The sequence below is a fragment of the Pempheris klunzingeri genome, chromosome 23, assembly GCF_042242105.1.
Source record: "Pempheris klunzingeri isolate RE-2024b chromosome 23, fPemKlu1.hap1, whole genome shotgun sequence".
Lineage (NCBI taxonomy): Eukaryota > Metazoa > Chordata > Actinopteri > Acropomatiformes > Pempheridae > Pempheris > Pempheris klunzingeri.
In genome coordinates, this window is record NC_092034.1 from 7813889 (window position 1) to 7885322 (window position 71434).

General features: G+C 42.6%; 4 protein-coding genes across 7 annotated transcripts in view; 3 read left to right on the top strand and 1 right to left on the bottom strand.

The window, feature by feature from the left end:
• The window catches only part of LOC139222916 (uncharacterized), a 21116-nt gene extending 19992 nt beyond the window's left edge, over positions 1–1124 (top strand). Inside the window, exon 3 of the mRNA XM_070854823.1 lies at positions 1–1124. This exon is cut by the window's left edge and continues 958 nt beyond it. The gene's annotated coding sequence lies outside the window, so the exon portion shown is untranslated.
• Positions 1125–6880: 5756 nt separating this feature from the next.
• On the bottom strand, positions 6881–30958 carry rell1 (RELT like 1). Of its 2 annotated transcripts, XM_070855008.1 has the most exons (8): positions 30824–30957; positions 24274–24495; positions 20422–20493; positions 17435–17489; positions 13334–13582; positions 10786–10918; positions 8258–8301; positions 6881–8176 (listed from the first exon to the last, which is right to left on the bottom strand). In XM_070855008.1, the coding sequence occupies exons 1-7, from the start codon at positions 30846–30848 to the stop codon at positions 8266–8268; spliced, it is 792 nt and encodes a 263-aa protein (XP_070711109.1). In that variant the 5' UTR covers positions 30849–30957; the 3' UTR covers positions 6881–8176; positions 8258–8265. The 2 variants fall into 2 exon arrangements, with proteins under 2 accessions (XP_070711109.1, XP_070711110.1); XM_070855009.1 differs by lacking the exons at positions 6881–8176; positions 8258–8301 and having other exon boundaries at positions 10814–10918; positions 13326–13582; positions 30824–30958.
• Positions 30959–43762: 12804 nt separating this feature from the next.
• per1b (period circadian clock 1b) lies at positions 43763–62947 on the top strand. Of its 3 annotated transcripts, none has more exons than XM_070854728.1 (20): positions 43763–43931; positions 51079–52014; positions 52556–52809; positions 52925–53046; positions 53576–53777; positions 54053–54247; positions 54840–54918; positions 55639–55745; positions 55982–56135; positions 56371–56647; positions 56831–56939; positions 57071–57230; positions 57323–57429; positions 57777–57923; positions 58637–59023; positions 59155–59948; positions 60056–60242; positions 60534–60744; positions 61000–61150; positions 61266–62947. In XM_070854728.1, exons 2-20 carry the CDS (start codon positions 51596–51598, stop codon positions 61548–61550), a joined length of 4347 nt encoding a protein of 1448 aa, XP_070710829.1. In that variant the 5' UTR covers positions 43763–43931; positions 51079–51595; the 3' UTR covers positions 61551–62947. The 3 variants fall into 3 exon arrangements, with proteins under 3 accessions (XP_070710829.1, XP_070710831.1, XP_070710830.1); XM_070854729.1 differs by lacking the exon at positions 43763–43931 and adding an exon at positions 47855–47945; XM_070854730.1 differs by lacking the exon at positions 57777–57923.
• A 2193-nt stretch (positions 62948–65140) lies between these two features.
• The window catches only part of LOC139222948 (procollagen C-endopeptidase enhancer 2-like), an 8019-nt gene continuing 1725 nt past the window's right edge, over positions 65141–71434 (top strand). The window contains exons 1-7 of the mRNA XM_070854861.1: positions 65141–65226; positions 66538–66646; positions 69396–69654; positions 70000–70124; positions 70732–70868; positions 71001–71221; positions 71318–71418. Coding sequence (XP_070710962.1) covers positions 65141–65226; positions 66538–66646; positions 69396–69654; positions 70000–70124; positions 70732–70868; positions 71001–71221; positions 71318–71418 — 1038 coding nt within the window. The remainder of the gene's footprint in view (positions 65227–66537; positions 66647–69395; positions 69655–69999; positions 70125–70731; positions 70869–71000; positions 71222–71317; positions 71419–71434) is intronic.

A 71434-nucleotide genomic window follows, 5' to 3' on the forward strand; every position in this document is an offset into this window, starting at 1 on the left:
TTGGATATTTTTTTATTCTGCTCACACTGACAGAAGATAATGTCTGCCTTGTGAAGGAGGCAACTTTTCCGAAGCTGCGAGGTTTGCATAAAGCCACAAATGTGTAGACTGTGAATATCACCTGCAGCCATATCAGCCCGTCTGAATCCGGTGTGTTTAACACTCCACAGTCCTAAAATACCTGTTTGTGCTCACTCACTGCTTTGCCATGTCCATACTGCCCCTTGTACAGGTTATCAGTAAAAACCACCGTGTTGCTCAGAGCACATTTTTGCCTCATTTTGGAGCACGGCTTCGCTAATCGCTTTCATAGAGCCAATATTTCCTCTGTGAGCACGCAGTCCTTTGCCATAACTTGCTGTTTCTTCAGGAATTGGCCCTCGTTTCAGTGAGCAGGCAAAAGAAAAAGGAAAGGTCATCATATACTTTTGTACACGCTACCCATGTTTTTGTCTCTATTTTGTCTTTGCGTTATTTATAATATCTTCGCTCGCATCGTTTTTTGATTTATTGTGAGAAGAAACTGGACGAAGTTTAGAGCAGAAGAGCTTGACGGAGGATGAGGAAGCGTCCTTATTCACACCCTATTGTGTCATCATTGATTTCATCAGAATTAAACAATGAATATCGTATCTACTTTTAGAAGAATTAGTTTACACACTGTTCTTGCAGCATCGGACACATATACACTGACGATAATAATGTAATTTAAAGCACAATATGACTGTGAGAGCATTTATGTGGTGGCACATCAGAGGCATCTATGCACGTTTGAAATCTTGAGCAGCCACTTGTACATTTTTCCGATATCTTTTTTCAGCCTTAGTGAAGCTTCACAAGACCGGCTGAGGTCACAGCGGAGGCCATTAATTCCCCCCACTAGTGCTGTTTTTTATATTTTATAAGTCAGGCCTTGTGTTTCTAGTCTGGCCTGTGACATTAGTTCAATCTGCAGCTTGCTTATGTGCCTAATAATGAACTAATTGAGGCTAGACGGAGCGGAGGAAATTATAAACATTTCTTTTTGAAAAGTGTGTTAATGCTAAATAAGCTGTTTTTCTCAATGAAGTTCTGAATTGTTTCACCGCGACTCTCCTTTTCACTCAGTTGGCCTGCCAAATAATTTCTACTTGTTATATTTGTATTGTAAATAAAGCAATGTAATTAAAAAACATGAAAACTGTGAGGTTCTTTGTGGGTAATTATTTACTCTGGTGTGGCTTTTTAGGAAAGAGCTTAAAAAGGCAAGTTGGCTAATGTTAGCCTAGAAGAATTGTTAGCTCCTTAGCTTAGCTTGGTCGCTAAGGTCACAAAGTTAAGTTCAGGGTTAGGGTTAGGGTTAGGTCAGACTATCTGAGGAGGTTAAATAAAAGCTGATGGTACAACGCAGCTAATAAGCCACAGTAGTTTCCAGACATCACATCAGATCTTATGTTAAATGTTTATTTTACGTATCTACTGTAGTAAAGCTTCGAAATGCAAACACAAAAAGTGAGTGGACCTTCTGGGATTCTGCAGATGCTTGTTTACGAGTGCGATCACTGTTAAGGCTTTGGTGTTTACACCTCGCCATCGTGGCGGTTAGAGCCTCGGCGGGGGCGTCAAGGGCCCCGGAGCCTCGGCTAATGAACACCTCAGGGCATTTTGCTTGAGCCCGAACACACACACACGCACACACAAAGCACCTTGGAAACTTCCACAAGAAAAAAAATCCTCATCGGCTGACTGACTTGGCGGCAGGAGAAGCTGTTTTGGTGTCTGTCCCCGTGTCTCTGTCAGCGCAGGAGGTGGAACAGCCTGAGCCCAGAGGAAACCAAAATAGCGCTTTCTTTGGACATTTATCTGTTCATCTCACCCACACTCTTCTATCTCCATCACTCTTGCTCGCCGCTCTAATTGCTCTCCACGGCTCTCTCAATTACAGCGTGCTCTTTTTAAGCCTGAAACTTGGTTCTCTGTGCAGTTTTTCCTCCAGAGCTCCAGGTTTATTCAAGTTATTGATTTATAAAGAAATGTTTTGAAGTTTGGTCAAATAGCTTTGTTTTTTTTTTAGCTATTATTTATGTATAATTTTTATACATTTTCATGAAATCGCCTCGCACGTACTGCACAGCGCCTCGTTTCAAACGTGAAACATGAAACTGGAGGGAATTTCATGTCACATAGGGCTCAGTGTCACACAATGGGAGAACATCAGCCTGCAGGCCTGCTTGTGTGAACCAAAATGACTCAGTATGTTAACAAGAAGGTATTAGTCTCTCTCAAAGGGGCTGTTGTGTTTTTATTCTTATCTTCCAACCTTGATAGATAAGATAACTTGTGGATACGGTTGGTGGCTGTTTGGTCAGCAGGGGAGATCACAAGCTAGAGAACAAACTGCACAGAATTCTTGCAAAAAAAAAAAAAAAACACTTTGAAAATGTGTCTAATTTAACCAGCAATTATTTTTTTCTCCCCACAACAGTCTTTTCCACTAAACTCTGAAGTGAACAAATCAATCAGTGGAAGTTTCAAGGAGTTGAATCAATCTGTAACACTGGTTTGTCCTCCATAAGCTGAAGTGTTCAGAATGAGCTTTTTTCTCTATGAAGTTCTGAATGTACACCCTGTTTGCAGTTAAGTGTTAAGAAACAAGTCACACCTGCACCAAAGTGTGTGTGTGTGTGTGTGAGAGAGTGATTGTCTCGCGAAATGAGAAAACAACATTTCCATATATCCGGAGTGTGATGACAACAGGATGTGCTGTGGAGTTCCTGCTTAATCAAACCAGTGACTCATCTTTTCATCAGTGCATCGTTTTCGCGGCGAAACAATAAAGCTGAGCTCAGCTTGTGCGTCACCAGATTACTTTGATGCTTTCAGTCACTTCAAAGATACACAGAAAGGTAGATTATGTATAGAAAGATAGACGGATAACAAGCTGGGGGGGCTTTACTTAGGCACACGTAGAAAGGTATGAAGTCTGACACCAAGCAATAAAGGAGATAAATGAAAAACTTTTTAAACTATTTTTAAAAAAAAGTAAACTGCAGTTCTTCAAAATAAAAGTCCCCCCCTTTTTTTTTTTAAATCTAAACAATGACAATAAGATGTGTGATGAATCTTTTTAATGGGTTTTAAAGGTTTAAAAAAAATGGTACCAACCCGTGGGGAAGTATTTAAAGAATGGGGCTGGTGCTGTTTTGTATTTTTTTCTGATCCTTTCTGTGGCTCTCAGCTCCATTTTAAAGGTTACATATAGTTTCATTTTTTTTAAACAGGAAGGGACTTTAGTTTGTTACCAAATGTTGCTCAATAACTTCCTTTGTTGGGGACTAATTTCAGCTGTGGATTGACACACATTTGGTGTAATCAGAAGTGTTTAACGCAGTAGAAAGATGTACGTGGGTGTTTGTGACTCAAAATAAACTAGTGGCCATGACCGTGGTAATAAAAACCTGCCACCCAGAACAACAATGAGGCCCATCTATGATTTTTAAAAGCTGTCAACCCCCTGTGCTAATTAATGCTAAGGTGCAAAAAGCTTCATCCGGGCAAACGTTTGCCAAAGGAATCTCAGGCCTTATAATGATTTCCACCTGTGCTTCATCATGCAAGTACACATGGGAAATGTAGTTCACAGCAGCAGTTCCTAAAGGCATTAAACTAAAAAAATCCATCAACACAGAAAGAATTAATTAATTAAAGAAAATAATGATAGAAAAGCACATATTAGAAGCACTCTTCCTTCCATCCTGTGATACGTCTGTGGAGCTTCTATGTGTCTGAACATTGGGAACAACAATGAACTACATTCCCAGGTCCCCTTGCATGAGCATGCACAGGTGTGCTGTATTAGAGGTCATTATGTTGCCCTTTTGTTAACCACCTGGACTGGAGCTGTTCTAATTAAAGATCTGGAGATTTTGGTTTCCTCCCAAAACAAAACTCTAAATAACACATACATGGACCTCAGTGAAAGCGTCCATTAAGGGTTTATTTTGATTGAATCCAACATACAGTCTTCCTGCCTTAAATATGCACCACAGCACCAAATGTGTATTGATCCGTAGCTGAAAATAGTCCCAAACAAATGGACTATTGGCTCCTTTTTGAAGTAATGTTTGCTAAAACCTGCAGCAGCCTGCCGTTATAGGACGTTACTGAGGCTTTTTATTTTAATTACACTACAGTAAATGTCTGTGAAACTTCATGTAGGTCTTGTCCTGCGTATTTGAAAGCATGAAAATCACAAAAAGTGAAAGAGTGAAAACAATCAATGAGTCCTGACGTCTCCATGAGAACAGGAAACTGAGCCCACCTCCCTATTGACTATCTCGCTTTCCATTAGCCTGTATTAGTTACCTCTTAATGTTACTCTTTACTGTTGCTGTCATGCCAGTGAGTCACGGTAATCAATTCACATCACCCCACCTCAAGATAACAGGACAAAAGTCGTTTTGCAACAAGCACATTCGTGCCGCGACCTGCTGTGCGTTGAATGTAGACAAAGTGAATGCGGGCAAATAAAGAGCACTTGTGTGTCAGATTCCTTCATGTTGCTTTTATTAGGTCCATTAGGCAGCTGCTTGTAGAGTCCCCGAGGTGTGTGCGCTCCGTTAACATGTTTGTTTTTCTCAAGGCTTTGTTGGCGTTAATGATGTCACCCTTAATTGTGGCACACACACACTTCCTTATCTCAGAGGAGTAGCTGGGACGGTATTTAAAGAGGAAATACTCTTATTATTCTGCAGATTTGTGAATTTGTTTGTGAATTTCAGCATAAACAGAAACGTAGAGATAGAAACACACAGTCAGTGTCAAAAAGAATTCAAACAAAATGGGGTTTCTTTCTGTTAGCGCAACACAGGCTGAATTTCAGGGTCAATTAATGTTTTACTGTCCTGAAAACACAAACAAAATGAAAGCCATTAATCAGTGTCGACGTTAAATGGTGTCTTTCACCTTTACATGTCTGAGAAAGAGCCCCAAATGGTCCTCTTTGTTTTGGAATTCATCCGACAGCCCTGTGAATTTCCTAATGTTTCACTCTGGTTAAATATTAAATCGCTCATCTGGAACCTGGATTAGCTTCTTTTCTTTTTCTTTTTTAAACATTTGCTGTGTAGTGGTGAACACAAGAAAACACAACATAGCATAAGTAGAGAGGATTCATTAAGTCAGCAAACTAACTCACTCGCGTTAGCACAGATGCTAACATGTCGAAGGTTTGCTAACGGCTAAAAACAGGCAGCTGCCGGTCATACCAGACCAGGTGAGGCTGTAGCGGCAGAACCACCGACTTTATTGACTTGAGCCGGGGTGAGTTTTGTTGCTTTTGAGTTCAGCTATTTATTTGTGGCAGAATGAATGTGCTATTTATGTTTTTAAAGGGGAGACAGTGCTGCTTTAACCCTGGCTAAGATATTGTGTAACCCAGCCCTCACTGTCCACTGGTAGCACAGTGTTTGAGTTAAAGAAAGGTGGGCAGTGAGCCATTTCAGAAGGTCACCGCGTTGACGCCGCTGATGTAGTCCAGAAGGTGTTAAACATTGACTAGACTTCCTCCCTCTGGACCCGAATGATTCCCTAAAAAGTGTTTTTTTTTGCTCCCTCTGAAGCAGAGCTCCATCCTCTTGGCTGATAGCCAGAGACAAAGATAAGATGTAGGGCACTTAGCCTGGCATCGGCATGGGAGCCCTGTCGCCTGGAGGCCTGAATAATTCAGGCGTCTGAGATAAATTTACTGCTTATAAAGTCATGCGAAAGAGACGGAACAGAGCTTTATTATTATCTATACCGTTTTTATGTGCATACCTAATTCCTTCGTGGAATTTTTTAGGCGCTTTAATGTAGAAACCTTTATCCTAACTGGTGACACCCTGAGTGTGTTTTTTTCCCAGGGAGAGCTAAAGTAAACTCACATGCATGCAAGTCAATATTTGCACCAGGTCCTTGTGCTGCGTACTCATGTCCTGCATCGTCAACCGCATCTTTCTGACAGCTTTAAAACCCTAAAGCCATCCTCTATATGTGTGTGTGTGTGTGTGTTTACAATAGGCAGGTCTGCTTTGAGCCCACAGCCATGGGTGGGGCCATGTCGTCTTGTGTGCTATCAGGGTTTCTTTTCCACGGCATGTAAATGTTCCCCCCATCCCTGTCAACACTTTGAAAGTCAATCCTCCCTCCAGCGCTGTCAAGCGACACCGTCGGCGGCCACGTGTCACTCTGAAGCCATGTTTAATCACGTCCCCGCTGTTGTTCAGAGCAGTTAGACATCTGTTAATAATTCAGCAAAGTAATAAGCTAAATTAGCCGATTTTTATCTCCCCCTCTGCTCTTCTACCGGCCTCTTTAAGGTCAGAAACTATCCTGTATCCTTTATCGAAACCGTGTACATTCGCATGAGTGAACTTGATAAGATTCAGAAGGTCAAGAGGAGACAAAGAGTCAAGGACTGTTAATCCTCGTCGTTTCACATCAGCTCAAAACACCTCTCCATCTCCATCTCATCTCCATTATCTGGAAATAATATGATAGAGAGCCCCGAGGTCGTCGGACTACCTACTCGAGATGAATAAGACAAATCATCTTTTCATTAAGGCGCAAAAAGGGAGAGAAGGAGCGAGGAGAGCGCGAGAGGGAAGAAGGAAATGAGAGAGAGTAGAAAATGAAGACGGATGGTTCACTCGGATGAGGGAGGAGGGGGAGAAGTTAACCTGCGGGTCAGCGGACACCCGCGTTTATCGCAGTGCAGCGTGGGATTAAATGAAAACGCTTTGATGTGTATTAGTCACCTTTATTCTTTTCATTACACGACAATAAAAACAGGCCAAACCATGAGTGACAACATGTATGAGATACATGAGATAAAACACGTCTAAAATGTTTTGATCGCAAAGATCTGGGAAAATGACATATTTGGATGATTATGCCTTAACCAGAGTCTTTAAAGGGCTAATCCGGCCATTTAAAAGTTCCATAAAGTTGCAGCAAGGCAGATTAAAAAGAGTAATAAAACCAAAGCAGCAGAGACATCCTGACTTTTAGTCTCTGGTAACACTGAGGTCCTACATTTCCCATAATGCAACTGATGCATGTTTTAATTTGACTGGTAAACACCTTGCACGCCAATGAGAAACAAAGGCTCTCTGGTGAATTTGGCTGTAAAAAGAGTAAATACTCATCAGGTGGACATCGACACTCCACATCATGTTTCCTGGATGTGTAACTAGGCAACCGTTTGCCAAAACAACTTTATAAGCGGATCATCGGTCGGTGTTGTGTTTACAGGCGCGAGAGTGGCCAAGAAAAACAATGAATGCAGCTTTAAAGACTTAGTAATGCCTCTCTTACACAAACAAAAGGAAAATTCATGGGACCTTGAAGGGTTGGAGCAGACCGGCCCGTCTCAGGATGCAGGGCTGCTGTCGATGTCAAAATAAGCCTGATGTGAGCAGCCTGTGTCTGAATATTAGAGCTAGTCTGCAGTTCGACCCAGAATACTGCGTTCTCCTCTTCATTAGAGGGAAGATCAACACTACGAGAGGAGACGATTGGTCTGAAAAGTAGACGCACCGACCAGGAAATGATGCTAAAGCACCCTGACAACTCGCTCTGACGTCACGTTCACGCCATTACAGGATACAAGGCTTCGCTGTCAACACATCTGCTGACGCTCCAGTCTACTTCCTGGTTCTGTGGTATCAGGTTGTTCCTTCTTCCTGTTTGGGAGTGACGGCTTAATCTCCGACTGGCTGTACCTGTTTCTCAGGTGTAGTTTTATCAATTAACTGACTGATGACATGCAAAACTCCTCCGCACCTCCATATAAAAAAATATTTAAAAAATCAAATGTACATAAATCACAGACCACGATCATGGTTCAGGCTTCCTGGACGTTAAGCAGCTGACCTGCTTAAACGCCCTTGAGCAAGGCACTACTGTAAATGGATTAAAGAGGGAATGGTGCGTATCAGAAACAGACGCACTTTATCTCCTTCTGCTTGTAAAATAACTAGCTAGTGTGACCGTGTGTCACTCTCACCACCGTCAGCAGCACCCTGTGGAGCAGGAGCGCAGAGGGACGACTCCCGGGCCGCCTCGTTTCACTCCTCCACTGCTGACGTTGTAATCTTCTCGTTTGGGTTTCAGGAAAAAAGTGTCCAGGTGTCGTTCCTCTCCTCTCTTTGGAACGCTGGAGAACGGGAGGAGTGAATGTTGTTATGGCACAGAAACGGAAAACATGCACGTGGGAGATGAAAACACGACGCGTTACCTGGATGTTTATCGTTTCTCTTTGTCCAAGTTGTCCATCTGCTCCTGGTGGGACGGAAATAATTTTGATTTAATACAGAAAATAATCATTAATCGACACAATCAATGATCTTCAGATTGGGAGTGTTCTGCCATCGCTCTTTCACGCTTCAGGTTTTGTTTATTTTCTTGGGCGGAAAGCATTTTTCTTCTTCACACAGTCAATATGAGAAAGCTAAAAGTCAATATGTGAGGACGGTATGTAATGAAACAAACACGTACGCTAACTGTGTTCTGTGAATGGATTCTTTGCATTTGTATCATCTATGAAATATGATGCTTCTCCACCCTAAAACAAATTAGAAGGTTGGTTTAGGAGCTTTATGAAAGTGGGTCAGTGCATCAACCTCATCATGTGTAGACTAATTATTTCTCTTTTAGTTTAGTTCTGATCCCTTCTTTTTATTATTATTATTATTATCATTATTATTATAATCAGTATTATTATTTTGTTATGGCTGTTGTTGATGATGGAGGTGTTGGTTGCGATGAGACTTTTGTCTGAAATTGATTAACTTTTTTGCTTACCTGTAAAATTGCAGTTTAAAGGAACATTTCATCAAAAATGTAGCACAGAAATAGTTTTGGTTAAACTTTTCTAACACACGTAAGGCCCAGTTCCTGCTGTGAAATGACTGCTGTTGTGTACAGACAAAGCTCCACTCGTTAGTGTTTTCTCAACGGCTAAAAGTTTGTTTTTGTAGGTGTTGGGTCGCTCAGTGTTTTCTGAGCCCGTCTCCTTTATTGAGCTTTGTTTAAAAAGTCTGTTGTGATAAAAATTCAGCCAATGTGATCTTTCAAAACAACCTCCAGACAAAACGGTAAGAAAAAGTCTCAACATGAATCTATTTTAGTAGCTCGAAACATGTTTGCTCACTACAGCGAACAAATGAAACAGAGCAGAAAACTGTATTTAAAGGATAACTAACTCTGGTGGATTTAAACCTGGGCCCTGTTTTTACATATATTATACATATATTTTAAGTTTGAAATGACTTGTAGGCACCAGCAGCCGAGAACGCGCTGCAGAAACAGATCAAGGCAGCAGTAGGTAAAATTACTGTTTTTCTCAATGGAGTCTGGTGGCTTTGCAGAGAGCGATTTATCAGCTGTTTGTGGTTAAAGGTTTACATCTGCAGGGATCATTTCTATAATAATGTCAGGTGCTTAGAAACAATCTGAGCCTGTCAGTGGCAAAAACAAGCACCTATAGTGGACGTACTTTGACTGGAGCTGTTGCCCCAAAGAATTACATTACAGCCACTGTAGTCTATTTGCCGCCTCTTCTCAGCTGACGTGAACACGTGATCTGTGTTAATGTCAAATACATGTAAAAATAGGGCCCAGGTTTAAAAATTCCGGAGTTATCCTTTAATGCAGATACCTGATTAATAAGGTCAATATCAGGCACGACACTGATTTGACAAATCCAATAGCTGCGTCCCAATGTGTTAGAAAATCTCATCAAAAGCTAGAGTGAGCACCTACAAAGAAAACTGTATACATGAGCATTGCGTGTGATTATCAAGCGAGCACCTGTGAGGACAAACACTGAGGTTGAATCAGAGCTCAATCCCACCAGATGGTTGTTTTCTCTGCAGGTTTCTGCTGTTATGCTGCTGCCGGGAGAGTCGAACGCTTTTGAAAATCTGAGAAGAAAATCAGCTACGAGGAAATCTTCTGTACTTCTCAATGGCGGCGTCAACAGGAAGACGCGGCTCTCTGCACACTCTTGTAAACAATAAATTAAACACCGCGGGGAGACGAGCGGAGGCTGTTCATGATCACCTGGAGCATTGAAATTTCATAAACCAGAGTTCCTGTGATGTAAACAGAAAACAGCAGAGCTGGAGGCTCATTACTGCTGCAGTAGGATTTTTCAGCAGCTCTTTATCATGAATTTTTGAAACACTTATTTAGCTAATTATTGAGTGGCAGGTAGACAATCAGCTGTTTTTTGTTCAGTGTTTCATATCTGTTCATTGAAAATCCCTGTCTCTATTTTCTAAAGGTTATACATTCTTTGGGGTGTTTTTAGTGATGTCTTTATATACGTTTTCTCTGTTTCTCTATAAGGAAACTATACAAACAAACTTGACTTGACAGGCGAACTGATATTTCATTGACAGTTTGTAACATTTCTCCCTACAGCTTTAACAATACTAAGCTTAGAGCTGAAGACATTTAAAGACCTTTTTCACAATTTTCTGGCAATTAATAGACCGAACAGTTGAAAGCTGAATCAAGAAAATAATCAGCTGGTTAATAGACAGTGAGTGAGTCATTAGTTGTGATCTTAACATTGTTATGTGCTATTAATCAAAGCCAGAATACTTAATAGTTTGTTGACCGATGCTAAATGGCAGAAAGTCACCAAGAGCTGTGACCAGGCAGACAAGTACATACATAAAAAAATGTTCATACATAAGCAACAGTTATTCATGCGCAGTGTGTCAGCGGGGAGGATGAAGATGTTTCCAGGATACCGACCTGCTGGGACACAGATGTCGTCCGGCTGTTAGGCTCCACCTCCGTAGGAGACGCAGGAACACTCCCGTTGGAGTCTGTTATCAGCAGGGTCCGCCTCTCCCTGGCTGTTTTTTCACACTTCGTCACCCTGAACCTGGAAGGGGACAAACATGTGAGTAAATAAATACACAAAAACACATGACACAAAAGGTTTTGAATGTTTTTGTAGCCTGGGACTGAAATGAGGAACGCTCATACTACAGAAAACACACTCCTGATCTTATGAGCAGACCTGTGGCTGAAATGACAGATTAATACCATTATAGTATTTCAACAAAGTTTTTAAAAGGGATCCCAGTGTGAATAATTTTTCTAGGTCAGAATAAAATAGAACTTCACCATCTTCACTCTTGATTTTTCATATTTAAATTACAGAAATAAACCACAGAAAATGGCCCTTTAATGACTGATGCTCATATCGCTGAACATAAACTCAGTGGGTTTCAGCTAATCATATTTGTGCCACAGCTGGTTCACTGTGTCTGTCTCACCTAAACTTTACACCGCTCTCATCCACCCACCCAGTCATCGGCAACCATGCACACACACACAGGCACGCACACACACGTACAGACACACACACACACACACACAGACACTCGCTCAAAAGCTTTAATTAAATCAGCAAATGAATATTCGTATCCAGGTCATGCTGACCCTCTGCGGATGCGGCCATTCATCTGGGTGTGCAAATGAAAAGCAGCCTCTCTGCATCCCAATCAGCTCGCAGCAGGACATTAGGGATGAGGAGAGCGTGTGCTGCGTGACAGGGATGAAGCTGCACACTGTCCTGGGTCCACTAGTGGACTGAGAAGCGTTCTCTTTACTTTAAACATCTTGGCCATGGTTTTGTAATGGTGGCCTACTGTCAGGGTTTATTACGCAACATGGAAAGCAGTGGAAAAGGGCCTCAAGTCCATCTGTAATAGAAAGAAAATTTCCCAATTCCAACAAGTCTTGTGCCAGAAGAGCATCAAGTGGAACTGCCTGGTACATCACAAACAAGAATGTTGGATGCTATTGGATTTCATGTATTTACATAAGAGTAATTATTCTTCTATACAGCAGTTTTCATTATTATCTGCAGAGTCCCGTGCTGGATTCAGATTGCCTTCCCATGCCTGAGGAACGCACAGGGAAAAGAAAAACAGCGCAGGTTTATCCCTTTGATTCTGTGTCAGAGCCACATGAAGTCTTAACAAAAAAAAAAGACAAATTGAATGTCTGAGTAAACACAGTGGATAAACACACTGGACATCAGACGTGAAATACAAGAATTACTGTGAAAGAGCCAAAAAAGCCCACACACTGTCGGTCGCTTGCACTCCCTTGAATGAAGTGACCTTCATCAGGTACAATTCATATCATTTTTTGATTTCTTTCACTTTATGATCTGATGCTCTTGTGTATTAGGATTTTCTAGAGAGCGAAAACTTGGTAGTGATTGTTAACTACAAAAGCAGCTGCTCTGTGCGAAATTTCTTTAAAATTACAATTTACCGAAGGAATCACACTGCTGCCCTCAACTTTTTGTACTTTGAATAAAAAACTAATGTTTCCAAGGGCTGAGAGGAAAGCTCTGTATGACGCACCTGAAATCCATCTGAATCCGTTTGCATTGCTAAAATTTGCACAAAAAGGCAAAAAATGTGAGCAAAAGGGAGATATTTTGATGAAAAGGTGGATGGATAGTTGCGGAGTCAACCGCTGTGATCAGATCGGCCCAAAACCCTGAATGTTTGCCTTTAATCATGCTGCCTTCTCACATCATTATCAAAGGCTTCCTCTACCTGCCTGTAGTCTTTAATATCCTCTGCTGTCCGTCTTCTCAAGTCTGTAGAGATCATTTTTTATGTTTCTGTAAAGCTTCAATACTTAATGGATTTTTTTTTACATATTTCTGGATAACTTTTTTAACTTATACTATTATCATATTTCTTTACTAATGTGTTTATTAGGAATTCCACATACAGATTTCCAATATTCAATTGTTTTATTTTGGCTGTCAGTAACAATCTTTGCCCTTCTTTACAAAAGGTATTATTAAAACAAAATGAAAGGTACATTGACATTCTGTTTGCTCCACACATTGTTCTGAAAAACAAGTTATGGGATTTCACTAGTTTGCTGTCGCTGTCTCAGTTTTGTGCTTTTTAACAGGGACTGCTGCTTTTTAACTGGTTAATCGCTGAGGCTTTGCACAAAAACCTCATTACAGTCTGAACCCTGCAGCATCTACTTTCCCAGGCTTCACCCTGACCGTCCACCCGTGTATTTTCCAGATCACCAGTCTGTGTCAAAGGGTACGGCAATCTTAGCATGTGTAATGTGTGTGGATCTTTCAGCGTTGATTGTTTAGAGTTAATGTGTGATTGTTAATGCAGTGTGCGCGCTAATGTTTAATATGCCTCTGTTTTAATTTACCTTTTGTAGTAACTTCAGCATTTAACTCTACTTTTTGTTCCAGCCTCCATGCCTCAGACACACACTCACACACACACCTGCCCACCTGCCCACAGCCAGGACCGTGACCTCTCCGTGGTGGCTGCGGCGCTGCTCCGACTTTCGGGCCGACGGCCTCCTCATCAGCGGCCATTTCTTCTGGCTGCAGCGGGTGCAGACGTTCTTGTGGCCGCTCATGCCGCCGATGGTGTGCAGGTGGTTGCAGGTGTGCTTGGCGGCATCTGGAGGAGCACCCGGTGATGTGGGGGTCATCGGCGGGGTCGGGGTGCTCGGAGACGTAGGGGTGAGCGGGGGACTAAAAACGGAGGAAATCAGTAAGCAAGATGGAGGGTTTGTTTTATTTTACATGGACGTTTTAAACCCTTCTGCTTCAGTAATGACACAATTATCATTAATTATTAATTTAGAATTATTACTAACATTATACAGTACGATTCACAATTGCACATTAATGATGATATGAGCAGCTGAATGACTATGGCCTATTATTACAAGCAGAGCACGAGCAAAATAATGTAAATCAGCCCCTGGGCAATAATTATGCAACAAAGACAGAAATGAACCGAGAAATCTTTTATAGGTCAGCTCCACGAAACATCAAAAGATACAAATACAATGAAAAGCAGAGTGTATTTTTCCAAATCAGACGACTAAAGTGCAGCTTTGAGAAGTGAGACCTTTCACAAGCGAGCAACTGACCTACATTCAGCCCGAAACATTTTCATTTCACACACATGTATTCAAGCTCATTGAGTCCGGCAGCACTTTCTTTATCACAGCTCCCCACTACAGAAATGACATGTTAATATCTCACACTGCACCGGGGCAAAAACAATTACTGACAAGCTGTGAATGATGATTGTGTTTAAAGTAATAACGGAGGCAATTTCCTGTACGAGCAGGCATCAGGTGAGGTGCTGGACGCCGGATCAGTGGAGAATTACATACGAAACAACAAATATGTACCTCTATGAAGAAAGTGATCTGAGGGCAATCAGCACAAACTGTTTCTGTCCGCTTTCATATAGTATTCATCGCAGAAGTGTGTTAGCAGCTACTTATTGTCCGTTTGCTCTCTCACATCCTTGATAGGAAGTGTGTGTGCATGTTTTATGACCTAGGTGTGCAGCTCTGCATGCTGTTTATCCACAAAGGTGGAACAAACAGTGTTTTTGCTCATTCACATTAACATATAAAGTACAGTGTGTGTGTGAGACAGGCGGCATAATGAGCTACATCTCTTTGATCTGTCTCATCAGAGTTGAATGAAGAAATGGACACTGACTGTAAGAGAGGGGACGGGGAAAATAGGGGGGTAGAGTATATGGCCATAAGTATGTGGACACCTCACCATTACACACTTTTCACGGCTTTAAGTCAAACTTTAAGTTTGTTTTCAACATTAATAACTATAAAAAATGTCCCCACTTTGTTCTAAGCATCAATAGTTCAATCAATAGCAGTAGTTGCTACGGGGTCTGTGTTTGACCAATCAGTGACATTCAGCCCTGCAAACTCCACAAGATAGTTCCTGAGCAATTAAAAAGTTCTACCCAGAGAGCAGCTGAAACTTTGATCGCATAAATGGGGTTGCTGGGTCCTTCAGTCAAAACTCAGGGTCAAGATCCTTCTTTCTCTAAAGGTTCTTGGTCCCCTGCAGAGGAAATGAGCTGCACAAGGCCGTGTCCAAACCAAAGGTGCAAAAGTAAAACGCACTAATGTAAAACTATGTCATATTTTTGGCCCTACAGTGTACACTGATGGCCCCTCAAGAGGTAACAAGGTTAATGGTGGGGGTTGCAGGACCATAATTAGGATAGGAAAGCAGAATAACACAAATTATCTCAATTTTAGGAGATTTTGGAGATCTAACCTTTGCTTTTTCTTATGGATCACTGGATAATTTTAGGTGTCCCAGGCTTCTTTTTACAAAAATAATTCATCCAAAACAAAAAAAACAAACAATATATGCAAACAGTGAGTGGGGTAAGCACAAGCAGACATCACTTCGGAACCAATGGTGTAAACAGTGTGAGAGTATATGCATGAGAGATGGATAATTCTTGTGTTTAAACAAACGCACAAACAATGTGTATTATGCTCATGTACAGCGAGAGGATTCCAGATGAATGGAGGTGTGAAATATGAGTTCGATCCACAGGAGCGAAAAAAAGACAAAGGGGAGATCGACCGATGGGAACGGGGCATGTTGTGGAAAGAGGAAAGGGGACTGGGGGACGGTGGAGAGGTGGAGGCTGGAGCACTGATGGGGAGAGCAGCACTGAGGCGAGGGGGAGTTAAGTACCGAATCTGGAGAGGCAGATAGCGAGCCCTGGCCTCACTACAGTTACTCTCCTTCTTGTCTCCCTCCATCCCTCTCTGCTTTTTCCTCACTCTCTTTCCACCTGTCTGTCTATCTCCCTCCCCCCTTAAGTGTCCCATAAATTACCCCCGCCGATATCCCTCTTCCCCCCTATTCCACCATCTCTAAGTGATCCGCTGGCAGACTGCCCAACCTGGCTGGGAGAGAGCGAGAGAAAGAGAGAGGGAGATGAAGAGCAATAGCGAGAGGAAGAGGGACTACTACAGAGAGCAGTATGAAGAAAAAAGTGAAGGGAAATGGGAGAGAAAACAAGGTGGAAATATGTGGAAAAAGGAGATTTGGAGAGAGAACTGACGGAGCGAGACACATGAAAGTGACGCCGGGGAAATGTGTGCGATTGCAGATTTCTGCTGATTTTTTTTCCAGGACACCCAATGTGACTGAGCAGAATACCTCAATACCTAATCCTTGGCAGAGGCAACGCTCCTACCATTTATCCACACAGTTTCCTCTTAACCAAGGAAAACATCTCTCCCCTCTTTATCTCTCTTCTTTCCTTGCAGAACAATATGTAGCGGGACAAGAAAGATGACAGGAGGAAAGAGAGGGGAAACCATACTCCACTAACTCGATTTACTCGCACTCCTCTTCTGTCAGAGGCATCTCCTCCTCCGATCTGTGTATCAGCCTGACTCTCTTTCTCCTTATCTCAACGGCAAAGCAAAGTGAAGACGTCCAATCTCAGCTCGTACCACCAGCTCCTGTTCTTATGACGCAGGGTTTGTTCAAAGAGACGAGCAGGCGGCCTCTGATTTGCGATGTCAATGTCAAAATGTGCATGACCCCCTGAAATCCATTTACAGGCCTATAGTGTAGATTTAATGCTGTGAAGGGATGCTGTCCATCACATGCAGGCTAGGGCTGTTAGCTTAGTCATTGCTGCTACGCCTGTCAAGCTCTCCTTTCTCAAATGTGCAGTTTACAATGATAACAGAGACAGATTTACCACTTCAAACCCATATTAATGTTTTAAACAACACGTCCTTGATTTCACAAAGAGGTAGACGACAGTAGCTTCTTATTTCTTTCTGAAATGACAACTATAAGCTGCAGATTATATCTGCTGTGACTAGTTAGTTAGTTAAGCTAGCTTTAGCTCCATGATTTGGTTAAGACGCTGCCTCCAACTGACTTCTTAAAGGTCCCATATTTCTGTGTGCCATGAAACCGCCAAACTATGAGAGAAGACCGACCTCTCTCTTGGTGTCCCGCTCCATCTTTCAGTAAATGGGTCTGAAAACACGCCGTTTAGCTTCTGCTCCCTTTATGATGTCACAAACAATTTTGTTGAGCCAAAGGTGATGTATCTCAAAATTATTAATTTACAGTGATATAAAAACTGGGAAAAGCATCAAATCTTTACATTTCAGAAGCTGGAAGCTCACTGGTATGAAGATACCTACAGTTTCTTTGCCAAATACTGCATTTTTAAGCAAAGCCTCTCTCACACTCACTGTATTATGGCTGGGAATCCTTTAAGGAAACATGCCAACAACTGCACTCAATAATGCTTTAATAATCCTGCGACACAGTGATGTGGGGCACAGAGGCATTTCAGGAATAGTCCCCAGCTGCTCGCCCTCAATCAATCCCTGCCAATCTGGAAAAGTATCAGAAGAGAAATGTGGCCTGATTGCCTTGTGTGTTCATTTCCTGCTCTGGCTACTCTCCTTTCAGTCACTTCAGCAGTGACAACAACAGGCTTTCAAAGAGGCTTATGGTGCCATCTGCTGGTTGAGATGGCTAATACCTGGAAACACTTACCCATCAGAATCAATGCTGTTTTCATGGACCATGGCTTTCAGAGCATCTGAGTTCGCTGAAGAGGGAGACAAAGTGAGAAAGTTACACACCATCATGGATAAAAGAAGGGAACAGGGAGAGGGGGAGATAAAATGGCTTTGGGAATTAGTGAAGAGAACGCTCCAGTGACTTCAAAAGCAGAGCGCTTATTGAAAGATGGCTGCAACAGATTAACTCTGTAACACAATTAAATGGCACATCACATGCAATCACTCAACACATAATTACTGTACACAACAACCCCAGGGGGGAGGACGCCAACCAGTCACAATATGACTCTGAAAAGTTTAGTTAGTAATGGTCAGGACTTAGGAAAGATAATGATGGTCGGATTTTCTTATATGAGCAACAACTCCTGCTCCCAGATAAAGTAGCATCAACACATATACATATAGATTTATATTATTTGCTCCCAGAGACAGATTTCCCTGAGGCCTTAGCCTGGTGTGTTCACTGACTTTCCAGATAAAGGAAGTTGTGCATATCTTAGGAAAAAGGGGGAGATATCTCATATAGGTTAATGTAGAGTTTCACGTTATGGTTCAATGTAAAAGAGCACAAACCTCTGACGCAAACTTCTGTCCTCCTCATCATCCCATATCAACCGCACAGGGATATTTTCAAGAACATCCTTGATAACTTGATGATTTTTAGTCTGCAAGTAAAACGAACTTGCAACTGCTTTGGTCAGTTTATTTGCACAAGGCTGCCAGTGGATGCCAGTTAAACGTGAATAAAGGATTATAATTATAAAAAGGTTTTGAGTCTTCAAAAGCCTTGAAAATATATTTTCTTAATCAGCTTTTTACTGACAGATTTTTGTATTTCTTGCTTTTCTCACTGGTTTGAAGTGGGTGGGTGGGAAAAGGTGAAGTCACATGCTGCTGTGCACCAATCAGGATTTAGCTACATTTGAAGCAAGATCTTGCTGACAGTTATGGGATCTGATCAAACCACACCTGCACAGTCCTGATGAAGAACAGCTGACTTTTGAATGTTACATTTCAACTTTCATTTTTGCACATTTAGGCATTACTGCTAATTATAGTGAGATATTTGAAACCAAGTTATCAAGGGATTTTAAAAAAATGACCCCTTAAACACTTTTAAAAGCAAACACTTCTTTTAAAAGCACAACAGTCATGTGCTGTTTGTTTCTGGACCGTTTTTATTCCTACAAATACTTGGCCTGATGTAGCATCACGTGGATTTATTTGGAAATGCAGCTACAATAAAATTTGACTGTTGGAAAATCTTAACAATTTTCACACTAGTGAGTGACACCTTCACTCTGAGGTTATCTGTAGATGGCAGTCTTTGCTCAGCCATAAAGACTTACTGTTGCCTATCATGACGTCTACTCACTTCTGTTTATTTATTCACAAACTGCTGCTGCCAGAAGAAATGTAAAATGCACAGTTCACTTCCTGGAATGAAAACTGGATTTAGTTTATTAGCGTTATTAAGCCTTCATTCATTTTCTACGTTAATTTGCCATTTGCTGTCTTAGGATGCAGAATATTTTTCGCTGTAGGAATCCTAGGAATCCATAGCGTCAGGCTAACAATGTGAGTTGCAGTCAACGGACTCCAAGTCTACAAACACTGTTTCTACTAAAAAGGCGACGAGTCAGTACACAGCCAACGATGGCCGGCTACCAAGACAGAACAATGCTGCCTTCCTGGGTCGTATGTTAAGACATCTGGATGAGCTATGAAGGACGGCTAAGACTGCTTTAGGGATCAATACTGTCTCATAAGCTGCATCTGGAACCCATTTTTTATCATCTATGAGCAGAAAGAAACTGTTTGTATAAGAGATTATATATAGATAACACATTATAATGTAGATATGAGGAAGTTACAGCAAAGAGGCGTGTGCTTTCTTTTAAGTAAATGTAATGAGTCCTAACTGTGGCTGGACAGAAACTGAGGCTTTTGAGTCATGATTTTCTGGCCTTTTACCTCTTAAAATGATTTTGATGTAGAGGTACGTTTTCAGGGTGTTGCACCACATTTTTAGGATACAGGGATTCCTTTATCTCATCACTCATCCAAGCACCCTTTCTACATTTAAAGCAAGATTTTGTCTCGACTGATCGTATCAACCGTTGTTAGCCCTATTTCAATAGACCTCCACTGCTATGGGAGGTTTATACGAACTGAGGGAAATCCTGTAATCTACACTGTCAGGAGAGGCATGTGTATTCATACTAATCAAGCTGATCGTATTTGACACAATACCAGCATTGATCCTTATCTCTCCCGTTGCCACTTATAAACTCATCTGAACAAAGAAAAGCAATTAATCTGGATCATGAGAGTGCTGTGATTTATTAGGAATTTTACTCCACGTTCCAGCTCAGGGAAATGTCTTCGATTCACAAGAATAAGGGAAGGAAGCAACAACAAGCAAGTAAGACACACCTGTGACTTCAATGGGAAATATGTCATGTAAAGCACAGTCATCATTTATTTCCCTTTAAATTGCTCCGCAGTGGCCTTTTTGTCCCTGTGTTGAACTTCCTAGAGTAGACGATCCTCATTCCTGCGGCCACATACACACGCACACACCGCTGCTACTGAGTACACACTTCCTTCCTGAATGTGTGTGACAATGTACCTGTCAAAACAATAATAGGAGTGCGAGCCAAGCTGTTATAACTCCGATGGAGGGAGGGCTGCTAAAGGCTGGACTGGACTAAGGGAGATTTCCCTCGAAGTTACACATGTTCAGAATCGCTCAGTATTAAATAGGAGTGAGGAAATATGAAATGTATCCACAGCCTCTGCATAGTCTAATAAAAACAGCTGATCCTTCAACAAAAGAGGCAGAAACGGACAATCACACACCCGAGGGAAGTGTGTAATCTGCAGTTATGTCTAACAAAAGTGGCAAAAGAAATAGATTTTGTCCGTGTTTTGTTGTTTAATACACTGGACACATACCTTCATTTTTCATGATGTAGTGGACAATCTGTCCGACTGTGTCATTGTTGTCACTGAAGGTGTCATTCAGGTCTGGAAGACAAGCAGACGAATAGAAATATTCAAAGTTATGACATCCTCAACCACATTCAATGGGTCAGCCCATTCAGAAAATGATTTGAAAATAAATATTTAGGCTGCAGTTTGATGCAAAACAGAGCACAAATAGATATACCAACAGTAAAACAGAAAAAGCAAACTGCACAGTCTCAAAGCTCATGTATGAATCCGTTTTAAGAGGCAAACAGTCCAACATTCAGGGCCGTTTTCTACAGAGAATGTCAAACATAGCACCCATAAATCCAAATTTAAGAGCACTGGTTGATATTACAACTTGATGACTAGTCCCAGTGGTTTTACTGTTTATTTGGAGTGGTAATGCATTTATAATGGAAACCCACACATAGAATCATGGAGCACTTTAACTGTCTTGTACATGAGATTCTGGCAAAACATATAAATTATCAATATTGTGATATGACTGATGATGATATGATTTGGAGCAACATCATAATTCATGAAAAGCTAACATTTTGTAATGCAATTTTGCTTTTTTAACCTGCTAAATGGAGGTGGTGTTGTGTTTGTGTTTTTTTTAAAAGGATTTTTAAAAAGCTCTAAAAAGCTACTGGAAACAACACTGACAAGAGCTGTGAGAGTGAAAGAAAAGAGTAAAGTTGGTGATCCATACAACTGAACCAGGGGGCTGAAAGATGGTAAAACACTGCGCTCGCTCAGAGTGCTCTCTTTCACATGACAGTCATTTGGTCCAAAATATTAATTCTAGCAGCTCTATTACAGCAGCATCACAAATGCCTCTACCTGTTTACTCATACACACGTTATTAATCCTGTATTGTGTGGAAAAATCTTCTGGAAGCATCAATTTCCATAGAGAATATTGTGATATTGTTGTATCAATGGATGACAAACATTGTGAGACCCTCATGTGATCAGTATGTGCACAGGTTAGAAATGTGGACTGAACTGAAATAGAAAACCCTTCCCCTCAGCACACACCCCTTCGAGGCACTTCCTTAAGCTTCCTGTTCACTTTTTCCCTCACTCTTATAAACATAATACTCTCTCAGCATTTTATGGGAACTTTCTGATAAATCATGGCTGACTTTAAACAGTGAGTGCTAAAATGTAAAAGGGAGCTGCTTGCAACTTATAAAAGTCATGAAAACAGAAACGCAGAAAGACTGAGAAAGAAAAGAGGAAACCTGATCATTGCGAAACAAGAAAAGACTGGATTGACTGAATGAGTGAGGTCAGAACAAACAAGCCATGTTTAGTTTTTTCTACTCTTTTGTTTCCACGTATGAGGGAGAAAGGGTTGGGCGCACTGAGGAGACATACAGAGACAGCAGGGAAAAACCCTGATGCACTTATGACTATTGCACTGCTGGCAGGGAGCTCACAATTACTCCACGAGAGAAAACAGCTTTTCCAATACCTACTCCGATTAGCAATCGGGGTAAACATTAACAGGATTCAGTGGAAGGGTTCATGGCTTTGGCCAACATGGGAAACAGCGGAGACGTGATGTGCCAGGAGGAAAAGTGTGGAGAGGTCCGTTGTATGATAACAGATAAGTGAGAACGGCAGACAGCACGGACCCGCGTCGATCTTGGCAGCCTGGTGTAAACAGTTCATTCTTTCCGTAACATGTCCCATGCCTGTGACATACCACAGGGCAGCGCAGTGACGACTGAGGTTTCACGTCTGCACACGAGAGTTACTAGTTACTACTTTGCTTTCTCATGTATTAAACTAGCAAAGAGCGACACGACTGATGAAGAAGGGGGAAACCAGGAAGTTGAACTTTATATATTTCAGGAGGCTGAAGTTCAGAAACTCAGCTCTGAGAGGTCAAAGAACATATCATCATGTACACAATGCTCCTAGCAATTCAGCAATACCTGCAGTTATCATTACGAGTCAAGGGAAATTAAACCAGCCCTGTGTAGAGAATTGTTTTGTTTCACCTCACTTAACACGCCCCTAGTTGAATCAGAACATGAGTGATGTGAATGTAAAACCTAGTCTTGGCCTCCACTCCCTAAAAAAGAAACAGGCAGTAAAGGAATATGGCTGAGATGAGGCTGCGACTTCAGAGGAAAATGGTTAATGCGCTGTCAATGTGACTAAATGATGATTCAAACACACCAATAATAGGGTTTCTCAGCTAATGTTTGTGATTCCGCAGTAGTTTTCTGAAGATTCACTTGTCAATGCAAGCATTAAAAAAAAAACACTTTTAAAAGATGGTGCATAAATGAGCTCTGACATGTGTAGCTTTTTGGTATGTTACACAATATTGTTTAAGGGATACAGACACAGAAACACCTGCTCACAAAGAAAAGTGCCACTGACATCATACAAGTCTAATCTTAGCAACATCTACCCACACACCTCCAGTACCTGGCACACACACCGAACTCATAAGATTCAGCAATGTGGTACGAGTCTGTAAGTACTGGAGAGCAGGTGACAGCATCTGGTGATTTTATTACATGATTGCTGGCCTTCAATCGCACTGTCACATGACAGGAAAATAGGAAACCTCATGCAGACCAATGACTAATTTGGAAACTAAGTCAAAGGACACCGATTCTTCTGCATTTACTTTTCCATTGACTGAAATGAAACAGCATCGCAGTCTGACTTTATTACATAGAAAGTTGTAGTTTGATTCTGAAAATCAGTTAATGTTTAACTTTATTTTTCAATTTGTGTGCTGTCGCTGTAAAACAGAAAGAGATGAGGAAGAAATGTTATAATCTTTAACCCTTTCATGCATAGAGGTCACTACAGTGTACAGCTATTCAAAAGTTGTTTTCTTGTTTAAGCATGAGTTTTGATGGCATAGTTGCACATCAGCCACTACAGTGGATGCTATTGCTATTACTGATAATGCAAACTGAACGTCCTACTGCTTCACATTTAAAGCATTTATCGGTGAGGAAACCACAGGAAATGCATTGTATGTATTGGTCATTGTCGTTAGCTTTGACCACGAACATAAATCAGGGAAAAAAGGTAATTTGCTGCATTTTCCGACCGATCAATTTAAAATATTGCAGGGAATGTTAACACAAGTCATAGTGAGCTGCACTCTTTCAACTTGTCCTGCTGTCACGTGAAAAAACTACACACGCTGTGCACAGGCAAGAATCAGATTGCTGTTGCGATTATTATCAACCTCTTTAGTAAAACAACAAGCAAAGGTTTGTTTGGCTGCACTGGAAACACAACCAACAATGGTTCTGACAAAATGGCTGCCTAATGAGCGTTTGCTACATGTTTTATTAATGTACTTGCTGTTACCACAGTAACCACTTGTGTTGCCATATCAAACTGGACTGAAATGTTACGAGTTGCAACTATAAAATTTGTGTGAAAAAAAGGGGTCACCTAATCCTCAATGCATCAGAAACCTACAACACTAAAATTTATATGAAGGTGCTTAGTTAACAGTTTGAGTCAATATAGTTACAGGCTGTTTTTAAATTATCTGAAAAGCATGTTATATTGACTTTATCTGATGTGATACTGTATCTTCTGCATACCATCAATTTACAGAATAATTTCTCTCAAACAAGTCCCCTCCTGTCTAATCTCTAATCTCTCTCTGAACATGAGCCTGGTTGAGCAATAATCTTGGGTGTGTGCTGTACGCAGATGATGGAAGCCTTACAACAATGAGTACAAAGATGCTATATACACATTTCCACAAGTCTTTATTTCAACACTTAAGAGTTTCTATAGTTACCTCAACTCCCTCCCTCTGTTATTCAGATTTCCTTACCTCCGCCCAGCTCAGGATCCTTCACTCCTTCCTCACACTCCTCCTCGCCATCGTGGGCATCAGTAGTGCACCGATAGCCCTTGCTCTTCAACACATGGCAGATGACCACCCCCAGCAGGCCCAGTAGGAAGAAAACAGGCACCAGGACGAAAGCGATGTAGTTTGTGTGGCCCCCCCCTGCTCCTTCACCTTCACCTTTCCCTGTAACTGTGGTCTGACCTACTGGAGGATGGAGAAGGACAGCAGGAGAGAGAAATTTAAAAAAACTGTGATTATTAAAAATATTCTTGCAACGGGAACAGATAAACAAAACAGTGGACTGTCATTACACCGCCCTTTGATGGCAACATGATATCTACAGCGAGTGCAAGGGTACACTCCAGGTCTGGGCTGAGCAGCTGAGGGGATTTAAATATTATCAACTGCAGCATGACGGAGCTTTCATGTTTCCTTCCTGGGTAAGTCAAGTGTGCTGCTGTCTCTGCCCTCGAACTGCTCGATCTAGTGCGAACTGTCCCCGCTTTCACAGCTTTAAGGACTAGCTTGGTGTCAGAGATAAAGCAGAAATAATAAAGTACAGAGGAGACACAGGACGACAGTAAAGACAGCTTTACAAGTGTCCAATAAACTGCTGGCAGTGGTGATGGGAGGCAGTGTTTTCTCTCATCATGATTCCTTCATTTAAGTGTCTCACAGTCCAGTAAGGGCAACACTCCCACTCCTGATGTGAAGTTAGCATTTAAGGTCGGGATTGTTTTTGAAAAGGAAAGAAGCTAGAGGACAGGGTTGCTTATATCTTGTTTTTTTATAGTAACTGATTGCAGCAAAGAACACAAAGACCATAAACTTTACCGCTGTACCTCAAGCGTCCGGTTCCCACTCCCATCTGCCAACCCACCTACACACCGGACTTTAGACCCATCAGGGTGTCTGAAGCAGCTCCTGAGCTCAACACACTGTAGTTTCAATTCAAACTTTAAGACATAGCTTCAGGGCTGGACCTAATGATTATTTACTCACTGATTCACCTGCAGATTATTTTCCTGATGAATCAAATCATTGTCTGGTCTATGATATGTAAAGAAGTACAGTCCGTAACCAAAAGATAGTCCGTTTATTATCAAATATAACAAATTCTCACTTTTGAGAAGATGTAACTAGCAAAAAAAAGAAAAAAATGAATAATCAGTTATCAAAATAACTAATAATAATAAAAAATAACTAAATATGTCCGATCTCTGGGAAAATTTGGGGTACTTCAACCTGTAATTCTGTGTCAGCCTGAATGTTCTTAAATGACATTTTACATCTTAGATTTTCAGGTCAAAAGGTCAAAGGGAGGACCGTGACCTGTGGTCAGCTATAGGCGAAGGCTCCCCTGGCCCCTCCTGCCGGCACACCACGTGAAGCATTCCAGCACAACACACAAGAGAGCTTTTGTCTCTTTTCCTGTGCAAATCAGTGTGTGTGTGTGTGTGTGTGTGTGTGTGTGTGTGTGTGTGTCACACACACAGAGAATCAGAGAGAGACGAGAAGGGTAAGAAAAATCTCAATCACATCAAAATCAAACCACATGTACGTGCTGTTTTTAAATGTACTGCAGCACTGTGTGCATCTGCATACCTAACTGTCTGCCTCCTGATGTATGCAGGCATTTGTGCCCCCCCTTTGTCTCAGCTCCCTGACGCATCAGACTGGACACTGATAAAGACCATTGTCTGCTCACTGACTACCGTGTGACCGGCTTTTGAGCGTCCTTGTGTGTACAGTAGATCTAGTGACGGCCACACATGCAGGCTGCCTCGGCACTGTCTCGTGTGCTGAGGCAGCCGCTGCAAATAACACACAAGTAATCACGGGCCAATTAGAGGATTGTAGTAAAAGCATTGAAAAAAAGACGAGACTGACAAATGGGTTGAGCAGAGTCCTTGAGGAGGATTAAGAGTTTAGTCATAAATCTCTGAACAACCACAGGTGGTGGGATGATGAGAGCCGTCAGAGGGAGAGACAAAAAATACAGATATCTGAGACACATACACATACAACAGGTGTGGATTCAGCAAGTGATTCTGTGGATTTGTACATATGTTTTCTTCCTTACAAATTCAAAACAACTTTCAGGCTTCGGTAAGCTTTGATTAGATACTTTGTGCCACAGTTTTCTAAGGACATAAATACAGATGGGTACTGAAACTCAGTAACAGGAACTGAAATTGGTCTTTAAGTCGATAAAATGCCAGAAGATACTTGCCCAGAGCCCAAGGTGGCCTCACCAAACCTACCAACAGTCCAAAACCTTAAAAACTTCAACACAAAATGATATAAAACCAAAGAGAAGCAGCTAATCTTCACATTTAAGCAGCTTTTTTGCTTTACAATTTACTTCAATTAACTGATTATCAAACTTGTTTGGCAGTGATTAAATGTTCCTTAGATCAGATACTACCCTGATTTAAGTCAACACTTATAGACTTTATAGAGCTCTGTTTCAGTGAAGGTCATGTCGTCTTGCGTGTGTTGAGACGACACTAAATTCTGCTGTCTTTGAGAGGTTTGCTTTGTTATCTGAACACACTGTCGTGTTGACACCAGTATTGAAACATTTCAAACGATACTCAGGCTTTGATGTGAATATCCACTAAAAATGAACAGCAGCTGGGTTTATTTTGACTCTAGGATGAGAAAATGTCTGAGAAACACAAGATCCAATGAAGGTCTGAGGACTGGGGGAGAGAAAAACAAATACTTAGTAGGTCAAAATGCTCTTGACCACAAGGAAAACATACCTAGTCTTACAGGAGCAGGTAAACATCAAATTCAACAGGACCTCCAAAAGACGAGTGGCTCCCTGCCAAACTCGCTGACACAATCGCTAACTTTCTCACTTAGAAAAAGCTCCCAAAAGCTTTTCTGTCCACGCTGTCAAAACCCTCAACTGAAGCATCCTTTGGAGCCGAGCGCAGGCTGAGTAGTCCAGCATTACTGTTCTGCTAGTTTAATTTCCTGCAGTTTTATGGGGATTTGGGCTGTGAGAAGTTCTGTCTGCCTAAAGGTTATCAACGTCTCTGCTGCAACGGCCTCTTTCACGAAATGATGTAAAATCAATCTCTGCAAAAAACACAAGAGGGAGGTTTATTTGTGATAGAAAAAATACCTGAAAAACTGAGCTGTGTGACAGATTCGGAGTGTGTTCTGCATCTCCTCTTTGCACGAGTGTGTTCCTTGCCTTTATCCTCCATTTCTTTGTTCTTTTCCTGCTATTTTACTATTACTACTTAAGCTATTAATACAGAAAGTTGTGTCTGAAAGTCAAATTGTGTGTGCTGGAATATTTGAATCTTGATCTTTGCATTACCTTTGCTCTGGCTAGCTTATTTCTACATGGACATTACCCATCACCCATCAGTTACTGCTGCCACAATGCCAAAGGGCATCTCAGAAAAGAGGACGTTACTGTTTCTCCTTGCTGACTTCAGCAGAAGACCTCATGACACCAGGAAACCAACCTAAACGATTTTCCATTTCACGTTTATTTTAGATCATTTGTGAGTCCCTTATTGGCTAATGTTGCATTACTTCATACTAGTCTGAGCTGCATCTTTTAAATCAGTGCAAGTCTTTTACCCTTCTCTTATCAGTGGCTGACCTCTCAGCTGCACACATACAGTGAGAAAGCTGATCCTTAACCAGATGTAACTGCATTACTCTCCTCCATTTACTCATCTTAGGAAGGAAATGGGAACTGTTAGACGTCTCCTCGTTTGCCACTGGTTGGGTAGTTGCATTTTACAACAATGTCGCCACTTTAATCACTGGGCGCCTAAAAAAAAAAATACAGAGAGCACCTTTTCTCTCTCCACTCCTGTGAGCTGTCCAGAGTATTAGTCTATAAAAAGTAAGTGGATAGCTGTGAAAATAGACTTCATACCTGTCAATGAATAGTTTTCTGAGATGTTGAGAAAGTGACAGTAAACATACTGGAAAAGATTTCCATATGACCACAACAACAGATTAGTGAGAGAGATTGTGGCCTCCAGCTCAGCGCTGAATATTAATGGGTTAAAAGGCTTGTACTGTCTGTGGCGTTCCCATTTCCTCGTGTTCAAGAAATCAATCGCAGCTAGGAAAGCAAAATCTTAGACAGCTCACAACAGATTACACCACACAGCCCTGTCTTTTTAACCCTTTTATCCATTTAGTCACTAAGTGCATAAGTGGAGAAAAAAAAACCTCTCTAAAGAACTGTTTCAGACACACTGACATTGTGACAGCTGCCGAGGTCTCAGACGGCACATTACGCCAAACCTTCCGCTTGGCATGTCTGAATTTTTACAGCGCCGCACGGCAGAAAGCAAGCACTTGTTGTGTGAAACGTGTCTAAAATGGATACTCATGCTGCACAATGATCCATGAGTGGAAAATTCATATTTCGGCTCTGCGACTGAGACGAATGGTGCGTCCTCTTTGGAAGCAGAGGGATTCGGGTTCACGCAGGGATTCAAACAAACAATCCTGAAATATGGCTGTGGTGTCTGAGTTACAAGACATTTGGGATACTCTGGAGGAGCAGAATTCATTTTGTCTGGGGTGAAAACGACAGGGGAAAGGGGACACACCTACCCAACCTCCAAGTAGGCTCATTTTGGATCATTTTGGAGATGTGAAATAATGTTCGGCTTTGGTCTTCTGGTGAATGTTAGCTACATAAAATTACTGTCAGGTTAACTGTCTACACCTGCTTTATATCCATATAGAAAAGTGGTTCAGACCTTTTTGATTTGTGACTAAAGCAGTATGCAATGTGACCCCTCCACACAGGTTTTCAAGCTTTTGTATGGGTTTGATGGCAACCTGGCATCATCAAAGACGACCTCAGTGGGAGTGTTGACTGCGACGCCCTGTGAATTCGTATGGATTTTGATTGGCTGTCAGCGTTTCAAACCCTCATTAAAGCCCAACAAGCATATCATTTGCCACTGCTGTTGCTGTTATAGCTGTGGTGCAGAGTCTGTCGTCCACTTGAGGTAGAACAATTTAAAAATAGTATATCAATAGTTACGGTTATATTAATCTTTCTTGGTGTGGGCGGCCCTTTACTCCTGGGTGTGTGTTTATCTCAGGACCTCCTGAAGGGGATTTTGAACCACTGATCTAGACCACAATAAGTCCCTCTGCCTGCAAATGAGTGTCAAGTTCAACAGGCGCTGTGTGCTGCAGCCATGTGATGAAGAGGTGAAGACAGCTGAAAGCATCCACGATATGAGGAATGCCTGTGCTGTACACACACAGTCACACACACACACAGATTACATGAGCGTATTCTTAATACCAAACCAATGTACTGGATGACTTGGTCTAAGTGAATTATCAAGAGGATTCAGCCTTGGCCTTTTGCACAGACACACACTCCTGTGGACTCTCCATGGAAAACGGAAACAGGCGCAGCATCTTAAAGGTTACGAGGAAAAACCAAAAGCATCGTGTGGAGCTAACGGAGAACAGTGGCCTCAGTGTTTGTGGATGCTGAGACGCGGAGAGCACTCGCCTCTGACACATAGCAGTATTTCAAAATAACCGCAGCCTGTTATTGTGGGCTTCAACAGGCTATATACTGTAAAACATTCATCCTCACAAAGGCTGATTACCCTGTTCAAACATAAACTATCTGAACTGACAAGAGATAACAAATCATGTTTGCTGATTACATTGTCTGGTTACTCCAATATTATTACACCTCGGAAGTTAGTTCTCGTGATTTATGTACATGTCGAAGGTGTGTCAAGCAGATGCCACATTTCTACATTAAATTTTACTTCAAAATATTACAATTACACCTTATAATATGTCATAATCTGTAGCTTTGGGCGATTCCCTAAAAATCGCAGGACACATACACATATATAACATTTATATCTACATGTACAACCCTTACAGATGCTCAAACTAGTGACAAGTTAATGTGGTTTGAGATGCAGTTATGGTCATGAGATGACCTCTGGACATTTTGCAGTTATTTCTTACATGTTTAATACAGAGAAATAAGTTTTTAGGAAGGAAAAGTGCACTCAGCTACCGTACCTGGTTAAAAAAAAATGTAAACTAGACTGAAACCTTAGAAAGTTTAATGAAATTGCAGTTGATATAAGACTTGATGCAGCCTCTCTACTCATATTAGGTTAATAAGTCATTAAGCACATTTATAATGATGATAATGTCCCTACTGAGGACGCAGAGGCATTTTGAGGCAGGTTGTCAGTTTCTTTTACAGTATCTTATCCTGTTATAATACTCTGCTTGTCACACAGGATGAGTTCGGAAAACTTTGCTAACAGTTTAATGTTTATAAGCTAGCTGTGCTAACGATGGTAGATTTCCATTAAGGTTGGCACCAATATGCTGGCGCCACTTTGACTTAATAAACTATTTTAAAATGAGAGTAAACTTCTCTGAGGAGGACGTGGAAGTGTGTTTGCGAGTGTGTCTGTGCAGCTCTGTGGAGCTTTTCGTTTCCACGCGGAAGGTAAATAAAAGAAAAAGGTTGGAAACTTACGCGAAGCGACGGTTGAATCGGCCATTGATGGACAGGACCGCTGCTCGCCGCTCAGGGGCTGACGGGTACAACAGGACGCTGTGGTCGCCTCCAACCGTGACCAAACTTCACCAAACAAGAGGTGGGACTTCTCTCATCAACATGAACGTATTTCCTAATTCCCGAAGAGCGGATACGCCCTGACCTTAAAGTGGTACTCGCTCCGACAGAGAGCAGCACGGAGGAGCGGCAGCGAGAGCACTTACCTACTCCTACTTCCGGCTTCGTCTGCTGCTGCGTGAAACAATTTTGGAAAGTAACTAAGTACTTTTACTTATGGCACTTGTACCTTGCTGGAGTATTTCAACTTAGGTTACTTTAATCTCCTACTCATTTTAGGTATTATGTATTAATATTAGGTATGAGACCAGAAAACATGAGACTTTGTTGAGCTCCGGGGGAGAATTTTCAACCTAACCACATTTACCACCAGCAACATTAAAATGATGTACATCTTAATTCATCTGCAGTCATAATCTAACAATATGCATTATTAATAAATGGACCATTAAGCATAATGATTCATTTACTTTTGGTACTCTAAACAGAAGCTGAGAATTGCCGTGCTTGCATACATTATCATTATTATAATAATTATTATTATTAAAGGAAAGGTAAATGTATTTATATAGCCCAACACAGACACAAGGCATTTCAAAGTGCTTTACGTGGACATAAAACACAATAAAAACAAGACACAGGAACAATAAAATTACATGTAAAAGCAAATAGATTATATGATTATAAATATTATAGTTTTTGATCCTGGAAACGCTGAGTAAACCTGCAGCAGATGACCTGAGAGGTCTGGATGCCTCACAGCGTACAAGTAAATCAGAAATGTATTTGAGCATGTGATGCTTCATGAGCAAGTAACAGGATTTTAAAATCTATCCTTTAGCACACCGGAGGCCAGATTTAAGAACCAGTGTGATGTGCTCCACCTTCTTGGTGTTAGTGAGGACTCTGGATACAGCATTGTGAACAAGCGGCAGTTGTCTAATTGATGTTTTACTAAGACACTATTATTTATTTAGTTATTTATCTATTTAGCAATAAAAGGTTGTTTCCTTTTATTAGTCTTATTGCCTATCAGGGGTCAATGTGCCATGCAGGTCCCAGGATAAGCAGCCAGATAATAAAGGATCACAGAGAAGCGTTTGGTTGTGTTCAGACAAGTGTCTTGGCAGAATGAAGAGAAGCTGGCAATCTGTGGCTAAAGGATATCAAACACACACACACACACACACACACACACACACACACACACACACACAACGTATGGGGTAACAGTGTTTCCTGAGACAAAAGATCCGCTGCTGCCCCCTGCTGACCTGGACAGGATCTAACACTGGTCCATTTACATTAGTCAAAGTGATTTTAACTCCCAGAAACTGTTAATTTGACACCAATATAAGATAAATACACAAACAGAAACAGAAATGTGACTACACTCTGTGTGGGTCAGTGTCGACAGCAGTGTTACTGCGCCTGGACAAGTCTACATATATGATTTATGCCCCAAATCATTTTTTAGAGCAGCCTGTCCAGAAAAGGAGAAACGCTCTGTGTTATAAACAGACACAGGAAAGACCACTCATGCATATTAAGTTCACCCCGAAATGTGCAAGTAGTGTTTGCAGTGTTTGTAGTGTTGTCTTTAAGGGAGTCAGGATCATTATTAATTTACCATTAGTCAAAGAACAGATGTAGATTAATCAATACTCTGCTTGTCAGTTTTAGTGATGCATTCACACACATGACCCAAAGTTTATACAGCACGGAGAAACTTTATAATGAGGAGAAGATGAGCGTAAAACACTCCGCGCGCTTTTACGCACGGGATACTGGGATAAAGAAGTGTGTATACCCGATACCGGCTGGAAATAAGTATATTATACCCTCCATACACCACTGCGCACTGGGGTGGGTGTGTCTGTCTCTTGACAACTGTAGCAGCTGATTTAAGCGGAAAAAGTCAAATCAAAGAGTACCAAAGCATCAGACTGTACTTCCGTCAAGGTCTGACTCTTTCTGTCAGAAATCACAATCAGGTCAGTCCTCCTCATTTTAGGAGAAAACTCCCCGACAGCCATGACGGTGAACCTGAAGGCTGCAATCAGATGAGACCAAATGAACCAAACACTCGTTTTCCACTTCTTCACGATAAAACAAAAAACCTCGATTGATTATTGAAGATGTTCAACTCGTGATCGCGAGATAAAGTTTGTTTTCTCGAGATAACTGAATAACAAAGTCGTGATCTCGAGATAACAACATTAAGAAATAATTGCAACAACGGGCTTTCTCTTCTTCTGTACCTACAAAGTACATACTGGCACTAATACTTTGGTACTTATGTCAAATGTTGAATGCATGACTTGTAACAGTACTTCTACCAGAGTAGTTTCTTGCTATATGCAAATGCATGAGGCCCTAAAGCTGCATGTTCAGCCTCATGTGAGGAGAATTAAACTGACCTGTCTTCATCTCATCTGTTTATTATATCCCCTTATATGCTTAAAAGAATAAATGTAGGATATAAATCAAATAAACTGCAATGATAAGCTGTGGCTTGTGTTTTTGTGGCACAACTAAGTCACAATCACGGACTGCACTGTCGGTGAGTGACGTGCGGGCCGCCGACAGGTACGATGGGATTGATTGATTGATAACTACCCATCATTCCCGGTAGTGAGGATATTAGTGGAAAACAGCGTTATGGCATCAAAAAGAAATTTGCAGAAAAACGCAAGAAGAAGAAAACGGAGGAAGGATAAAGGTAAGGCATTTGTTCGTGATGTGGGGTGGATGGGGGCGGTGTAACGCCGGGTTTTTGGCAAGTTTGTTTGTTTGTTATTTGTGACGCTAGCTAGCTAGCTAGCTCAGCTAGCCTCGGATAAATGTCAGACAAAGCTAGAAACGGCCCTGACTTCTTCTCTATGCTGTTGCTGCTTTCATTTCCGCAAAATATCTGGCACCTCTTCAATCACTGGGTTTCAGAAAGTAAAGGAGTATTTATGGAAAAAAGCCCCAACTTTAATCATCGATATGAGACAAGTTCACCAGTCTCCTCCAAGATGCAGATAGAAATAAGCCTGGCAGACTGTTTGGCACTAAATAGCTCAGAGATTGTTAAACCTGCTTTTTGAATCAGGCCCCAGATTTGTGTCTAAACAGGTAAACACCAAAACTGGAGCTTAGATGACTGAGACTGTTAGTAAAACTGTTAGATAAACGGTTTAGATAAAAATAAAAACAAAAAGATATTGGCTTTGTTTTGATTATTTGATTTGATCGTTTTATTTGAGGATGTTAGCAAGTGTTTGCTTGTATACAGTTATAGATTGGGGCCACTTTGGGAACTTTGTTGGAATAATTCAATAAATTAAGTTGTCTTGTCGCAGTATCTGTGTCTCATGCTGGCTAATAGTTGTCAAAATTGTGTGTTTTTTTTGTTTTTTTATTTATTTCAGACCTGTGTATCACACGGTGAGATGATTCCTACAATATGTTTTTCCCTGAAGACACAAGGATTCGGTGGGCTGGAATGGGATGTGAAATATCCAAGTAGGTAAGTCAACCAAGTGTTAAAATACATTGCTGTCAATTTAAGATGCAGAGGAACAAGATTTACTTCTTGATAAACTGCAACAACCTACTGCTTCAGGGACTTGATTTGTTTGTGAGCATGCACTGTGGGCTTGTGAAGTTAAAATACAGTAATAAAAATCAGTGGTTCTGCTGGCCTCTCCTTGAATAACCTGCACATTTTCAATTAAAAATATGAAATTAGTACATATGGCAACTACCATTTAAGTCCAAGGTCCAGAAGAATATCCTTAAAAAATGGTATTACTCTGCTTTAATTCAACTCAAAGTCTGTTCTTAAGTTCCTACTGCAGCTAAAAATCCCAAACATAAAAAACTGATTCAGTAGCCAAGTCACCACTTTTGGTGACATCATCATCTTTATCTGTCAGTTGAATAAGTTTTTTTTTAACCTTATATGGTCATTTCTGATTGGCTGCTTTGGTTCTAATTTATGCCCTTGTCGTGGTTCTAGAAGGTGTTCTAGAATTAGGCGAGGCATTCTAAGCACATCATGTATCAGGTATAAAAAATGCTCAGAATCTACTTTCAACCCAGTGACCCTCGAAACCACAACCAGTGACCTTCGATATCACAGCCACGTTGAGAAGTGTTTTTCCTCGATTAACTAAGTTTACTTGTTATTGAGCGAATTATTAATCACTGCTAGGATGTTTTTCTGCCTTCGCAGACGACGACAGGTACGACAGCTGATTTGTTTCCTAAACTGTTCGCTTGACTTGATGGACAGAGAGGATTGAGCCTGAATTTTGACAATCTTCTATTTTTTATTGCTTATTTCTGTGAATGTGCTGATTTTATGTCTGTCATATTTAAACATCTCCAATTTCATGTATTTCAAATAGAAACGTCAACATGCAGTGGATGTTGGAGACAAGCAGAGCTCCAGCCCACAGAGGTAAGAAAACTATATCTTTTTTGTCTTCATGTTGTCTTGTTTGCTGTTTTATTTAATTTGTTAGGTAACACACACACACACACACACACACACACTGTGTTGTCATAAATATCTTAATATTTGTCTAAATATTTCACATTCAAAAGTGATGAAAATCTCCACCAGGAGAATGTAACAGATTCAGTCCAAATATGATTTACATTTTAACATCTGCCTGCAGTGCATAGCTGAATAATCTGTATTTTCTCTTTATCACCAGTGTCAATGTTGACAAGGTCTTACAACCTGAACCAGAGGTCCATGACACTCCGGCCACCTCAGCCACCACAGTCTCAACTCCAACTGAGGCCCCGAAGGAGAAGGCTAAAAAAGCCCCCTGGTGGTGCAGGTGGTTTCGTCGTAAGACGGTATGTTTATCTGAGCTGAACATTGCAAATATTAACCACTGAACAAAATGATGAAGTCACTTGTGTCTCAGCTGTATTTAACTGGGTTTGTGTTTTTGTACCAAACAGACTTGTGCAAAAGAAGATGTGTCAGAAGACACAAACCTGCCATCTTCTTTCACCGGTGTCGACACCATCAAGAACACAGAGTGTGGTGAAGCTGTTCCCCAGGAGGCTTCATCCACCAGTGTCGACACCATCAAGAACACAGAGTGTGGTGAAGCTGTTCCCCAGGAGGCTTCATCCACCAGTGACGACACCATCAAGAACACAGAGTGTGGTGAAGCTGTTCCCCAGGAGGCTTCATCCACCAGTGACGACACCATCAAAAACACAGAGTGTGGTGAAGCTGTTCCCCAGGAGGCTTCATCCACCAGTGACGACACCATCAAGAACACAGAGTGTGGTGAAGCTGTTCCCCAGGAGGCTTCATCCACCAGTGACGACACCATCAAGAACACAGAGTGTGGTGAAGCTGTTCCCCAGGAGGCTTCATCCACCAGTGACGACACCATCAAGAACACAGAGTGTGGTGAAGCTGTTCCCCAGGAGGCTTCATCCACCAGTGACGACACCATCAAGAACACAGAGTGTGGTGAAGCTGTTCCCCAAGAGGCTTCATCCACCAGTGACGACAAAATCAAGAACACAGAGTGTGGTGAAGCTGTTCCCCAGGAGGCTTCATCCACCAGTGACGACAAAATCAAGAACACAGAGTGTGGTGAAGCTGTTCCCCAAGAGGCTTCATCCACCAGTGACGACAAAATCAAGAACACAGAGTGTGGTGAAGCTGTTCCCCAGGAGGCTTCATCCACCAGTGACGACAAAATCAAGAACACAGAGTGTGGTGAAGCTGTTCCCCAGGAGGCTTCATCCACCAGTGACGACACCATCAAGAACACAGAGTGTGGTGAAGCTGTTCCCCAAGAGGCTTCATCCACCAGTGACGACACCATCAAGAACACAGAGTGTGGTGAAGCTGTTCCCCAAGAGGCTTCATCCACCAGTGACGACACCATCAAGGACACAGAGGGTGGTGAAGCTGCTCTTCAGGAGGCTTTGTTTACTCCTGATGCTCAAGCCTCCGCTTCATCTGAGAAAAAGAAACCTTGGTGGCGTCGTCGGTTTTTCTTTGGCTGCAAGGTTTGTTCCGCAGGACTGTTCCAGTAACGCATGTTATGTGAACATTTACATCACACATGTTGGTTCTTTTGCTTTATTTATTAATGGTTTTTTGTATTTAAACTCAACAGAAACAAAAGTCTGAGCACACCAGCAACGACTCAAAGGTAATCGGGGACCACCTCCCTACTGATGCATCAAGGCCCAGACAGCCCATCCCAACCGGTCACGGCGGCTGTCCACAGGCCCAGTGCAACAACATTGGCCAAGACTTCACCTCCGCTAACATAAAAGCCCTCTCCAGAGAGGAGCTGGGCTGCCTCGGGTAAGCACCTTCAAACACATACACACACACACACACACACACACTGAATGTTCATATGTTGTTTTTATACTTGCATGTATATTAAGTGATTTAAGCTTTAGTTACATAAATCCTCCCACCTGAGCTCCAGTCTGACCTTCATCCTCTGTCTTGTTGTTTTTAAGGTTCCCCAACCTAGCACAAACGTGCTATATGAATTCTTCCCTGCAAGGCCTCCTGTCGCTGAGTCCTTTTATCCAGGAGGTCCACAATCAGCAGCAGGTGTGGAGTTCTCCCACAGGATCGCAGCTCACCAGGTACAGCACCTTCACACACACTCAGACGCTCTCCCTCTCTTTGGTTTCTCCACTAACTTTGCAGGTCACCAAAGAGTTTGGTCTCGACCTGCTCTTTATGGAAAGCGTCTTGAGATAACACTGTTAAGAATTGGCGCAATGTAAATACAGATTGATTGATTGAACATGAAGTAACAAAAACTAAAATAATATTTCTCTCTTTATCTTCTGTCCTTCCTTCTTTTGCTCTTTCCAGAGGGTTTGTGGAGGTCGAAGCCTCTCGCTCTTCCGCCAAAACGAAAAATCACAGGAAAAAGAGAGCCCTGGTTGCCTTTAAAAGGGCTATTGCGGACCACAACATGGAGTTTGAGGACGACAGTCAGAAAGTTAGTCTGGTTTTCATTTCCAACACACAGTGTAGTACCACACTGACCTTTACTTGACCAGTTTTACAGGTTCACATTTCCACCTTCTGACACTCTTTGTTCTGTGTGTTTCTGTGTAGGACGCCCTCGAGTTCCTCAGCTGTATGCTAGACATTGTGATGTCTCAGTCTGACCTTCTGAGCACAGCAGCATTCAGCATGGGCATTAAGTACTCCTGCCCCGTGAGAACTCACATCTTCTTCCAGATGCTGAGCACCAGGACCTGCAAGGGGTAAGAACATGCACAGTTGTGGTATAGAAACTCTGTATCATATGTTCTGGAATCTGCAGCCGTGTTTTAACTGGAATTGTCCTTTTATTCTGCAGATGCGGTATGCAATCCACGAAGGAGGAAGATTACCTAAACCTGTCCCTCGATGTGGTACTTGGAGGCTCAGTGAGCGACTGCCTCCAGGAGTACCTGGGTGTAAGTGGCCCGTCTGCTCATTTAATCAGAGCTGAGTGTGATTTTAAATCCGACACTCCGTCAGATGCTGTGAATTTGTGTGATTGCCTGTCAAACTTATTCTGATATCACTCATGAAAGGATTTAGACTAAAACCTGCTTCTTGCTCCCGTTCCCCCGCTGCAGGAGAGTCAGGTGGAGTTTCGGTGCGAGTGCGACGCTTTGGAGTCATCACAGCAGTTGTCGTTTTCCACCCTGCCAAAGTGAGTAGCATCATCCATCAGCACAGTGCTGTCAGCAGAAACTGTTTCTGTCCTTCCTTCTGTCTTCCTCTGTCGACCTGTGATCTGACCCTCTTCTTCCTCTTTTCTGTGAACAGCGTATTGATCCTCCAGCTGAAGAGATTCAGATTTACCTCGTCCTTCAACCTGGAGAAGGTGGCCAGCCCCGTCATCCTATCAAGGCAGCTGGTATTGAATGCTGAATCTAGCGCAGCCAAGCAGGTAAAGAATTCCAGTCAAGAAAAGACCATTTTTATTATCTAACAGCTTCATTTGCTGGATATAAACTAGTCTCAAACAAAGATTTAAGGAAACACAGATACAAATGTCAGCCTGTCAAATATACAGTGGCCACTAATTGTTGCTTCTTGTTTTCATTTCTAGACTCGTTACTCTCTGGTGAGCATCATCAGCCATTTGGGCTCCTCAGCTCATTCTGGTAAGTGTTTGGTTTCCTTCGTTTCTCACGGTTTAAAACTCCACTTCCTCTGCAGATGTACCTTTTAACAAATGTGTCTTCTCCTCTCAGGCCATTACATCTGCGATGCTGCTCATAGAGAGCGAAAACCAGGTGAAATGACAGAACGCTGGCTCGCTTATAATGACAACAACGTCAAAGAGACAACCGCCACGTCTGCCTGTCACAAGAGGTGCCGGACGGCATACCTGCTTATGTATGAGAAACAGGTACGAAAGCTCCATCTACACACACAGACACACACATGGTGTCTCCCATAGGAGGAAACATTTTGGAAGGAAATATTATTCATGACCAAACATTTGTATGTGTTTTTGCCTTAACAGTAGTAGCTACATCAGGTCATCGTTTCATTCGAATCAAGAAGTCACTACACACATACCTTATGACTTGTACAAGAATAGTGTTGTGCATCTATTTGGTCCTGCCACGATTTAAATATTAACACTGTTCTTTTGTTTGTTTTCTTCTCAGCAGTAAAGGGATGACTGACCTGAACAGCATTTACATGGAAAAGTCTGTGCTGCTCCATCAGCCCCTGAACTCCTCATCATTTATGTTATTATTGTTGTATGTAATGTGTGTATCTCTCTCTCTCTCTTTCTCTCTCTTTCTCCCCCCCACCCAACACTGCCCCTAACAGATAGCCACCCACCTCTGAGCCTGGTTCTGTTCGAGGTTTCTTCCTGATAGAGGGAGTTTTTCCTTGCCACTGTTGCCTTAGTTCATATCTGATGCTTGTTCATGTGGGGATTCTTGAATTGTTAATTTTGAATTCTTGAATCGTTGGGTCTCTCTCTTTTTAATTTATTTAATAATTGTAATATGAAACAGTAATTATTTTTTTATTTTATATTTTTAATTTATTTAATAATAATTGTAATATTAAACTATTTTTTTATTTTGTATTTAATTATATAGTGGATATAAAATGTCTACACACCCCTGTTTAAAATCCCTGGTTTTTGTGATGTGAAATAAATCAGACCAAGATAAATCAGTCAGCCAGTCAGCCACCTTTAATGTGACCTTCAACCTTTCAACTCAATTGGAAAAACAAACATGAAAATCTTTTAGGGATTTTGGATTTCATTGGAAGATTTCAGTTTGTTTTTCCAATTGAGTTATACAGGTTAAAGGTCACATTAAAGGTGGAAAAAGTTCTGAAGTGATTCATCTTGGTCATTTTTTATATCACAAAAACCAGGGTTTTAACAGTGGGGTCTCTAGACTTTTTATATCCACTGTATTTGTAAATTTGTATATTTGTATATTTGTATATTTGTATATTTGTAAATTTGTATATTTGTATATTTGTATATTTGTATATTTGTAAATTTGTATATTTGTAAATTTGTATATATATATATTATATTTTTAATACAAATTATTTAAAAAAAATTGTGGTGTATGTGTTTGACTTTGTATGGCCAAGATGGTCTTTTTTAAACGAGCAGTAAATGAGCTGAACCTTGAGATACAGTTCAAGTGTCTTTGCTGCTCACAGGTATCACTCCACTGGTAATAATATCTTTCTAATTATGCATTTGGGGAAATTTTTAAGTAGCAAATTCAGACTTCATATAGTACAAGACATTTAAACAGTAGAGAGACAACTGTGCAGTAGTGGGAGTTCCCTTAGATTAGCCTGGACTAAGCCACTTATGCCTAACACTTGTACCTGTGTGTTGTTTGCATTGACAGCAGTAGACAAGTTTTGCATCACAAACAAACAAGAAAAAACTGACAGTCACAGGCTTTCCAGCACCTCCTGCTGTCTCTATTTGTTGAAAAAAAAAAAATGTAAAAAGAAGTCTCCAGAAATGCACCGAATGTGACTTGTACCATTTACTATTACCTCCAACAAGGAGGTTATGTTTCCGGTGCCGTTTGTTTGTCTGCAGGATTACAGAAGAGCCCAACAAAAGAACCCATTAAATTCTGAGTGTGGATCTGGATCATAGAAAAACAGCCTGAATACAGCATTTTGTATCTAGTTCTTGATTTCAGCAGATTACCCTGCTTCTGCTGCTGCTGCTGCTGCTGCTGCTCATTACATTAGCTCAGTCCTGGCTGTCACTGTCTTCCCTCCTTCAATCCTATGCAACGCTGCCCTCTGCTGGACACATTTATGCCGCTTGCATTCAAATCTGCCTGATCCACATTCCTCATTGCACTGTGCAGATTTTATGTGCAAAGCTTAATGTGTAAATATATCTAGTGATGTGTTGATTTAAAAGGCTTAAATATCTTTGACCTCCATGCATGTCATCTTTTCTTAAAAGCATCCAGGCGTGAAGCACATTTGCACATGAATATGTTTTTCTTTCCAAACGTGACACATAGATAATATTGTATCTGCGTGTTACATGTAAACTGGTCTGAACTGGTATGCTCAGCCCAGTATTTTACATTAGGTACATTTTAAAGTGTTAAACATGATGGTGCAGTAAACTGCTCCAACTGTCTGCAGCTAGAAGTGGGCACAAGCACCTGCCAGTAGCTGGTGCCAGAATGCTCTCAGCAGACTATTGGCCAGATGGTTGTGCACAGCTCAACCAATGAGATGCTGTAGAAGTCACATTTAACCCATCAAACTGAAAACACATTTTTAAAGCAGCTGCGATGTGAATCAAATTCAAACAACATCAGAAAAGCAGCCCTGCATGATACAAAAGAAGCGCGGTCTAATGAAGAAATGCACTCCTCCTCCTCTGCAGAGCGACTTGACTCCACACTGATTAAAAAATGTTCATTAATGAAGGTCTCTCAGTATTACCTGCTGGCAATTTACACTAAATTCTGCAGCTCCGTGCAGCTGCACAAAACCCAGTGAGTGCCTCAGCTCCAGCTCAGACAAGCCAAATCACCAAATGGCTGAGAGTCCAAGTAAACAACCGACTGGTGAAGGCAGTGGAAGAGAGAAGAGGGTGTCTGGAATATTTAGAACAGTGTGTCTAAGTGGCCACACTGCACAGAAGTCTACTGCCACATAGTAATAACACTGAACATAGTCATCAGTGTGCTTTAAAGTATTTTCATTGTGTTGTCATTCTGATCAAATGCTGACCAAAGCTGATATATTGATAGTTTATCTATAGTTATTATAGTGATAGATTTTTTTATTCCACTCTGGCACAATAAGTTGTAAATGCTACTGCGCATCATTGCAGTGATAGTTATTTACACAGTGGCATGTGCCCTACATCTGCACTGTTTACAGCCTGTGAGCAAGCCACCCCGTCAGCCGCGTGCCTTCAGAGGAGGCAAGCAGATCATGTGACGTCATCAGGTGGCTATCACGTTGAAATGTGCATGCCTGGGCTTTGCCGCAGCCGTAAATACGAGGCAAACGCGCAGGGGGAAATAGCCCCGTGCGGAGTTGTGCGTGGGTAAAGAAATGCAATGGACAAGATAGGGTAGATATGTGACTTAGGTTGGGAAATTACCCTGGGAATTAAGCTTTTTAGAATTTATACAGTTGTAATTGTTGAAAGTATCGACAAGCCTTATAAGAGGAATGTTGCTTTTGCATACAATGTCCTTACCATGTCCTTGTCATGTCATTTTGTTTGGGCAAATGTAATATGAAATAGAAATATCAAACATAACATGCATATGATAGTGTGCATCTCACTGTCATCACCAGTTGGTCAGTGTAGGTATGAAAGTTTGCTCAGTTTACTCAGAATAAGGTTCTGTCAAACTATCTCTAAATAACTAAATAACTTGAATGATAACATTATGAAATGACTATTATTATCACTACTACCGATGATGATTATTGTCATCATCATTATTATCACTATAATCAACAACAACATATTCAACAAAGCATTTAACAACTGCCAATGTTGACAATATGCAATAGTGCCTTATTTACTTATATCTTACTTAATGTGCAGTTGTGCTTCTTTTTTTACTGGTTTCACTAACTTTTATTATCTATCTATCTATCTATCATTGTTTATCATCAGAATCGGAAACAGCTTTTATTGAACAAGTATGTGAACACATAAAAGGAATATGACTTTGGTTTTTCCACTGTTATCGTGTACTTACACATAAACACACAAAAAGGGAGACAAGAACAGCAAAGCTGAACACATATTCAACATTTAACAATATATATATAGAAGTATAGATGTAAAAGAGAATAGATGTATAGATGCATGTCAAAAACTATGACAAAGAGTGTGAAGAAGACAGTAGTGCAATGATCCAGAGGCTCATTGTTTAGCATTAGTCAACAGGGTCCATTTACGAGTTGGTGCAGACAAAATAACACCACTGAAACTGTGACAGATACTCAGTAAGCAAACCCAGCTTGCAGCTACACCCCCACACTAAATGTCAGTGCGATGCTCTTTCATTTACTACGGTCAACTCAAGTAGGCCACATCCAGAGTGATCACGGGCACCGCCCTCTCATGTTCCTGTATGTTTGGAAATGAACTCAGGACCAGACACTCTTCAACGTGACCGATGGGCCCCGTGCAGCTGGCCCCGCCCCGCTCAGCCAATCACAAAGCAGCGGGGCGGTCCCGGGGCGGGGGACATCCCGCCATGCCGTCCAATCAGAGCGGCCGCTTTGGCATTACTTGCCCAACCACGGCACCGGCACGTGTATCCCTGCGTGTAAACTCCAGTTGGGGGGCGAACAAAAAATTCTGGAAAGCAAATACAGTCCGTGGAGCAAAGACAGTCGAAGCTACCAGGATTTATGCCGTTTGTTGTGGACTTTTGAGAACCTTATCGTGGGATATCAACGTTGCTGTTGTCGTTTTGAAGCATATCTACGGTAAGCTGGCCGCGTTTGTGCTGAAATCGTCTGTGTGTGTGTGGCGGTTCCTTCTTAGCTAGCATGCTAACAGTGTAGCAGCGTACAAACCGCAGATATCCCTTAAAGTGCCTTACAATGTCGTAAACCATATAATATCGCTATGATATCGTTAGAATTGCTATTCAGAAGTCAAAAGGTACAGGTGAAGCTTCCTTTGAGCCCTTCAGGAGTCGCTTCATGTGTCCGGACAAAATCACTATAAGGAAACATTTATTAATTCTGTCTAGAGGAGGTCGAGCCCACTAACTAAAGACAGACCTGACTATTATTGGCATCCATTTGAAGACCTGCTTTTCTTGGAATAAGTGAGCATGTCAGCTCTAGTTTCTGAGGGGTGGACGGACATGTGGATGTTGCTCAGTGACTCACTGTGATAGGTTGTGCTGCACAGAATTTATGGTGTTGTTGCTAATAAATATGTGAGAACTGTTCTGTTTTTGTCATCCATTAATGTATCTATAGTGCAAATGGGGCACTATTACACTATTAGGTTGATCAGTGGTCACCCCACTAATTATTAAAATTTATGTTGGATTACTTGTTTGATTTTTATTATAACTTTGACATACTCTTGTCACAACTATACCAACTGTACCGAACTGACTGAAAGGGTCTTCTAGTTTTAATCCACTAGGGCTTCTCCTAATATCCACATAAGGTACTGGTTGAAGGCAGGTTTGTACAATCTGCATGTCTCCAGCCAATCAAATGATGTCCCATGACAACTGTTGCAATCCACTGATTGTGTATTGTACCTTAGACCTTCCTACAATAGCTGAGCATCACAGACTCAGGCTGCATCCCCGTATTCCTCTGCTATCTCACCACGGACTGGGTGTCACAATACAATGAACACACACACACACACACACACACACACACAGAGCAAAAACGGCTGATAACATGCAGTTATAAATCAGCTAGACTCGGACAGGCTTTTGCTAGTGTTTTCTGCAGCCACCCTCTCTGAATGCATGGATTTTCGCACTAAGCATGTGTCAGCCATGGAGTGATTCGCTGGCATCTATACCACCGTCCTCTGTGATGTTCAACATGTTGTGGCATTTGGGAGAATTTACATAGAGCGACTGTGCAGCTCTCCTCCGGCACTGTAGATGCTCTGTGTGGTACGCAACATTTTCTGCTTTATGGTCCACAGGCAGAAATCAATATGAGCCTATGGAAGCTTGAGAGATACAGATGACCACTGGGTGGTATGCAAATCAGTGACACATGAACATCAATAAAGTTTGAAAGTGCATGTGCTAGACCAGGCTGTTAACAGAAGATTAAAAAAAGAGAGCTCAAAGTGACCTTCATTCGCCCATTGTGTGAATTATTAATAAGTCTCAGAGAGAGTTGTGGTGGGCACCATACAGATGACTCTTCCAGCTCATGCATAACCAAATTAAACTTGTGAGTTTTGACAGAAGCAAGAAGTTGCTGTTAATGCTGCATGTCTAACAGAAGAGGTGAGATGGCAGGCAGTGGCAGAGGTGGTGCGATACACGTTTAATCTGTGTGATTCCATGTATGTGTGTGTGGGGGGGGGGGCAGGACAAGCAAATAGACAATTAAACAGTCCACAGTAATACTTTGAAATGAGACTGATTCACCAGTAGTGCCCAGTTTGGACTAAATTGGGTGATGCACAGGAGCAGCGACACAATGTTCCTCTCGTTTTGGTTTCAAGAGCATTATTTGTACCTCCATTGGCCACAAGAAAAAGAAAAAAAATCACACCGCGCCTCCCACTAAATCTCTTTTCCACTTTAAACTGAATTAATTTGCCTCAAAATGGCGAAAAACAAAAAGCTTAAGGCAAAGAAAGACAGGGAGGGAGAGAGATATGGGCAGATTAGTTTGGTGGTGGTATAAAAGAAAACTATCAGGGCTACCAAACCTGCCACAGGCTACCAGGAAATAGCTCACTGGTGGCTCTTAAGCATGTCTGAGGTGGTAGGGCATGTGCTGTTCTCGCTAATGATGGTTGTCTTGCAGTTTAACATGATCAATCCCATGGCTGGTTTGGGGGTTTCACATTCATAGAAGGTCATAGCCTCATCTGGTGGTGACTGTAATGCCTCATTTAATTTCATTTGTTACATATTTACAGCTGCACACAGGTTGTTCAACAAAGCTATGTGGACAATTGTACTTTTGTAGAATGAATTATTCTCTTATTTCTATGATTTAATTCAAATATGGAACATTAGGCGTTTCAGGGCTTCATTACACTGTAGAAATGAGGCAGGCACAGAAGATTGCATTCTTCATCAAACCTTGATTAGATTCAGGAGTTGGTATTAAATATGTTTTATTATTTTCAAATGGTAGAGAACTTAGCTTCCTCTAAAATAGCACATCATGATTTTTATAGAAGGAACTTGTAATGCATACTAATGTAACGTAGACTAATGGTACTAAATGCTGATTAAATCTGGATTGTGGAACGTGGCTGATGTAATTATCTTTTTGTGTGACAAACCAGTTATAAATCTTGTCTCCCCTCGTAGATTTCTCAGCTCTGTTCTTAAAGTCCTCTTGAGAAACAACTGAAAAGCATTTTGACTTTGAAACTTTGCATAGTTACTATTGAAAGAGGGCAGAGAGGCGTGACCGATCACCAGAGAGGATTATTTAAAAGCATGAACAAATGCATAGGGATCAGTTAAAGTGAAAGAGGCTGTTTTGTTTGATAGAAGCTGTATTATTTAAAAATGTCTTACAGTCAGAGTCACAGTCGGAGCAAGTGTCTCTACCTGGCTGCCACTACAGATAGTTGATGGATAGTTCCCACTTGCTTGATAAATTTGCAAACATAATGGGTATTACATGTACCATAATGACAAAACAGTGCAAAACAATGAACTTTTGCCTCACTGAGCGCATCCACTGACAACAGAATGCCTCAGTATATGAGTAGAAGTTACTGAGTTGATACAGCGGCTAGATTCAGTGACGCAGAGAAAGTTGCTGTCATGAAAGTACGGCTGGAAAATCCAGGAAGCACAATTAATTGGATAGGACTGATGTGGTGCGTCGCAGGAGCTTGTATGAATGAACATCCAAGCTGAAGAGCTTTTCTCATAATCCAAGTTGTAAAACCTATTACAATAACCTAGCTGGAAGATTACGACCAGAGCAGTTCTGCAACAGTGCAGCAAACGGGAAGGTCCAAGTGTTTCCCTCAAAGTCTCCATGCTCCGATTCCTTCTGCTTGATTTCAAGGTTAACCCGATTTTTGCAATCTGCAAAACTTTTATTTCCGTATCTGGGGTACCTGGTCCGGCAAGTGAGCCCCCACCCATGGCAGGGATTGTACCACGCTGTACCCAGGGGTTTTTATCCAAAGGCATCCCAAAATCCTCCGCTTCAACTATGCCACAGAAACTGATTAACTTGTTACATTAGGTGACATCAGGCTTAAATGATATTGTTTAAAATTCATTTAAATAGTGTTGTTTTATTTCAAAGAAGTACAACACAGCAAAAGATTATATGTAATATTTAATAATAATGCAGTAACTCAGCATATTGTTATGTAATTCTACTACTCTAACAAGTCATATGGCCATGGAGTGAGGAGGGCCTGTTTTTTCCCCCCCACACTAAACTCATGCAGAGGGCGTGTGTCTATGTCCCATAAACGAACATTATGTACAGTGCCCGGTCTCTCGCAGACGCTGGTCGTCAACCAGCTGGCGCATCTGCCTATAGGCGTGCGTCCTCGGAGGGGAGACCTGCAGGCGGAGCCCAGGCCGCTCTGTGGGCCGGCCTGCCTCTCTCATTGGCCCGGCGAGCCGACCAATCAGCAGCCAGCAAGGCTTGCGGAAAACACCGCCGCTGACACGTGCAGCATGTACACAGGAAGGCGAGGCTGCGCAGACAGAGCGAGCTCCCGCACAGGCACCGTTATACACAGGGCCGTGACATGTCGAGCGGCGTGCATTCACGATCAGACCGGTGAAGGTGAATCGATGCTACTTGTTTTTTGTTTGTTTTTTTTTCCAAACGCGACTGAATGATATAAACATGTCGTGATGCGGGGTGGTTGTGATGGAGCGGTGCGGTGAAGTTCACACATGTTCCCGCACGGAGCCACGCCACACCTTCCTGCAGCCTCCGTCTGTGCTTTACAGTAGGGAAGTTTCTCATGTTTGCCTCTCAGGTGACAGGTGTTTAGTACAAGCGGCGTCCTGTGCCTTTACTGTGATTTTGTGGTGGTGAACCCTGTAGTGTGAAACGATGATTGTACATAGTGGAGCTGTTATTGATTTTTTATGCCAGACTAGCACACCACCCTTCCTATTGCACATTATTAGATTGTCATGGCAGTTTATCTCAGCATATCAAAGCTTATTTTGTGGACTGTTTGTGTTAAACCTTACATGTAGACGAGCGTGTCCTATTACAATTCATTACAAAAAATTACATGTATGTATATTCAGTTACATTCGCTGCAGTCATGATTATTTCCAATATTGATTCATCTCTCCCTTGTTTTTTTTAGATTAAACAATGAATTGTTTAGTCAATGAAATGTGAAATGTCAGAAAATAGTGAAAAATGTCCATCACTACCTGTTTGACCAGCAGTTCAAAGTCCCCACATAATCAATTTGTAATGATTTAAGATAACGTGAACATATATTTGCATTTAAGGAGGCGCAGCCAGTGAACAGCGTGTATTTTCTCCCTTTTTTCTGTTGATCAACTAATCTGTTCACTGGCTAATCATTTCAGCCCCCTCCAGGTTCATTCTGTGTAGTTCATCAACCAAATATAATGGGTTTTATTTGGTCTTCAGCTAACAGAAGAGATTTCTTCATACTAATATTACAGCCTTAAGACTTTGTAAACAAAATTAGCAAGCAGTTTCTTCTCTTATGTGCAGTTTTCAATAGTTAAGAACTTAAGTAAAATTGCACCTGTGAGTCTGCTGGAGTTGGTCAGGGGATCACACCAAAAAAAGAAACATTTGAAACCTTGAATTCATTAGTCGTACAGGTTTGAAATGAAGCGAATGGGAGATTGACTGAAGTGTAATTAAATGCCCCCCACCTGCACTTAAGTGACTCCCCACCCAAGCAGTCGATGTTCCAGGGACCCAGGTCTGTGTGTGTGTGTGTGTGTGGGCGAATGTGTCACCCTGACACACCGGCACATGATTCACTTGGCCTTTTCTTATTTTGTGCAACACTGGGCAGTTGAGATCACATAAGGTGCCATGACATTTCGGAAAATGCTGCTAAATTGAAGTAGAATTGAATAAAACAGCATGCAAGGCCGCGCCGACCATCTCATACTCAGTAAGGCATTTTTAATATTCTTTCCCACACCAAGATAGACACCGTCTTGCATAATCAGCGATTGGTCTTACTGGGTGCATTTCCTGTGAATAATTTGTGCAGGTGGGCGGCATAGTGGCTCATTGGCTAGCGCTGTTATCACACAGTTATGGGTTCAAACCTGACCTGGCTGGTTCAGGAGCGGCAGCGTGGCATTTGCATCTTCGCCCCATGTCTGTGTAGGATTCCTCCATGTGCTCCGGTTTCCTCCCACAGTCCAAAGACGCGCATGTTAGATGAACTGGAAATTGCCTGTATGAGGGAATATGAGTGTTAATATTGTGTCTGTCGATGTTTCAGCCATTCTTGTCCCCCAGTGCATTCTGGGATCAGCTGCTGCAGCAGCTCAGAAAATTGATTGAATTTGGGAATGCACCGTCTAAGCAAATGGGCCCACGACAGTTGGCTTAGCAAGTAAAGAAGGTGGGTGGGGTGGGGTGGGGTGGGCTGGGATGGATGGCACACCCAGGTATTCTAGTAGCCCGAGCACAGTTCCCCACCAACACCTCCACCCACTGCCGTGTGTCTCTGCCATCACCCATGGAAGTATGCATGGATGCCAGCCTGCCTCAACACCCACTCATGCCCTGCTTGCATATTTCCAGACCATAATTGCTCCTTCCCCCGCCCAGTTCGGCCGCAGCGCACACAGTTTGTCATGTGCAAGTGTGCATCATCCATCTGACCAAACATAATGCTGATTAGCATTTCACGATTGCCAAGGCGGCAGCTTAGTTGCATTGAGGCAGTGTCACACGAATTTGTTCATGTAAACCTGCAGCCGTTCACCACTTTTCATTGGTGCAAAGTTGTTACGTTTGCTTTAATGAGTCACTTTTGACATTAGCTGTCCATACCCGTTATCCTCTCATCAGATCTAATGAGCAGAGTCCAGCTGGGGGTGGCCCCGCTATACCTCTCCACGCCGCCGCATTGGGGTTTTGCGTCAGGGACAGAAAGCCGAGTTATGTCTGTCAGCGGTTAAACCCGTCCCAAGCAAATTCTGCACCAAATGCATCACTGCACACCTGAGGGGGGCAGGTAAACAGGATTGTAGGACAGCCAGGTGTGTAAAATTGTGAGGATTGACGGAGGCAGACTGGCCTGTATCTTCCTCTGATTGCGTCTGCAGGGGCTTAAAGGATTAAGAGGCGTCTTCCTTGGCCAAGAAATAAATAGTACTAAACTTTTACTTGCGTAGGTGGTGGCCAGATATATACTGAGAGTTACTATTAACAAGCAAACCTTAATTTAAAGCAACCCTCTGGTGGTGAGCTTTGTTCTGTCCTTGTGGCGCTCTGTTTGTTTTGATCGTCTGGGTAAAAGTGGACTAAGCTATGACGACCAACAAATGTTCCATGTCATTTTGGCATTAGCGTCCACCTGTTCTATATTCAGATACATGCATACGCACTTGCTGCATGCAAGTAGGACTAGGAGATTAATGCCAGTCTGTTCTCAAGATGAGGTTATTGTTTATTCTTGATAATCTGGGTAAAGGGTAAACAGCTGGGCACTCAACACCCATACTCAGTTGACAAGCATTCAGCCCGCTCCACGAGACAGTAAAAACATTTCATGGCCATTTGAATTTTTCCTCAGAGGCCAACACGATAAACTGATGATAAGCATTCCTTTTCTGTCTTTCGAGGCTGCAGTCCGAAAGAAATACTGGCAAGTCCAAGGCAAGCATTTTATCATCCTGCAGCTAATATTATTCCATCTCTTTCCCTCTGTCTTTTTCTGTCATCTCAGGTGGCCTTCAGCACTTAGAGCAACACATCCCCGAAGAGGCGAGAAGACCAGAGACGGAGTGAAGAGATTTTTTTTTGCTCTCCACCAAGAGCTGTTTTTCTCACTCTCCCTCACAATCTCTCATCCCATCTGTTGGAGCACTGATGCCAAGGCTGTTTCATAAGCAGGAATTCATCTCTCGTCTGCATTACTTTGAGTGACACTTTTTCCTCAAGATAATTAGAGATAATTGCTGTCTTTCTGGAGCGGCAGCCTTTGCTTTTTGGTGATTTGCAGTATTTTTAAAGCAGTTTGCACTCTTTGAAAACCTCCATCGAAGGGTTCACAGCCCACCCAAAAAATAATTTAACCACTTTTGAAAAACAAACAATGAATTTCTCTCCTTAGTTCCTTTAACTATAAGCTAAGAACAATGATTCACCCATGTATACATAGTAGTCCCACTTAAATTGAAGTTGTTCCTGTTTTCACCTCGGCTGACGTTAATCAAGCTGTACCAGCCTCATCCTACTCTAGTATGAGTTATGACAACTCCAAATCAATGCCCAGCAGCAGCACTCGGGGGCGAGTGGCAAGGGCCGACGAGAAGGACAATGACCAGGAAGCAGAGTTAGACAGGTTAAACTCCCTGAAAACCGGCGGTGGTCAGCCCAGTGACAATGCCTCCACTCAGGAGCAGGGAAGCGGAGCCGGAGGAAGCTCATCTCCCAGCGGGGGCTCGGGATCTGGAAGTTCGTCCGAAGACAGAAGGGGCCAAAACTCTGACGACATGGACGGACTCTCCAGTGGGAACGACTCTGGGGAGAGGGAAAGCGAGAGCAGGATGGAGAGGGGGAATGGGTTGCGCGGGCGTCCGCAGTCGACACGCAGCTCGCACAGCTCGTCAAATGGCAAGGACTCTGGCATGATGCTGGAGACCACGGAGAGCAACAAGAGGTGAGAGCAGACGATTGTTACTATGTGTAACGCTGCCCATAATCAAACCAAATAGGTCTGGTTTCATGGTCTCGTTAGTTTGGTGGCAAGTTTTTGCTTTTACTGCCCACAATCTGAATCCAACTCCTGTTATGTCCTATATTTACTTTAATTATACATTTTTACACAACACAAAAGAGCTGCAAGGTGCACAATTCATGCAAAATATGCCCACTTTGAAGTAGTAAAGCAGTTAAGGAACACAGTAGGCAACAGCTGAATAACTGAATAAGAAAATGACAGCTTACATTAAATGGTTTTGAATAGTTACAGTGCTGAATATAGTGTCCTGTAGTGTTTTATCTTCATCTCTAGCATAAACCCAATAAAGCCTTTGAAAACGTATTTTTATGAAACTACATATTCAAGACTTAATAAACATCAGAGTACTGATAACTAGATTGTGAGATCTATTTCTTGCTCTGGACAGTCACACATACGAACAGTATGTGTCAGTGCCGGCGTACACATCATTTCACCGCAACCGCTCGTCTTTTCCCAGCTCCAACTCCCAGAGTCTGTCACCCCCCAGTGGCTCCCTGGCCTACAGCCTGCTGTCGACCAGCTCAGAGCGCGACCCCCCCTCCACCTCCGGCTGCAGCAGCGACCAGTCGGCGAGGGTCCAGACCCAGAAAGAGCTAATGAAGGCGATCAAAGAGCTGAAGCTCCGACTGCCATCGGAGCGCAAGACCAAGGGCCACTCCAGCACTCTGAACGCGCTCAAGTACGCACTTCAGTGTGTCAAACAAGTACGAGGTGAGGTGGCATTTCTTTGTTTGTATCTTCGCCTTATATTGTCTTCAAAGCAAAATACAATTCAGTCTCTATATATATTCACACTGTGACTGATTTATTTTCAAAATGCCTCCAGCCAACAAGGAGTACTATCACCAGTGGAGTGTAGAGGAGTGTGTCGGCTGCAGTCTGGACTTGTCCACCTTCACAATTGAGGAGATTGACAACATCACATCAGAATACACCATCAAAAACTCCGTAAGTTATTTTCTTAAAGTACCCCAGACCGTCTAAGCTTTGGTGTTTTGAGGAAACGGTTCATACAGATATTTTATGGTTATTGAACCGTGGACGTGGGCGTTTTATTTCTTTATTTACCCTCGGGAATACAATGTACCTAAAAAAGAACATTGGGTTCAGTCACATGGCATTGACTGCCATAAAAATTTACGAGGTACTCAAAACACATGGCTCCTTTATCGATCAATGCTGTATTTATTTCCCTCCAAGCTTTGTAATGAACTGTGATAAATATTTTATCTGTCATATCCTGAAATAACTCCAGTATTCAGGCTCTAATACAGTACACTTCATCTAAGCCACATCTCTGCAACTTTTAGTATGTGTTAATTGACTTAAATAATAACTGATCTTTTAGTGAATAAATCAGGCAGTTCTACTTTATGTCATAGAAATTGTTACCACTTTGCTGCTGCATACAGCCGTGCCCAAGGATCTCACTGACAGTTGGTCAGAGAAACTGAAATATGTCTCACTTTTTACGTAGGACACTTTCTCCATGGCGGTGTCATTCCTGTCAGGGAAGGTGGTGTACGTATCGCCCCAGGGCTCGTCCCTGCTGCGCTGCAAGCCCGAGTATCTCCAGGGGACCGTGTTTTCTGAGCTTTTGGCCCCGCAAGATGTCAGCACCTTCTACAGCGGCACAGCACCCTGCCGCCTGCCATCCTGGGCCTCCTGCATCGGGTCTGGTGAGCAGAGGCAGAGTGAAATTGGGAATGAGTTATTAAAAAAAAGGGAGGGAAAAGAGGGAACCTTGGTGTGAGATTGTATTGAAGAAAGATTTTTACAGGCAGTGAAATCTCAAGAGCAGGTGATCAGAAATAACTGAGAAATGATTTCTGACAGTCCATCGATTTTTTTTTTTTTTTCCTTGAACCAATCCAGTCAGGAAAATGCCCAGTCTTTGTCCAAAGTCTAAATACTGTAACTATCTTGCACTGACTGACTCTTTTCCTGTTTCCAGTTTCTCCTCCAGTGGATTGCACTCAGGAGAAGTCCATGTTCTGTCGAATCAGTGCAGAACGGACACAGGGCGGCGAGATGCGCTACTATCCCTTCCGCCTCACGCCCTACCAGCTCACCATCAGAGACTCAGATGCTGCTGAGCCACAGCCCTGCTGCCTGCTCATCGCAGAGAGGGTCCACTCTGGATACGAGGGTATTTGTCATTTGACTGCATCTGCATTTAAGTCCCTTAACCCTGTTGCAGCAAATTAACTGTCCATAAATAAGATCATTTAACATTTTTATGATGGAGCTACTAAGCCACGGTAGTGGATAGAGAATAATAAATGAGATAAAGTCGTGCTCCTCACCATTGTTGTGTTGTTGCAACATTGATAATGTTATGTCACAGTAACCCACACATCACAGCTACAGTAGGTTTCTGATAATTGAGTGATAATTTAGCTTATGCTCCCCAAAATTCATATTTTTTATGTTTTGACTAAAACCTGTTATATATGTTGTATCCATCCATCCATTAAAACTTAACTAGTAACACAAGCACTTGAAACTGTAAAAATTATAATAATTTGTTTATGAGGAAATAAGAGACAAGAGACAGACTCTCAATGGTTTGCTGTAAAATACCATATTAGACATATATTACATATTATAAATGGTTTGATGCTTTTCAGAATTGCAAATAAACCTTAAACATATATACAGAATATCTATTCGAACTGAATCAGTCTGCCTGACTGCATGTTTTTTCCATCTCTTGTCTCCCTGTCCTCTGGGCCTCTCAGCTCCTCGGATCCCTCCAGACAAGAGGATCTTCACCACCAGTCACACTCCCAGCTGCCTCTTCCAGGAAGTGGACGAGAGGTCAGTTAATCAACCACTGATACGACGGTTACTGCTGTGCTGTCATCTGGCCACAGTACTTTGAAATGATAAAACTCTCATGATATGGACGCCTGGTATCAGATTAGGGAGAAGAATAATGGAAGCCAACATATACAGTTGACATAAAGCAGTAACCAGAGTTTAACACATCTGATTATTGTTAAGTTTTTTAATCCTAGTTATATCTGGATCTTTCATTTATATTTGAGATTTTGTTAAATAACTATAGATTTTGCAGAAAAAAATCTCAACACATTAAATATTTCTGGTCTTGAGGTTGTTGCAAAATCTGTTAAGGAAAACTGAGGAATTAAAAATATAAGAGAATTACTGAAAAATAACTTTTTTTTACTAGTTTAAAGCAAATAATGGCAATAAAGATAAGCTGTTGAATACCCAACTGTGTACAACTGAATTTATAACTTCTGAAAGCAAAAGCACTGAAGTATTTTACTTTGGAAATTTCAATAGTCAGTTTCAAAAGCTATATTCAAAATCGCTCCAATTCCCAAGGCTCAGTTTGAGTCAAAAGAATCTGTTTGCTTAAATTGGTTTGGTGCCTTTATGGCCATCGTTTGCTTCCTCCCTTATCACTTTTCCTGAACTGATCCGTTTACTGAACTAGAACCCTAATGTGTAATGTATAACTAATGTATAACTATTACCGTCTAACTGTATGTAAATACATCATGTTTGCAGGGCGGTGCCGTTGTTGGGCTACCTGCCTCAGGACTTGGTGGGAACCCCCACCCTGCTCTACATCCACCCTGAAGACAGGCCCATAATGGTGGCTATACATGAGAAGAGTGAGTCCTTTCAGCACTGAACTGCTCACATACATCATACACTGGAGAAGGAGCTTTTCTATATCAGTCATGTCTTTATTTTGTTTTTACTCATCTTGTATTTACATTTTGTTGCCCCATTGAGTCAAAACTATTAAGAAACTATAACTATAAAACTAGAGTTTGGCTTCATATCTTATAAATGCCTTTATTCTGTCTCAGCTTTCTCATGTGTGTCCACTGTTGTCTCCTTTCAGTCTTTCAGTTCGCAGGGCAGCCGTTTGAATATTCACCCCTGAGGATGTGCGCCCGCAGCGGGGAATATCTGACCATCGACACCAGCTGGTCTTCCTTTGTCAACCCCTGGAGCCGGAAGGTGGCATTCATCGTTGGGCGCCACAAAGTTCGAACGTAAGATTATTATTTGTTTACTGAAAAATAAACGCTTCCAGAGCACTAATAAATGCTCATAAACAGAACATAAATAGATTTCTTAGGTTAGGCTAGAGAGAGAGAAAAAAGAGGATGTGAAGGCATAGAAATGGTGGACGTAGATGTGTTTTTAATGTATATTGTTGTTCTCTAATCTAAAAATTGAGGGCAATGGGCCACCTCTTTTTCTAACAACATTTTCCCCCGTCTCCAGGAGCCCTCTGAACGAAGATGTGTTCACGACACCACAGGGCTGCGAGAGTCGGGTCACCACGCCCGACATCGTCCAGCTCAGCGAGCAGATCCACCGGGTCCTGGTGCAGCCGGTGCACAGCGGCAACTCTCAGGGCTACAGCTCACTCGGGTCCAGTGGGTCACGAGGCTCCCGCCGTTCACACCATCAGCAGCACAGTGCCTCAGCCGCCTCGTCCAGCGACAGCAACGGCCCCGCCATGGACGTGGCTGTCGCAGCGGTTGCTTTACACAAACCTGTGAGTCTGAGCAGCCAGTGGTTTTAAGGCCTAGCTACGTTTTCAAATCTCAACACATAACAGGGATACAGCAAGAAAATGTATACGTAACATAATTGAAGGCCTTCTAATGGTGAACTAGAAAAATGTGACATCACAGCTGGTGTCTATATCTGTTTAATAAGTCTGATGCTTCTTTTCTAGATGACATTCCAGCAGATCTGCAAGGATGTTCACATGGTCAAAACCAACGGGCAGCAGGTTTTCATCGAGTCCCGTAACCGGCCACCGCCCAGAAAAAACCCTAGTACAGGTAAAATAATTTACCTAATTATGTAGCATAATTACATTAAAAAAAGGGATCAATAATATATATGATAACAGGGATGAAAAATGCCAAATCTGATTGTTACATCTCTGGCATTTCCTCTTCCTCTCATCCAGGCACAACAAGCATCAGAGCCGTCCCTAACGACCCAGTCAGAGGTTTGATAACCGACCTGACGAAACCACTCAAAGCTTTGGTCCCTGCGCCGCTTGTACAGAAGGAGGCTCCTACTGGCTACTCCTACCAGCAGATCAACTGTCTGGACAGCATCATAAGGTGCGTGCGCACGCCTAACGCAATTCTCCCTAACCGTTTTTTAGTTATCACTGCACTCATGACTCATCCAACAACTCTCTGACTCTATGCAGGTACCTGGACAGCTGTAACATTCCTAACACGGTTAAAAGGAAGTGCGGCTCCTGCACGGCCTCCTCCACGTCTGATGACGACAAGGAGGCCAGTGGCAACAACAAAGGTACGTTTTTAATAATTACCTACAACTGGTTTTGGTCATTACGTAGGTCCTAATGTAGCTAATTAGGTAGGTGTTTCTCAGAAGTTTCCCTTACACAGATCTCTGATCCACTTATTTAAGTTCCACATTATGCCTTTTTTTGCCAATGTGTATTTACCAACAGAAATACTGATAGAAAAATCTTATTCTTGTTGAATGTGGATTTTTCTCATTGATTTAGCTCATTGGAGCATACAGATGTCGTCAGCGACCATCAAGCATGCTTGTTCATGTGTCTGTATGTGCTCGTCCAGCAGGAACACACAGTCATGATGCTACTGAACTCATTGACCTTGCTGTCTCTGCAGGTGGTTCTGTAAGCCTCGTAGGCGAACCACCAGCTCTGCCTCCCCTGACCATGGCCACAAAGGCAGAGAGTGTAGCCTCAGTCACGTCCCAGTGTAGCTTCAGCAGCACCATCGTGCATGTGGGGGATAAGAAGCCTCCAGAGTCAGGTGGGAATCATCGACATTCACACACTCTGAAACTAAGTATGGGGTCCTTGCATGTTTTAAACTGAATTTGTAGGCCAGCATATTAAAGGCTGGAGTTTGTGTTGAGATGCCCTCAGAATCTTTTCTGATACTGTTTTTTTTTTTTTCATTTTACCGTCCTACTTTTTTTGCAAAGAAACTGACCAAAAAGTTCTTTGTATTACTTAAAAAGTCCTAAGAATTATTTTGCAGAAGCCTGTAGCTGCATGATGAATGTGGAGATTGCAGGTAATCTGATTTAAATCCCGAAATTTCTCTCTGGGCATCGTCTCTTTCGCTGTCTGTTTTTCCCCTTTACCCAAAGATCTGCTCTACACTTTCTTTTTGCCTTTTTTTAAAGTGATATTATGTAGCTTTTGCTGGATAATGTTCAACGTGAAAATGTAGTGTTAACAGTAGCTCATGTACAGAAGAGTCTTAGTCAGCCAACTAACAAAGTTCTGCCTGTCTATTACTGTCTGTCTATGTTAATTTTGCTAACTTAGCCACCAGACCAGACCAAGTTAGGCTGTAACAGCAAAATCCATGAGTGTACTGAACTGAGCCAAACTGCATTTTATTGCTTATGAATGTATGTTTTCTTTTGTGAGAAGAACGTCCCTTTCCTTTTCTCTAAAGTCACATCGTATCAGTTCAATGCTCTAACACCTCCCCTCATGCTTCTTGTAACACAGACATCATCATGGAGGAGGCTCCTACAACTCCCACGCTTTCTCCTCCCGCCACCACTGCAACGCGTCCTGCCAGTGGCCTGCCACCTCTCACCAACACAGCCATCACCCCTCCTCCTCCTCCTCCTCCCCCTCCTCCCCCTCCTCCCGCACCCCAAGCCACTCCGCCAGAGAGGGACAGCTGGAGAAGTGGAAGTGTAGGAGGAGGAGCAGGGGGAAGTGGAGGAGGCCGGATGGGTCTGACAAAGGAGGTGCTATCCGCCCACACCCAGCAGGAGGAGCAGGCCTTCCTTGATCGCTTCAAAGACCTCAGCAAGCTGCGTGTTTTCGATCAGACGGCGTCCTCGACTCTCCAATGCCACAAGCCAGCTGCCAACCCTCTGTCACGAGGTACAGGATCACACACACACACACACACACACACAATGTATATACACCACATAAATCATACATGAATGGTTAATTAAAACCAAAAAAAAAAAGAATATTTGCTTAATTCAGTGTTTCCTTCTCTCTCCCAGGGGTGCGTTGTTCTCGGGATTACCCAGCCGCGGGAAGCAGCACCGGGCACAGACGTGGTCGTGGTGGCAAGAGACTGAAGCACCAGGAGACATCGGACCAGCACAGCTCTATGGGCCTAAGTGGGAGCCGGTGTGATGCGAGGACCAGCACAGCTCCTGTGCCCCTTAACATGCCACTGGGACCTCCAACCAACTCCTCCTCCTGGCCATCTGTAGGCTCCCAGGCCAGCATTCCCTCCGCCCCTTTCGCTCCCGGTATGCTCCCGATCTACCCGGTTTACCCACCACTGGCACAGCCCTTAACTGTCCCGGATCCATCACGTTTCCCCCCCCCCCAGATAGTACCTCCCATGATGGCCCTCGTTCTGCCCAACTACATGTTCCCCCAGATGGGAGCACCCATCTCTCAGCCAGGCGCCACCCCCGGACACTTCTACAATCCTAACTTCACATACCCAGTGGCCACCTCAGCAGCTGTCCCCACCGTTGTCCCCACCGTTGTCCCCACCGTTGTCCCCACTCCGGGCACGTGCGCCCCATCTCGCAGCAGCACCCCCCAGTCCTACAGTCAGACACCCGCCGACCGCGAGGGCGCAGAGTCCCCCCTCTTCCAGTCCCGATGCTCCTCCCCCCTCAACCTGCTGCAGCTGGAGGAATCACCAAGCAACCGCTTAGAGGTCGCCACGGCCCTGGCAGCATCACAGCAAGCTACGCCATCTGCGCAGGGTGGTGCGGCGGGGGGGCAGAGCACAGCCAATCAGATCAGCTCTGACACCTCCAAGGAGAATGAGAACGTAAGTACACAGATGTCCAGAATAGGATGTTAAGCTTTGAAAACCATTTTGTCTCGTCTTTCTCTTTATTTCACGAAAGATTTTAATTAGAATTTTTTCCCCATTAGGGTGAAGCTAATGAGTCCAACCAAGATGCCATGTCCACCTCCAGTGACCTGCTGGACATGTTGCTGCAGGAAGACTCCCGCTCAGGCACCGGCTCAGCTGCGTCTGGTTCAGGGTCCTCTGGCACGAGGTCCTCTGGTTCAGGCTCTGGTTCCAACGGCTGCAGTTCTTCTGGCACCAGCGGCACCAGTTAGTAAACTAATTTCACCATTTTAAATCACATCCCAGTGATATTCTCTCAAGCAGATTGTAGGACAAATACAAATTGTACTACCTTTGCTAAGCAAATACTGAATCTAAAGAGCGATACCAAGATGTTTTCTCAAAGAGAGGTCTAGTTTCTATCTAATTATACAGACTTCAACCAAATTACAGTTAGATTTGGAGTTGACTGCATAACGTCCCACAAAGTTGTCTGTGATGCATCTAAGTCACATTTAGTTAAACTTAATTCATTTTCAACTTTCCTCGTCCCTTCAGGCAGCAGCCAGGGCAGCCACACCAGCAAGTACTTTGGTAGCATCGACTCGTCAGACAACGATCATTCCCGCAAGCAGCCACCAGGGGGCAGCAGCAGTGCCAGGGGAGACGGCGAGGAGCAGTTCATCAAGTGTGTCCTGCAGGACCCCATCTGGCTGCTGATGGCCAACACAGACGACAAGGTCATGATGACCTATCAGCTGCCTGTGAGGTACGGCACTCGGCAAAATGTGACCAGACAACACACCAAACTATACCTGTTCAGTTTCAGATTGACAGGATGAAAATCCAGCATCAAAGATGAGCTCTGATTTAAAAAAAAAAAAAAAAAAAAAAAAAAAGGATGCCTCTTTGATCTCATACAAAACTCCAAAAATTAGGCCTAAATAAAGGAGAATTGTACATTATTGACAGGGATACATCGGTGAATAAATTAAAAGCATCACTGCTTTCCCACTCCACACAGGGACATGGAGACTGTGCTGCGAGAGGACCGCGAGGCCTTGAGGAGCATGCAGAAGCACCAGCCACGCTTCACAGAGGAGCAGAAGAGGGAGCTGAGCCAGGTGCACCCCTGGATCCGCACAGGACGCCTGCCCCGGGCCATCAACATCTCTGTGAGTGACACAACAAGTCAACCCAGAGCCATGAAAAGGTTTAGCAACACATGCAACAACACACGGAAATGAAATTTGCATTTGTATGAATTTGTGTCTCTCTGGTGTCTCTCAGGGCTGCGCAGGATGCAAGTCTCCCCCCGCCACGCTGCCCAACGCTCCGTTCGACGTGGAGATCCACGAGATGGAACTGTGCAGCGTGCTGAAAGCTCAGGAGGAGGGCGACGACAAGGAGAAGAAAACTCTATCAGAGGCGGCCATGGATGAAGCCCAAGACGAAGGCGACGACGAGGCAGAAGAGAAAGGCACCAAAACACAAGACAACAACGAAGACATGGCGGCAGAGGAGCAGACAGCGACCCCTGAAGCCGTGGAAGAAAAGTCTCACATGACTCACTAAGAAGGCGGCCAAAGATAAAGCGTACTATCGTAACCTTTCTTCGCCGATATGCAGACGAAACAAAAATATGCACCTTCCAGGACTTTCTGCGCCTAAAACATCTTTACACAGGGTGTAAGTTGTTGAAACAGGAAACAGGATTCGCTGGGACATCGAGGTGCATATTGATCGAGACAACTTCCATTTATTGTTCGACAGGTCAGGCAGGACACTCGGCCCATTTGATTCCGATTCAAAGTCTGACTTTGACGACACACAAGGCGTGTTGTATGGCTGCATATTAAATGCCTTGGACAACACAGGACACACATGCACTCAGTTTTAGAGAGTGAATTAGTACTTTTCTCCTCCCCCCCTTCACCTGGTCTTGTAGTTCTTGGCGTATTTATTTAAATTGTAAAGATAATCAGAGAGGACTTCAGGTGAATGTGTTACAAAAAGGCACCTTTACATAAAGATGGATGTTCTTCACCACAGTGTCCTCCTTGACGTTTTCATCTCTCCTGTTCAGGGTTCAGCTGACGAGGAAACAAGGGAGTTTAACTGTCACTCTTTCTTCTGGTTGAATGTTTCTGGGGTCCTGCTCCCACCTAGATCGTCTCTCTTAAAGAGTCAATGTTGGGTTTTTTTATGTAAAAAAAAAAAAAAAAAAAAGAAAAAACAAAAGTTTGTCCAGACAAGAAAAAGCGACTTTAACCCAATAGACAAAATGTACATTGAGAACCAGATTATTTTCGTGTATATTTTTATACGTTCATCCACTTCAAATAGAGAGAGGATTAATGCCCTAGAGTGTCTATACTGGAAAGAGTCTGATCAGTTAAGAATTTTCAGCGGGAAAAGAAAAAAACAATCACTGCACAGTCTCTGAAACTGAGATTTCTCATGTCACAGCAGTCCAGTTGCTTCACATGAGCGACGTGCAGTTCACCGTGGGGCGGCGTGGCAATCGCCGGGAGACCAACCTGGACTTTTAAAAAGGTTACTCCCCGGCCGGGCATTAGTTTGTGCATTCGTGTGGTCTCCCCGCAGTGACAAGTGAACAATGCATCTCTGAGAAACGACCACTCACAAAACGTCACAGACAATATTTCCCAAAACTGCCAGCACCCCGAGGAGCTGTAAAGCCTTCAGCAGAGGGACAGCTTTTGTGTCGCCAGTGCTTGCTCACTGTGGTAAGTAGATTTGAGAGGAGGTGGATGCCACGCTCCAAAAAGTCTTGAGGGTTTGGAGAGTGTTTACTATCTTTTTTCTCTCTGTCCCTTTCTCTTTCTCTGTGGCACTGTTCTGGTCATGTGATATCCTATGCTTTATGGCGTCAGTGGTGTCTGCAACAGTTTCTTAATATTTTTGTGAAATTCTTTGTACAAAAAGACAATAAAACGACTTGAAAAGCCTGTAAATGTGATGTTTTTTTTTCCTACTGCAGTTTTATGATTACATCTTATTGCAGTCTATTTTCGTCGGTGGGTGTTTTGCAACAGTTGGCCTGGATACTCAGAAGTGTCCTGACCGAACTGGAAGCAGAGAGCAGATCGGGGCAGCAGCTTTCTCTTCCGAACCACAGTCTCCTTCTGTTCAGCTGTGGTTTCTACCCAGAGTGGTCACCGCAGCTTAAAAAAGACAACAGGCATGCCCTCATTGAGACAAACACAAAGCGGCAAAGTTGACTTCATTGCACGTTACAATTATAACAATGACGACAATGATAGTAATTTATGTGGGTTATTTTGTTATATTTTGATGTTAATAAACTGCCTTGAAAATTTATGTGAAGTTACATTACAGTTTTAAATCTTTTTTTTTTTACAATAATGATGGGCCTGTCCCTGCCAAAACAAAATACATTTTGCAGCAGAATTCAGCACATTTCAAATCTTCCACATGTACTTTTATAAGTCAGACTCCTGTTTTGGTTGAACCTTCTGTCATTTTAATTCTGTCCTGCAGCTGAACTCCTTCACCAGCTGCTTACTTTCGTGAAACCACCACCGTGAAATCTTTGGAAAAGAATTTAATCTTCATGATAACCTTCGCTTGCAGGCCTAATTGCACATATGTGCCCAGGTGGCTTTCAAAAATGAGAGTTTACAGCCATGCAAGCACTTCTGTGATGCTGTATTTTAAGCACAACATCTAATAAAGCAAAAATGTTATCTAAAGTATTGGACTTCTTTAACAGCTCAAAGCTATGAGCTATAAACATGTAATATAAGACAAGTATAAAGGGAGTAATACATTAGCACAAAATTGCAAGTCTGACTTCTGAAATAACTTCACAGGTCATTAATGCTATGAGCAGCCATTTTAAGCACCACTGGTATATAATCACAATAAATGCTTCTTATCATTGCTCTCATTTAAGATAATGAATGAATACTTTAGATTGCCCTAAAAAATCCCACATTATGCAAAATGTAATCTTAAATGTCCTTCCAACATAAATGCATGTGCCAGGTGTGCCAAGAAACCACCACACTATGAGAGAAGACCAACCTCTCTTGTTCCCCTGCTCCGTCTTTCAGTAACGGTGTGTGAAAACACACTGTTTAGATTTTGCTGCCTTTGTGATGTCATAAGGGGATCTGTTGACCATGTGACATCCACCAGCTCCTTAAGCAAGCTGACCGTCCCCGCCCACTGAAAACCTCCTTAATCCACCTCGCTGTCCGCCATTGTTTTTTCCTCACCAATGTCAAAGGCAACAGAAAAGCACCCAAACTGTGTGTGCACAAAGACGCTACAAACAACTGCAGCAGCCATGTCTGGCACGAGGAAAATAAAGTGCTCTTTTTAACATTAAATTATGTAACTCTGTTCTTGTAGGACCACTAGATATAAAGTATGAACTTGAACTTTTTTTACAAGATCAATCTTTCCACTTTGATAAAACTCCAAGCTGATTGTGGTGCTAGAAGAAAAATCAGGAGGTCAAAGTCTTTAGGATTCATCCTCTGGGGAGCATGACATTCTGTGCCAATCCATCCAATGAGTGTTGAGATATTTCTGTCTGGACCAAAGTGGTCGACCAACCAGGCGACCAGCAGCTGCTAGCACGGCTAACAAAAGCCAGGCTTGTAGGTGGCGGTGCTCTAAAGAGGTCAGTATACATACATGCATGAATACACACATACATACAGTGGCACTCTGTCCACCAGCACTCACACCTGCAGAAACATACATTTTCCATATATTCCATTAGTCTCCATGCAGAGCAACAACTACACGGAGCTGGAACATAACAAGCACACTGTACTCTGAACTCTACATGCATTACTTTTGGCTGTGGCTCAGTGTACAGTGTAATTAAAGTTGTTTTCCCTGTTAACCTGTGTGTCAAACAGCCTCCTGTACGCTCAAAAATCACACATTCACCTTTTCCTTTCTTCTCCTTCCCTCCGTCGCACGCCTGCTCCTCACCCATCACTTCCACACTTCCCTCCTCTTCCTCTCTGCCCTCCCCTCTCCTTTTGAACCTTGCGTCTCTCCACGCCTCTACGCAGACTCTCCCTCCTTCCCGCTGCCTCCTCTTCTCCTCCTCCTCCTCCTCCTCCTCTCCCGTCTTTCCTGATCTCGGGGAGGACAGCAGGATGGAGGACAGGGTGTGGACTGTGTGCCTTCTGGTCATTCTGACACTGGGATGGACGGAGGCTCAGGGCCAGACCAATTTCACCAGGTAAGAGGAAGAAAGCTTAGATATATCAAAATGTCTTCAGGTATCAATGTCCTTCTTGTCCATCCGTTTTCCTCTCCACATCCTGCATTTGCACGTGGCATGCCCCTTTAAAGCCCACATCTGACTAGATTAACTACTGTGTGTGTGTGTGTGTTTTTTCCTCTCCTGGTTACAGTGTTATGATTACAGAAAGCGCAGTAGAAATAGAAGATTTCAGGGCCGGTTGGCGTCCCATAAACACAGAAAATGACAGCACACTGTAATTGATGCAGAGACCTACTGCAACTTATAGTAGCTTGTCCTCATGTCTGATGTTTTAGTCAAAACTGGCAATAAATTCTGACTTTTACCCACATTTTTTTGGCTCAGCAAATGTTGAGAAATTTAGTTTTTCGTGAAGCTTTTTGAAGCGGGTGTGCGTGTGTGTGTGAGTGTGTGCTCTGCTATAGCCAACAGTACTTCCACACACATACAGGGTGTAAATTGAACATGAGAGACAAACAAATGCCTGTGGGCTGTTCCGCCCCAGAGGGTCAGAAGGGAGGGACTCTACAGCCACTTCTTTTTTTTTTTTTTGGGCCAAATGTGGCCTTAAAGTATCACAGCAGACTCACGAGGCATCGTAAGGCACGCCTGAAGAACATGACAAAAAAAGGGGGACTATGATGTGTTGATGATTAGAGAAATACACCTCGAACAAAGTAAAAAAACTGTTTAATTTTGGCCTCCCCCCCAAGAAATGAGCAGAAAAATGAAATAAAAAATAGGCCACAGTCAAATGTGACAAAGAAAACAAGCTGACCAGATGCCAGAGCAGCCGACATCTAAATTAACGGGTGTGCAAAATTAAAAGTTGAGGCTGGCCCTGCTTTGATCTGTGTTTATCTGAATGTGAAGGAGTGGGTGTGCGTCACCAAACCCCATGTGTGAGCGAGGTTGTTGTGCAGCGTTTGAAAGCGCCCGTCGGCTGAAGTTTAAGTGTGCGTTACGTCTACCGACAGCTTTCTTGTGGTACAGTCAGCGTGTGGAGAAAGCTTGCAGCACGTATACTGTATACTGACTTCCTGGCTTGGTTTGACCAAGGTTTATGAAAAAAAAACAGAAACCAGGAGGGCTCCTTGGGAGCCTCCCCAGACTTTGGAGAACAGAGACAGACTGTGCCACTGTGGTTTTTCAGCGTGTATGTAAAAAGTGTGTGTGCGTGTGCATGGGCTCTGCCTCAATGCAGAGTTTTCTTCCAGAGCAGGACGTCAAGTTAAATGTTGAACTGCAGTTGATGGTGGTTGTGTAATACTATTTTTTGGTTTTTAGGCCCATCTTCCACTGCGGAGGCCACCTGGTCACAGACTCGGGCATTGTGGCCAGCGAGGGATTCCCCAGTCACTACAAACCCAACAGTAAATGCACCTGGTACATCACTGTGAGTCACTTTAAATCACCACACAAATTACAGAGTTGAGTCCAAACTCAATGATTCCCAGGGCGGCTTTTATTATCAGCAAATGCTTTTCTAGGAGATTACGCATCAAAAATGAAATCCAATTCATTCTCAGTGTGAGTGAAAAGGTGCTTGACCAGGATAAGCCTACGTAGGTGATAAGCCTACGCAGGTGATAATCACGGATGATTAGATGTGCGCACTCTCTCTCAGGATTGAGTGTGGGGGGTGTACAGACAATGCTTAATTAACTTCATCCCAGATAGCTTTGTCGCACCTGTGGAGTTTGTTGACCTCATGTTAATCCTGTTATAGCTCTGAACACCTTCAACCAATCAGCCAAAATGACTGGAAACACCTGTGTGTGTGTGTCTCTGTCCTTTTTACACAGGAGACATTTTGCTTTGCCACTGTTACACCCCTAAAAAAAAAAAAAAAAAGAGAATTCACACAAACACCATTAAAAAAAAAACCCATAGGGTTTAGAAAATACGACAAAACAACTAGAATAGTGAAATCAGACACAAGCAGTCAAAAGACAAAAGACACTAAATAAAAATCCCCTAAAAAGGCAGCAGGACCAGCAGTCCATAACCAGACCCAACCAGGAAAAGGGACAGAGAACACATCCAGCCATAATAGCCACAGTGGGAAAAGCACAGGTGTGTATAATCAAATCAATGACGGCTGAATTCCATTTAGTTCCTTTAGTTTCCGGGTACTGGCATTGTGCACACTGGCTCGTTGTCAGAGCTTAATGGGACAGAGCCAGTTTTAACGATATCAGTAACACCTGTGCTTCTCCTACTATGACAAGCCAAAATGTGCACTGTGAAAAAGGCCTGAACATACGTATAATATAGTTGCACCATTTCAGAGTTGAATACAAAAGAATAGATTTTTTTTTTTTAAAAACAGACAGCCACTATTTAAGTTCACCCAAGAACGTGGGGTTTAAATTCTGTGTGAGACCAACAGTAAATTACATTCATTTACTTGTGTATTTCAGATTTCTTTTATCAGGTTTCAGTGACAGTTTGGTTAGGTTTAGGCACCAAAACTACCTGGTTAGGTTTAGGAAAAGATCATCATATGGGTTAAAATAATCAGTCGAATGCAACTATAAGAGGCACTGTACATTAAACACGATCTCTTCTTTCCAACATGAATAGTAATACACATAGTTTTGTTGACTACTGACACCCAGGAGCATCTGACATAAAATAAGGCAGTGTCCATGGCATGCACATTTCTCCCTGCTAAGTATCCCACAATGCAATGTCATGTCAGTAAAAGTGATTCAGGAAGATGATGAATTGTTGCTATTGTTGCTACAATGGCCATCATATCAAATGTTCGCTAATATTGGCCAACATTAGCTTCTGGTCATACAAGTCATGCCTGTAGCGATAAAACTTCTGTGTGTATTAAATTGAGTAAAGTTGGATTTTATTGTTAGCGAGTTGAATCATATTTTGTCTTTCAGAAGTAACATTGTGTCAAGAACTGCATTTTTCACATTTGTGTCTGTGATAGATGGTATGAAAGATTTTTCTGGGCTGAACTCAGTGCCACTTAATTTCTTATTGTTGAACATCCAGAAATGTGGACAGCGACAAAAGCATCTGAATGTTACAGCCTTCAGTAGTTTTAAGACTGGAAGAATAATCATCTTATTTCACACCACCTTGACTGTATCACATATTGTTTTGTCAGTATGTATTGAAGCTAAATGATTTTAGAGCCAAAGGGCAACACCTGTTTGTGTGGCACTGGAAAACTTTAGAGAAGCTGGCCCAAAAAAGGTGCACTTTATTAACAAAAATATAAATAAAACAGAAAACTCAACAAGTAACCCTGTAGTCTCCCAACATACTGACAGCAACCCTCCTACAACAGACTGGTGACTGGTATTTTACCTTATCCTAAACTGGAACCTACCATCTGCTCAGGTAAACATAGGGTGAGCTGGGCTGGGGCAAAGCTTTCAATGAGTACAGAGTAAATAAATAGTCATTTAAGATTCCTTTGTAACTACTGACAATCACATTTTATCTACAGGCACATATACACACTCGTGAATGCACCAGTTTTAACAGAAAGTTGTTGACAGTTTTACCCCTTTTCCCACAACTTGACTGCACCCACTGCTTAGAGGACCTGATACTGCACACCTGGTTTCACTTCCTCTAACTGAACTGATGATCTGCTGCAACACCACAAGCAGGAAAACAACTAAAACTATCATTTCACCCCTTTTCACAGGCCATAACCAGTGGACAGTAACTAAGAACATTCACTTAAGTACAGTTTTACTTCACTACATTTATTTAACTGCTTGGTTATTTGAATTCTACATACAACATATGCAATCAACTTATTAAATATGATGCATTATTACAGATTAAAGGCCCAACATACCCTTCCTTGTGTTTTTAGCTATGTTGCCAATTACATACTAAATACTGAGGGTGGGGTTGTGCTAAATTCTGCTAGGATTCACATCAGGTCCTCATGTACTAACACGAATGATAAAGTTAGACATTGCTGCGTGACAAAACTTACAGGGGAGCCCCAAGATATAATATTTTTCATCTTGTTGCACTTCAAAAAAAGGAAATTGGTCTTGAATTTTCCCCTCATTTCTTAAAGTGAAACTTTATCACATTTCATCCTGTAAATATCTCTCTTGCACTCTGTCCTCTAAGCATCACCTGTCGCCCTCCCCCAGGTCCCAGAGGGTCATGTGGTCATGCTGTCATTCCGCCTCTTCGACATGGAGGCTGACCCCACCTGTCGGTACGACTACCTGGACGTCTACAACGGTCACTCCCGCCTGGTGCAGAAGCTGGGTCGTTTCTGTGGGACGTTCCGGCCCGGCGCCCTCATCTCCACCTCCAACACCATGATGTTAGAGATGATGTCAGACGACGCCACTGGAGGAAGAGGCTTTCTGGCCTACTTCAGCGCAGGGAAGCCACATGTGGAAGGTGTGGACATGTAATCCCACAAGCACGGAAACACACAGACCAGAATTGTGGTTTTCTAATGATAAATGGCAGCACTGTGGTCGTTCCGCTGGTGTTCTTTGTATTGTCTGGTGAACATAACTCACACTTTTGGTGATTTGTTTATGCTCAGAAAGGGAAACACAAACCTCTCTGGAATAAATAAATTACTACAAATTGTCAGGTTTATTCATCAACACCATCAAACTGAAAACAAAAGCTGTTCCTGACATCTAACAGCAACATTTGTTTCATATATTATCACAGGAAGAAAACTTCTCTCACTTGAAAAAGGGTTAAAATCTGGTTTTATTTTTATTCTTACAGAGAATCAGTTCTGTGGAGGACGGCTAACCAAACCACAGGGCTCTGTCAAGACGCCCAACTGGCCGAACTCCAATTACCCAGCAGGCATCAGCTGCTCCTGGCACATCTCTGTAGAACCAAGCAATGTAAGCCGATTGTATCGCACTTTGTATTTCCTACTAGTCGTGCACCTAAAACCCTCTCTCAGAGAGCAACATCTCAGAATTTCCATTTGAATGTGATGACTGAATCTGGTTGAAGCATAGACATTGCTCCCAAAAATATGTCCAAAAGCAGTTTTCTTCATCATTAGACGGGTGGAGAAATATCCACAATATTACACAAAAAGTACTCAAATTATACCGCAGCTAAGTGCAGGAGTAGCATGAGGAATGAAAATAGCAGTGAAGGGGCCCATCACAAGGAAATGTTCTACCTCAGGTACGTAATGCAACGTGTGTGTGAGTGTGACAGCGGCCTTGTGACCAAGTTCAAATGAAAGACTTCATTGAGGGCCTGAAGGTGTGTTTCATGTGTGCCAAAAGATTGAACGTAAGGAAGGAGGAAAGGAAGCTAGAGCGAGGGAGAAAGTAAATGCCCTTCTGTATTTTAGGAGCACGGCCCTCCTCCTCCCCTACCACCACTATGTCTGAGCTGCACTGGATTCATGAAAAGTAGTCAGGAATAAACATGTACCAGCTCACATCATTCATTCCCGGTCATTAATTGCATAGTTTGCTACCTCTTCCTCAGGTGATCGAGGTGAAATTTGTGAAGCTGGACTTGGAGCCTGACACGTACTGTCGCTACGACTATGTGGCATTGTTTAACGGGGGGGAGAAGGATAACTCGCGGCGGATTGGGAGATTCTGTGGAGACAGGTCACCAGGGTGAGACTACTGATCAGAAATGGATGTTGCTTGCTTGCTAAAAGTTGCTTTCAAAGATATAACGTTTCTCTGTATTTTCACGTATGTCTTTCCCCTTTGCTCTTCCTCCTGATTTCCTCATCTTATACATAGAACTGTAGTGACAAATGGGAACGAGCTCCTTGTCCAGTTTGTCTCCGACCTCAGTGTGACCTCAGATGGTTTCATGGCCCACTACAACAGCATACCCCGCGGGTCTCGGACCCCCACCGCCGGAGGAGATTTCATCTATGGACCTCAGACCACCTCAGCGCCACAAAGAACAGCCATGAAGCCAATCAAACCCACCAAGCCAACCCCCAAACTTAGACCTGGTCTCCAGCCTAAGCCGACACCAAAACCAGCCAAAAAACCACTGGTGAAGATACCGCTGAAACCTCCACCACGTAAACCTACTGTCAAGCCGGCAGTCAAGCCCACGCCTAAACCCAAACCAGCTAAACCCATATCTAAACCACCTGTAAAAAAGCCTACACCTAAACCCAGAGCTAAACCTACACCAAAACCCAAGATTATTAAGCCAACAC

What these genes read in the sequence shown, in the direction of transcription:
- per1b (XM_070854728.1), top strand. Translation starts at nt 51,596, where the DNA reads ATGAGTTATGACAACTCCAAATCAATGCCCAGCAGCAGCACTCGGGGG. An exon ending in ACCACGGAGAGCAACAAGAG is followed by an intron (nt 52,015 to 52,555) that starts GTGAGAGCAGAC and finishes GTCTTTTCCCAG; the next exon opens with CTCCAACTCCCAGAGTCTGT. An exon ending in TTCTGGCACCAGCGGCACCA is followed by an intron (nt 60,243 to 60,533) that starts GTTAGTAAACTA and finishes TCGTCCCTTCAG; the next exon opens with GCAGCAGCCAGGGCAGCCAC.
- rell1 (XM_070855008.1), bottom strand. Translation starts at nt 30,848, where the DNA reads ATGGCCGATTCAACCGTCGCTTCGC. An exon ending in CTACATCATGAAAAATGAAG is followed by an intron (nt 17,490 to 20,421) that starts GTATGTGTCCAG and finishes CTCCCTCTTCAG; the next exon opens with CGAACTCAGATGCTCTGAAA. An exon ending in AACAGCATTGATTCTGATGG is followed by an intron (nt 13,583 to 17,434) that starts GTAAGTGTTTCC and finishes CTCCGTTTTTAG; the next exon opens with TCCCCCGCTCACCCCTACGT.